Here is a 71,454-nt window from a genome sequence, read left to right on the forward strand (position 1 = left end):
TTTGCCAGAAGAGTAGGGTTTCGTCAGCTTGCAAAGTTTGTTTAGCTTGTTAGGGGCCGTGAAAACAACTCTAACATCTGCTTTCTGCGCTACCTTTTTTAGGTTGTGTGAAACAGTGTGCACGTAAGGGAGCACAGCAACCTTTTTTCTCTCACTAGACTTATTTGCGATTTCGTCGCGACCGTTCAGGTTCCTAAGGACGCGTTCTGCTACCGAGATCTGAAGTGGAACCGGGTAACCAGCGGCGGATGACCGGTTCACTTGTTTATGAAAACTACGGGGCATGCAGTGGTGACAAGATTTCGTCAATGCATTCCTGAAACAAAGTGCAATCACTCCTCGCTTAACAAGCTTAGAGTGGGCGGAGCGGAAAGCTAAGAGGGGTTTATTGCCGCGAGGTTCGTAGCTCCAGCAAACGTGGTTGTCGGTGAGTGAGAAGTTTATATCGAGGAAGCGGATTTCCCCGCCAGATGGTAGTTCATGGGTTAGTTCCTTCGCATCAACATACCCGCTAACTAGTCAACCTTACAGCCATCCCTCGACTCATCCATACACCTCTCGCAGTGGAACCCTTTCCTCGAAACGTCCATCCCCAATATCACATCCCTCGCCGCGTAGCTCGCGCTAATGCCCTCCATAAGTATTATGGGCAAGCCCGCGATGCCGTTTGGCAAGACGCCGCATGTACAGCGCATGAAGCGGTAGCAGTTGCCTACAATCCAACCCTACCTCACACCCTAACTCACCGTCTTCCCTCGGGCTCTACGCCTAAGGAAGCCGAGGAGACCGCCATCGCCCTAGCCCTTGCACATTCGGACGCCTAATACATCTTCAGTGACTCCAAAACGGCTCTGTACAAGTTGGCCAGGGGCAGGATTCACGCCCCTGCCTGGCAATTGTTGAACACCCCTACCCAAAATTTACCGCGTAGGGTAGACCTTCAGTGGGTGCCGGCTAACTCTGGGAACACTGGAAACGAGGCTGCCGATAAACTGGCCCGAGGTGTGATTTGCCGGGCTGAGGACAGTTTCGATCCAGGATTCTCGAGGAAGTGGGCGCACACCTTTGCGGAGCTCACTCAAATACCCCGTATTGACCGTCGGACTTACCCTCCTTCCCACCCCTCTCTTACGCACTCCCAACAGATCCTCTTCAGACGCATCCAGACCGGCTCTCTGCCATCCCCTCAGCTTTTATCTCACTATTGCGGCACATCTCCTTCATGCACCCTATGTGGTGACCCCCACGCCACACTCTCCCATATCCTTTTCGGCTGCCCTGCTGACCCTCTCCCTCGGGGACAGCATGCCATCTCGAGCTGGGAGGACTGGGAGGTCCTGCTTATGTCTGCAGACCCGACATCGCAGCTTGCTGCGATGACTCGGGCTGCCGACGTCATGTCCCGGCATGACCTAATTGATATAGTGCGGGACCGCGCAGTGGCCCAGGGACCCAGCTTGGTCTAAAACTCACTTGTTCAATAAAGTTTTTCTGTCGGTCGGTGAACAGTGAATTCCAAAGCCCAGCTAGGTGTTTTTAAGCAGAAGACTTGCTTCTGCTTGCGCAGCCGAACGTGGCACACATTGGCATGATGACACCGCGCAGAACCAGAAATATGAACGCACGGACGGACCGCGTCCCCTGTAAGTTTTGTAAGTTTAGTTTGAGTGGCTGGGTGCTCTGCATCCGCGGTAAAGTGTTCTATTACACTTTACCCGCGGTTCCGCCCAGGATCTAAACAAGGCGCACGTATCCCAGAAGCCTTCGTATGCGACGTCCGTGAAAACTATGTATACAAAGCCAAAGCGAGATTGAGGTCTCCACTGACCAACAGAGCCGGTTGTGCGCATCTCCTTTCGTGAAAATGAACGGCCTTTGAAAAGTTGTCCACGCCAATGTACTCTATGTACGCCGTTGGCTCACTTGTTCTGTTTGGCTTTGAGAAAAGGGAATAGCACAGTAACGGTATCACATATATCGGTTGACACCCGAACCGCGCCATAAAGGCAGGGGTGAAGGAGGGAGGGAAAGAAGGAAGAGAAAACTGAAAGTAGGATTTTCGAGGAAAGGCGGGGTGGTGCACAGCGGCGGAACACCAGTGGCTCGGTGCTACTAGTGGCGCACGTGCAGTAGTGACTACGGATCGAGAGAGAGGGAATTTACGAACGGTAAGGCGACGGAGTCGGCGGCGGCCACCTGCGCCCTGCATGACGTCACTCGTGCTTCGATATACGCCGGCTCGCGCGAAGCGCGGTGCTGACTAGCGTAGTGAAGCTTTTCGCTTCGAAATTATTTTTTGGGTAAAGGAAATGTTGCAGTATCTGCCTCACATTTCGGCGCCGACACCTGAACCGCGCCGTAAGAGAAGGGATAAAGGAGAGAGTGAAAGAAGAAAGGAAGAAAGAGGTGCCGTAGTGGAGGGCTCCGGAATAACTTCGACCACCTGGAGATCTTTAACGTGCACTGACATCGCACACTCGGGCGCCTTAGCGTCTCGCCTCCATCGAAACGCATTCGCTCCGGACCGCTTCGTTTCAATGAAGGCAAACGCTCAGGCGCCCGTGCGAGCCTCAACTAATATCTTCCATTTTGTGCCAATAAAGTTGTAACCATCACCTTTGGAATCCTTTCGACTAGCTGAGTATCTTTAATTTCCAATGACATTGCACAGAACACGGGCGCCTTTTGCGGTTCACCTCCATCGAAATTGTTACGCCGCGATCGGGTTCGAATGGGTGGAGTAAAGGGTTAAAAGTCTCGCACAATTTTTTCAGAAAAAATCTTAGCCCAAAATTGCGAGACTTCCTCCAGTGCAGTGCAGGACAAGTCTGAATGGCAGTTATTTTTTTCACAAAAATTAGCTGCTGTTTAACTACTGCTGAACCTATTTAGAGAGCGAAAGTGGTGTATCGAGCAACTAGACGTGGGTTGGCGTCTGTATCGTTGAGTGCTTTCCGCACACTAGATAGGCAGCGCGCACGCCCTGGCAGCTGGCAGTTAACCTTATGGTTGGTTGTGGGCGGTTAATCATCCAATGAACGCTGTCGTTTATTGCTCCCGTGCTGCTTTCTGCCACAGCGTTGTCAGCGCTAATGCATGCAACCCACATCTCTCCCTAGTTTCTCCACGTAGATAGGTAATTGGTTTTATTAAATTAATAATAATAAAGAACGAAATGATCTTTCCTAGCCACGGCATCTGCCATCGATACCGAAGCAGCTGAACTGAGGCAGCGGAAATAAAAGATAGCAGGCAGAATGTGTCCAGGTTGTGCGAGTGATTAGCGCATGATGGAGCAATAAAAAAATTAAAGGACGCTTAAGCTTCGCCTTCAAGATTGGAACTCGACAGCGTGTTGCAGCACTGGCAGAAGTCCACTGAACTCCATCGGCCGTTCGGCGCGACGCCTTGTCCATTAGACAATTCGCTCTGCTACGTACGGTGAAACAGACGCGTGGAGCGGAAACCCACGTAGAAGCACTTTCAGGCGCCTTGCCGAAACACGCGGTACTATAGTTGCAGTCGTAGTTTGTCGGAACATCGTTCTCGACAAACCCGATGCCACGAACGCCACCATGTCTTCTGCGCTTAATGAACGGTCAGCAAGCCGCAAGCTTCGTGGTTAACGCGCTTTGGATGTGCGCTGCGTTGTTCGCCGCTCACCGCGTGATCCCTGCGTGCCTGCCTGCACGGCCCCACAGCGCCCGAACGAGAGAGATGTCAGACGCGTCACTTACTTTCCTCAAAATCAGTTTTAATTTCATTTTCCTTTCTTTACAGCGCGGTTTGATTTTCCACAGAGATATGTGAAGCAGGCTTCACTTCCTTTCCTTGACAACAATTTTCATTTCGTTTTCCTTCCCTTGCGGTTTGGTCCGGGTTATCCACCGAAATATTTGACAGGCGTCCCTACCCTTCCTTGCGCTGCAGTCGTGCGCTATCTGTTGGGGCAGTGCCTTACACTGCGAGGAGTAATAATAATAATTGGTTTTTTGGGGGAAAGGAAATGGCGCAGTATCTGTCTCATATATCGTTGGACACCTGAACCGCGCCGTAAGGGAAGGGTAAAGGAGGGAGTGAAAGGAGAAATGAAGAGAGAGGTGCCGTAGTGGAGGGCTCCGGAATAATTTCGACCACCTGGGGATCTTTAAAGTGCACTGACATCGCACAGCATACGGGCGCCTTAGCCTTTTTCCTCCATAAAACCGCAGCCGCCGCGGTCGGGTTCGAACCCGGGAACTCCGGATCAGTAGTCGAGCGCCCTAACCACTGAGCCACCGCGGCGGGGACATTGCGAGGAGGAGGAAGGAGTTTTCGCTCACAGGGAGGAGGAGGGATTTCTCGCTCACGGCTGACGCCGTCGACGCCTGCTTTTCTGCGACACGATCTCCTTAACGCTGTCGCGTTAAAACACGCGCACAGCTCTATATTGATTACAACTACAGTGGGGGGTCCACTGGTTAATCGTCCAAAGTAGCACTCGCGCAGCGTTCGGTAACTGCGGGTAACTACCTGGCGGAAAACAGACTGGACATCAAGCCCGTCTGTTCGAGGAATGCACAGAGGTTCAGCAAGGTTCGGTCACGGGTGCGCGCACTGCCCTCCGGCCACAATAGCGTCTTGAGGGAGTCTGGTAGTATGCCCAGCGCCCTATAGGCCGCAAGGATACGCTGACGAACATCGGCGAACGTGGCACAGCGAGGGAGCAGGTACTCTAGTGTTTCCACTGCACCGCAACCGTCACACACATCACTCGTTGCGATTCTGTGTCACTTTCTTCGTTCCCAGAGCGAAACACAGCCAATGCGCGAACGGAGGATCATTGCACGTTGCGACCGCGTAAGTGCGCGACAGCCGTTGATGCTGTCGATGCGCTCACTTCCGGCGATGCGTGGGGTGGGGTGCAAGTTTCACAAATGGTCGTGCGTAACCGCACGCACGTCCTCCAGTGCATGGGGCAGATCGGTGGGACGTAATTGATGTGCAGCGGTCGCGATGTCATCAGCTTCTTCGTTGCCGGCGATGCCGCAGTGACCGGGCACCCACCATGCACGCACCTCAAAGCGTGGTTGAGGCGTCCACTGACACAGAGAGCCAGTTATGCGTCATTCATTTCCCCAAAAATCACCGGACTCTATAACCTTGTGAACGCAAGCGTCAATGAACACAATGAACGCCTACGACCTAAGGCTCCAGTACCAAGTTTCTGCCACAACGTTGTGAATGTCAACGCATTCAGCGCACATCTGTCATTAACGCTACGTAACTTAAAGCGCGGCTGAGGTGTCCATTGTCCCATAGGGCTGGTTATGTGCCTCTCCTCTCGAATCTCATGGTTTTTATCGGTTAATGCACAGCTGCAGCTCGGAGACGTGACGTGGTTATAAAACACGCCGAACAAGGAATGGAAGGGAGTAGTAAAGGTTTCGCTTTAATGTTTACTGATTTCCTACTTTAGCAAACCTCGGCTGCCGCCGCGGTGGGTCAGTAGTTAGGGCGCTCGGCTACTGATCAGGAGCTCCCTGGTTTGAACCCGACCGCCACGGCTGCGTTTTTATGGAGGTGAAACGCTAAGGCGCCCGAGCGCTGTGCGATGTCAGTGAACGTTAAAGATCCCCAGGTGGTTGAAATTATTCCGGAGCCCTCCACTACGGCACCTCTCTTACTTTCTTCTTCCAATTCCTCCTTTATCTCTTCCCTTACGGTGCGGCTCAGATGTTCAACGATATATGAGACAGATACTGCGCAATTTCCTTTCCCGAAAAACCAATTATTATCATTGAACCGCGGCTCCTCTATTCATTACGAGGTAGAAATGTAATGCTATAAGTTCTGCTTGCAATATAAACTCTTTGAAGTCAAAGGTCATTTGAATGCAAACATTAATTTTAAGATGTAAGAAGGACGTGCGATGCATGCATTTTTCATGCAACTTGTCCACAAGCGTTGAGGAAGCTGTGCAAAAATTACTACATTTCTTTCAAAAAAGTAGAGCACTTCTGGCCGTTCTGTGCAGTAGCAAGCACGGCGTATTCGCCCCTAATTTTTGGCTTCATTACGCGGTTCCTCTGTAGCTTCAGTCTCGATTTCTTCTTCGGAGTGTTGTTTTCCGACCGCAGTCTTGTTCCTAATCTTATTCAAAATTTAACTCCACCATGAAGAAGTGAACTGGCATACGACTAAACTTCTGGCCTAGACTTTATTTGGTTGGCGGTGTAAAGCTGCCATAATCATGTTCTCTGAAAGGTGTACTTGCACGTGTGGTCGGCTGTGCGTAGGCGCCTACTCATCTTAATTTTTTTTCTTAGTGCGGAAAAGCTCAGGGGTTATTTCGGTGTTACTATACATCGAACACCTTGCAAACTAACGTTAAGTGGATTCGGCTGACGGTAGTTCGACATTTTTATTTGTAAAAAGGAGGATACAATTGCTAAGTTGCGCACTGTAACGAGATTGTGAGCACAATTTTGGTGTTTGGTTAATTTTTTTTTGTTGAGTAGCAGCAATCAAAAGAGGCTTTTAACCTCTGCTTCGCTCTTAGCTACAGCTTTGCATGACTCACTAAATTTTGTTTGTTTAGGTTATTGTCCTCTTCAGTCAGCATATACAATAACGACTGGGAATAGAACATTGTCTTTCTTGGTGTAATTTCCATGCGTAACGCGCCGAAGCTTGAACTGGCGCCGTTAAATAATCGCTTTCGGTCAAAGCAGTGTGAAAAAAAATTCAAGCGGTCAAAGACCAAAACCCAAATTTACTCAGCCCTGTTTGAAGCAACACGTAGTTAATTTAGGAAGCTACGCAGCTGCATCGAAACGCAGCCGCCGTGATCACGGGTTCGAACGCGACCGCAGTTAGCGGCGTTTCGTTGGAGGCGAAACGCTAAAGCGCCCTTGTGCCGTGCGATGTCAGTGTACCTAATAAAGATCAACAGGAGGTCGAAATTATTACGGTCGCCTCCACTACTGCACCTCTTTCTTCTTTTCTTCTTTCACTCCCTCCTTTATCCCTTCCCTCACGGCGCGGTTCAGGTGTCTGCCGATATGCGAGACAGATACTGTGCCATTTCCTTTCCCAAAAAACAAATTTTGCAATTTTCAACGAGCAGAGGTAAGGGCACGGCAGCTCACACCTGATATGAAGCTGCTCAATCTGCGCGAGAAGAGAGATCGCGCAGAGCGACGGGCGCGACGGACTGACAGAGCCGCCGACTGGACTGTCTACAACCGCTTGGACGCAGCAGCGCGCCGCCACGCCAACAAGCTATACCGCCGGCAGTGGGCTTCGCTATGCCAAAGGATGGAGGAAGATGTCAACTCGCGGAGGCTGTTTGACACCCTGCGGCGCATCACCGAACCACAGGCAAACCGTCAACCGCTGGCCGCCCTCGCAATCTCCAGTGGGCTCAGCTTTGTAGAATTGGCAGAGCGGTTTGCCGATCGATTCGCGCCGCCCAGCCCCGCAAACGCCGCTAAACATAGCTGCTCCTGAGAGCCCCAGAAGCGACGCCAGTCCCTCGCCCGTCGCCTCGGAAGGTCCCTGTGATGCGCCGTTCACCGCGGCGGAATTGAACAATGCGCTGCAGCGCTGTCGCCGCCGCACGGTGCCCGGACCGGACGGGGTGACATACCAAATGCTGCGAAACCTGGACGCGCAGCAACGACAGATCCTCCTGCAGCAGATCAACCCGGTGTGGGAACGCGGGGAGCTACCGGAGGATTGGCGAACCGCGGTCGTTTGTCCCATCCGAAAGGCAGGGCGCCCACCTACGGAGCTGAGCGGATACCGGCCAATGGCATTAACATCGGCGGCAGGTAAGCTCATGGAGCATATGGCGTTGCAGCGTCTGAACGAGCGGGCTGCGGAGGCTGATTTGTTTGACGAGCGGCCGACGGGTTTCCGTGGGATGCGGTGCACGGCTGATTCTATATCGGACGTTGTTACAGCGCTGGAGCATGCCAGGGCAGCAGGCCAGGTTGCGCTGCTGCTGCTACTGGACGTCTCGAGCGCTTTTGACAGCGTTCACCGCGCACCAATTCTCGCGGTGCTTGAGGGGGCTGGTGTGAGCGGGCGCCTTTTGCGATACGTTCGTGGCTTCCTGAGCGGGCGCACCATGCGCGTACGAGTAAGGGGTAAGCTCTCCAAGCCTCGCCCGGTGGACATGGGCGTGCTGCAGGGCTCTGTCCTATCACCATTTCTGTTTAATGTAGCCATGTCGGTGGTGCCGGCCTCCCTCCCCACGAGCGGCCGACACCATGTGTACATGTCCATGTATGCAGACGACGAAGCTCTGTGGTGCCGTGGACCACCGGGCGAGGCGTTCCGCGTGCGGGGGTGCCTTCAGGGAGCCCTGGCCGCAATTTATGCCAGCTTGCGTGGCCTTGGTCTGTCGCTGAGCGCGGACAAAACGGTGGCCATGGCCTGCGTTTCGCGCTCGCGCGCGCACCTTGCGCCACTGTCACTGGACGGGACTCCAATTCCTTGGCGTAAATCGGTGCGGTACCTTGGCCCGGACATCGACTGGCGCCTTTCCTTCCGCCCCGCGGCGACCATGGCCTGTCTGCAGATAAAGAGGATCACCGCCGCCGTGCACAAGCTCACCGCTCGAGGCCAGGGCATCTCCCAGCAAGCCGCGCTGCGTCAATACAATGCCGCAGCATTGGGGACGGTGCTCTATGCGCTGCCGCGCGTCACGGTGCGCAAGCCGTGCCGGAAGAAACTCGAGCTTCAGCACCAAAAGTCCCTGCGCGTGTGCCTAGGCCTCCCAAAATCTCGCAGTGCGCCGCAACGTTGGCCGATTCAGGAGCGTGGCCCCTTGAGCTCCAAGCAGCGCGCAGGGCATTTAATCACATCGACCGGATTCACCGCGCACCGGACGGCGGCTCGTTGCTGCAGCGTATGCGCTCGCACCCGCGCTCACGAATGAGCGCGGCGCTGCTCGAGTATGAGCAATTGACCCAAGGCCCACCCCCCTACGGCTCCTGCGCGCCCTGGCCTGCTGCCTCGGAGGTACAGCGAGAGATCGTCGGCATTGCGGGAAAGCGGAGCACACACCTCTGTGCTGTGCAGCAGCTGGCCAGAGCCGTCATACACGAGGAGCTCCAGGACCATCTCCTCGTGTACACCGACGGATCAGTGGCCCGCGACAGCTGCTCCCTTGCTGCGGCGGCCACCATCCTCGCCCTGCGCCTGCACAGCCAGCAACACGCAGCCTTCCTGGGCTCCTCCACCACGGCGGAGTTGATGGGGATCCGGCTCGGGCTGGACCTGCTGCTCACCCTCGGCCCTTCGCCGCCCAGGAGTGCTCTGCTGTGCGACTCCCGCGCCGCCCTCAGCCGCCTGCAATCTAACGGCCGCGGTACCCCACTAGTGCGGGAAATTCGCTCGCTCATCGAGCGCCTCGCGCAGAGAGGTTGTGCCGTGCGTGCACAGTGGCTGCCCGGTCACTGCGGCATCGCCGGCAACGAAGAAGCTGACGACCTCGCGACCGCTGCACACCAACTACCTGCCAGCGGTCTCCCCTTGCGCTGGAGGACGTGCGTGCGGCCATCCACGACCATCTCCAAAAGCAGCATCCCGACCCACGCATCGCGGGAGGTGAGCGCATCGACAGTGTCACCGGCTGTCGCGCACTTACACGGTCACAACGTGCAATGATCCTCCGCGCGCGCATTGGCTGCGTGCGGCCCGGGGAACGACGGGTGCGTCACGGAATCGCGACGAGTAATGTGTGTGACGGATGCGGTGCAGTGGAAACACTAGAACACCTGCTCCTTCGCTGTTCCGCGTTCGCCGATGCTCGTCGCGATATGCTCGCGGCCTATAGGGCGCAGGGCATATTACCAGACTCCATCAAGACGCTATTGTGGCCGCAGAGCAGTGCGCGTACTCGTGAGCGAACTTTGGTGAGCCTCTGTCCATTCCTCGAACACACGAGCTTGACGTCCCGTCTGTTCTCCGTCAGGTAGTTACACGCAGTGACCGAACGCTCCGCGAGTTCTACCTTGAACGATTAATAACTGGACGCCCCACTCCAGTTGTAACCAACACAGTGCTGTGCGCGTGTGTGCTTTAATTCCTCTAAAATGAACTAATCACGTGCACAACCTGGACACATTTCTTACTGTGTAAATAGATTGTACATATTACTTCTTCCTCTATCCTCTCTTCCTGTCCTCTCACCAATTTCAATTCATTTCTCCATTCTGCCTGCTATCCTTTATTTCCGCTGCCCCAGCTCAGGTGGTTCAGTATCGATGGCAGATGCCGGGGCTGCGCCGTTGGAAAGCACGCTTGCAAGAGTGGTGCCACAAGCTATACCCCGTTCGAACCGTCATGGGGTGCACACGCGCCAGCCATAATGACCACTCGCCTGGGACCCATCTATCGTAAACCGTGCGTCTCGAATTTCCCTAGGCCCGCTGAGCTGTTTTCGCGGGCGAGCCTCCTTGGACATGCCGTCAACACGGCCCAGCTCGCAGCGACTCCTTCAACGCACCTGGACATACCGTCAACACGGCCCTGTTCACAGCGACTCCTTCAACGGACCATCTCCGTGTCCCTTCGCTGATAATCGACCCTGCAGAGTTCACGACAAACACCTCACAAAACGCTTAGCTTCTTTCCCGTGCCTCTGCTTTGTGTCGGCACGAGCCTCTGTGTGCCCGCTGTCCTACGACAGGGATCACTCGCCTTGCGGTGCTGGACTGTCCTGGGAATAAATGTTGGGTGTGTGCGCGTTCCTCTCAGTTTCACACGCTCCTCGGGGCGTCCATTTTATTAATTACTAGACCTTATCAACAATTCTCTGACTGTGCGGGTTCTGATTCCGCGGGTGGCGGCCGGGAGGTTCTGTGGCAGTGGTTTATGCTTTGGGTGGTTTGTGCTTTCATTAATAGCCGCTGTGCTGGTTTTTAGCTCCGGAGTGGGAATGACATGTATGCGTGATAGGGCGGCAGTGTGTGCGAACGTGTCCACCGACCTCGCACCTCAGATTCCCCAAGCTTCTGCCGCTATCCTTATATTCCAATGGACAATCATTCTGCCGCTTGTGCTACGGCACATCGTCGCCACGTCACCATGGCTTTGAAATGGCGTGCAGTGGTCCCCGTCCTGTGGGGACCTTTCTTCGTTGGTTATGCCGGCTCATACATCAAGCGGAATCTCCACTTTGGCTTTTCATCCTCACCTCCTAGCACTCCACGTCCTCGCCTTCAGCTGGCGCGATATCTTGTCTTCTTTCCCTGACTGCCTTCCCACACCTGGCCTACAAGCTCTCTTCTGTATTTCAACGCTGTGCTGTGGCGCAGTGTCTTTGCGCGACTCCTAATTCTTCCTCCACCTCCATCCCTCCGAAGGTCAGAACTGTGTTACAATTCAGTGTTACAGCAATCTGTAATGTAGTTGTCGTGCAATGCATCATGTGCATGAAACTTTCTCATAGGCAATAAATAGTTGTAAAACTACTTCCCAGCCGCAAACTTTGAACCTCCCCCGTGGGCGTGAAAATCGTTTCCTCAGCAGCTTGTGCGAATTCCGTTAAAGTAGTAATAAATATTCCAATTGCGGCCGCAAGAAAAAACGTCCTTGAGTGGAATAAATTATTTTTTGCGCTTCGACGGAGTAAAGTCAACCGTCATAATGGAATGCGCTAAGCTACAGACGACTTCATGTCCATCTGGGCATCGCTGCGCTAGATTGGCGTTTAGCGTATGCGGTGGGAGGCGCCTTCGAGTCACGAAGCGTACTGCAAAGTTTGCTTGAGATAGGCGACTTACGTCTGTGTTTGTTAGGAGAATGCTCTTTGTGGGAAATAAATACTAAATTGCTTAATTACAATTCCCAATCTGCATTGCAATTTTTATCGTCGACTTCTTCAAATCGGTGGCGCTAACCGGTCAGCTGATCTCATCACTACGCTTGATCGTAGAAAAGGAAGAAGTAGCACGTTCGCACGAGTCATCAGCTGCTGCTCGAAGGTGCGGCCCGACCTGACCAGCGTTCTTCATGGAAGGCCGACGAAAGCGGTCTACGCACAGCTCGCCCCCGGTAAGCAGATACATTTCTACGTCTTTTCCTGGGCAACACAACGATAGGAAGCAGGCGAAGAACGCTGAAGGAGGGTGCATCTACTCCTTGAGTGGTAAGCTCAAGATAGCGGTGCGGACGGTCGAACACCCCAGTTAAATTTTCCTGCCCTCCTACCGATGGGAACGGCGGTTAGCAGTACGAACAGCAATTCAGGACTTCGTCCGCTCGTCCGGCGACACGTTGCCGGTTGGGGCAGCAATTCCAACTTCTCAAAGCAAAACTTATTTAGTAAAGACGGGACCGAAATACAAGGCAGTGATGACAGGGCAGCTTAAAGAAAGGCTGTTTAAAAAAAGGCTGTTAAAAACGGCCGAGCTTGAGACTCGGCTCGCTCGTCATAAGTCATTCTTTGCAGCGGGTTTTAACCCCTTCTATAATTGGGCGGAGCTTTAGTAAGCCAGCTCTCACCCAATTTGAACCAATAGCAAAGCAATTGCATCGTATGTACTAGTGGGCGGAGCCTAGGGCTCGCCAGTCCTAGCCCAGTTGACCCCGCTCCTCCTGGAACGTGCAGGGCGCGTGACTCCGCGTACGCAGTTCGCTGCACGCGCATTCGACTGACTGCCACGCATCGAAATTGCCGTCTCCGTTGACAGCAAAGGAATGTCTTCCGCGGGACAAGGTTGACTGGGCGCCAGAGCCGAAAGGATTAGTGCCGTAGCTCACTCTAAGCGCGGGCATCACGCCTCGACGTACATTCCTCGATTTCTTCCGGGTATGACTGCTCCTGGTAATAGGTGCGAGGGGGGGGGGGGGGGGGGTTGCGTCCCATCGGCCCCGTGGGCTTCCACTTAACACGTCCCCACCAAGAATGTTGGGGGACACTTCCTGTACACACAACATATCGAAGCCCGCAATAGCACAAAGCTCCCGGCCTTCAACAAAATATGGAACGCGCAAAAGCACAGGGGACCCGGCCCCCACTGGGAGCTGTACCATGGAGCACAAAAAAAAACAAAGGAGGGGCACTTCACATTCTACTTACAATAGTGAAAAGAGTACTAAAAAAAGTTACATTTTGAGGCATGCAGATATCTCAGTTATATGAAGACAAGCAGAAATGAAATCCTCTCGTAAAAGCATTACAAAAATTTCACACGCAACAACATGGAACTCAATACCGAATGAAGAAAACATACAATAACTCCAGTTCTCATGCATATACACCGCTACACGATCCGACGAGGGCAAGACAAAAATAATGACACGGTGCTCTTCGTCACACACGGATTAACTGCCACAACGATAACAGTTCACACAGGACACAATTTGCACACTGGCATGAGCGAATTCTTCGCGTTCCCCCACTCTCATCCACCGCCCGATCGTGTGCTCGAGCCACAAAGAATTTTTACGCCTATCGCAACCTGGCAGTGGCAAAGTGGGTTAAGGCTCTGGCCATTATGCATTTGTTCCTATCCCCCAGGATCGAACATGTCCGTTCGCATGAAAGTGTACATTGCGCGCTTCAGCATGCACCGTTCTCGCATTCGTCCTGCTCTGGTGTTGTCTCTCTCATCTTCCTCGAAGGAGAGGCCGACCGTCTGCGCATATGGGGGGCAAGCCTCCGCGAAAGGCTTTAAATGCTCGTGTCTAGAAGCCTCCTAGAACATGGCATGACCAGCTCAATGAATTCATCAGCGACCTCTATTTTTGCGATCCGCCTGTCGCCCAGACTCGCAAGGAGATCGCAGCATGGGTCGCGCTTCGCCTCTATCAGCGGTAGAGTAACTTCGCTCCTCCCAGGACATGGGGTGAATCCCCCGTCGTCACTGCTCTGATTCCCCTCATCTAGAGCCAAGCTTATTGCGGCGTTGAACGAGTCTGAGTTTTCCGGCTCTGAACAACCTCGCCTACCCAGCTGCTGTGGTGCTGGCTTCTCCGACGCCGCTGTGAGTGCTGCGCATGCTGGTTGAACGCACATGCCTCTTTCGCCGAACGCTGTTTGGCCTACTGGCGCTTCTACTGCCAACAACATGTCGCACCTGGCGAGCCGCCCGGCAAGGCAGTCCGTGCCGTTGCGCTCATCAGCGCCATTAGCCTCACTAACCACATACCGGGCTACGTCGCAACACTCGATCTGCACAGTCTGACCACTGTTCGAATTTCGCCCAGGCACGTCCGTAGAACTCACCTCCACCCTGGGAATCAACGGCTGTTGGTGTGTTTCGACGCCCGTGGTTGACTGCACAACGTGTGGCTTCTCGACACTAACGACAGCCGTGCTGTTTGCAGGAACACATGATTCCTCTTGTCTCTTCTTAATAGGAACGGACTGAGCTACGCTGCTGCTGTCCTCTTTATTCATTCGCCTCATCGATCAGCGTTTGATCAGCGTCCTTGATGATTATAAACTATGGCTGTGTGTTTGCCGGCTCCTGCAATACACGCGCCGCTCTCCGCGAGCGTTGCTCCTCTGCAATCCTTTTCTTTGTCTGCCGTAGCTTCTCTTCGGCTATCGCTAACTGACGCTTGAGGTCTCGAATAATGACGTCACCTCTCTCCTTTTCTATGACTCGCTCGGCATCTGATATTAGCGCTCGCTCATGGCCATTCCCATACTCATTGCCATATTCACTTTGCCAACTGAATGTAGCCATTGTGCCTTGCGTAATTCTAACCTTACGGCTCAAGCACTCCCGAGGCAAGTAAAGTGAGAATGGGGAAACTCACGCCGTTGTCGGGCTGTCGGTCATGGCACTTGCTTCGTGGCAGCAGCAGGTCACGTCCTGAGGCGCAGAAGGGTGGCCGGAATCTGTAGCTTGAAGCAGGCCCTTCACGTCCTCCCGGCCTTCAAAGTCGCCAGCCGCAGGCGCCGAAGAAGTCGCCGCGCTTCGCTCCGTCGGTCTCGCCTCACTGGCCCCTCAGCGCTGACGTGGAGCCTTGACTCCGAGGCCTCGCCTGGACTTTGGTCCCCGGGGCTTCTCCCCAAGATTTTGTGCTCCGTCAATCTTCAGGAAGGTACTGCCTCCAACCGCTCTGCAGGAAGCCGCTCAGAAGATCCTGGTCACGGCACCAGTTAAACTTTCCTGCCCTCCTACCGATGGGAACGGCGGTTAGCAGTACGAAGAGCACTTCAGGACTTCGTCCGCTCGTCCGGCGACACGTTGCCGGTTGGGGCAGCAATTCCAACTTCTCAAAGCAAAACTTATTTATTAAAGACGGGACCGAAATACAAGGCAGTGATGACAAGGCAGTTTAAAGAAAGGCTGTTTAAAAAAAGGCTGTTAAAAACGGCCGAGCTTGAGACTCGGCGCGCTCGTCATAAGTCATTCTTTGCAGCGGGTTTTAACCCCTTCGATAATTGGGCGGAGCTTTAGTATGCCAGCTCTCGCCCAATTTGAACCAATAGCAAAGCAATTGTATCGTATGTACTAGTGGGCGGAGCCTAGGGCTCGCCGGTCCGAGCCCAGTGGAACCCGCTCCTCCTGGAACGTGCAGGGCGCGTGACTCCGCGTACGCAGTTCGCTGCACGCGCATTCGACTGATTGCCACGCATCGGAATTGCCGTCTCCGTTGACAGCAAAGGAATGTCTTCCGCGGGACAAGGTTGACTGGGCGCCAGAGCCGAAAGGATTAGTGCCGTAGCTCACCCTAAGCGCGGGCGTCACGTCTCGACGTACATTCCTCGATTTCTTCCGGGTATGACTGCTACTGGTAACAGGTGCGAGGGGGGGGGGGGTCCCATCGGCCCCGTGGGCTTCCACTTAACAACCCCCTCACAGATTGTATGTGCTCATAGCAAGTACATTACTCCGTGACTTAAACTGCGCACCATAGAAACGACCGACCTTTCTGCATTGCATCGACTAGGATTACGCCTTCTCTCCAACGCGAGCTTTAAGCTAGGCCTTCTCGCGTGCCCCTTAGTTCTACCTTGTCAGTCGTGCAATGACGTGGCGCATACTTTTTTGAGCCTTTTAAACGTGATGGCTTCATATAAAGGGTTCTACCACGAGGAACGCATTAATAGCGCTGTACCTCATACTGGCGAGTATGACGCACTGCCCATGCAAATATGTCTTACAAGGATTTGTCATGATTCTCGGCTCCTATTGAAGTTCATTCGCAACGCCGACATGTTCGCCAGTGGTCAGTTTGAGCATCGTTATTTTATTGCGCAATAAGAGCGCCCTGCGCATCACTGGACAGCACATATTACGGGACTAAATGAAACTTTAGTTTGAGGTCTGCCCAATCTAGTGGCATGGCCCCTTAAGCTTAACTTTGCCTACATATGTAATGATGCACTGCAAAGTGTACTGTGCGAGGTCAGTGCATGTTCAAGAACCCCAGGTGGTCGAAATTTCCGGAACCCTTCACTGCGGCCTCCCTGATAACCTGAGTTGCTTTGGGACATTAAACCCCATAAACCAAACCAAACCAAAGATTATATTTTGAGCAATGAATGTAATAATCAGCATTACGAATATGGTGATGGAATGTATTTTGTAGGCAGAAGAACCATTGAAATTATTCGTAGGAGTGTAGTGATTTTGTAATATTCCAATGTTACTCAAGTCAGGGCACAATTTAGGCAAGCTTCTGGTCTGTAGTGTGGTGCATAAAGCTAGCATTTTGATTTTTAGAGCGATATATACTCTCTAACTGTGATAAACTACATTAAGCGCCGAAAACCGACTTTGAAAAAGTGTCCCTGGCATAAGGCTATATCATATGATGTGAGCAAGTATCAGGTATGACGTCCATAAACTTTTTCTATTCCAGGCTTTGACGCTTGCCTCATTAGCCAGGTTGAGGGAATTTCACATTTTAGTCGTTTTATTTTCTAGACCTACTAGGCTCCTCTAGAGAATTTCAGTGAAAGACGATAAGATAAAACATCCTGCTCACTGTGCTCACCATCATGTTCCGCTGCCCTTATGGGGTCCAGTCAAAGTTACGGAAGCTGAATACATCTCTCACAGACGATCTGAAATGTCTAAAGCCCTCCCTTCTAACATATGGTATGTCGTTTCCGTATTGTAATACTTGGCAACTGCCATGCCCTTCCTTCATACTGCATATCAATGGTGTCGCCGAAACGAATCCTTGCAACGACGGCCGCATTTCTATGTAAGGAAAATTAAAAACGCTCGTGTGCTTGGCTTTCCTACAGCAGTGAAAGAACTCTAGGTGGTGTAAACTAATTCATACCTTTGCGCTACTGTGTCTTTCGTAACCCGCACGTAGCTGTTGGACTCTACCCTTCCTACACACACCAAAAGCCCAGAACCAATACTCCTCCAGAAACAACGGGTATATACATGGTGACATCACAGGAGTGTTTAAGCCAATGGCAACCTCTACTTTTTTCTGCTTTTTGACCGTGACAGAGCAACAAAAAGCCCCGTTCTCGACGCCCCCGTGGGTCTCCAGACAGGCGGACCCAGCGTATGCTGGATTCCAAGAACGGGAAAGACATAAGTGACGTCCTGCAGCCAGTCGATGCCAAGGGCACCTCTGTGACGGTCCCATCAACGGGCACGAATGGAAGCGCCAAGGATGGCTGCTTTGACCAAAGAACCGATGATACTTGGTGCGTGCAAATATTTCTACAGTAGCCCTTCATGCTTAGTAATCTGTTTTTCTTGCGTCGATGAGGTCCAAACTAGTAACATTATTAAAGAAATATAAAACACATAGCCGGTTCACTTATAGAACATAAAATTGATAATTGCCTTTCTGCAACATCTGCACAAGTATCACTACAGCTGCTTCACTGTAGATCGGATTTAAACTCGCTCTACAGAGAGTTCCGCCATAAGCACTTTCAGTTCGCAAACACCTACTGATGTTATCGTTTTATTATTCAGATTACCTTACGGGCTTCTAGCCAGACATTACTGCAAGGAAGGGAGCTGCAAGTGAGATTAAAATACATTAGTTAAAAGCACTAAAGAAACAAGTAAATTATAAAATCAATACAACCACTAAAAATTTATTAGTACGCGTAAATAGTTTTCACAGAGACGAACTACGAATAAAAGTGCTGAAGTATATATAACTGAAGCGCGCCTGGTGTTCCACATAGCAGGAATGCGCTTAACTGCGCGGAGACGATGACTGATCCACCTGTGTCAGTCTTAAGAGACCAGATTCTTTCCTATGCCTATCATCTGCGCTATTTCATTTCACGTTTTCCTTGATTGAGTACATACACAAGCTACTCAAATTGCTAAGCTTCGGCTACCTCACAGGTCGCAGTTAGCAGGCCGGGGGTATTTAAATGATTTCTGGTAGTGCAAACGGTACCACTTAAACAGGACTCAACAGAAGACATCAAAGATGTACAGGCATGACATTGGACTTAAAACTTTATTTCAGGAATTCTACAATGAAGAGTCAGGAAGAAACTCGGAGGGCAACGAAAAAAGAGAGAACATAGAAAAAAATTTTCTTGCTAGTTCAATTTTGAGATGAAAGTGCCATGTTGCCTTGCACTTCTTGTGTCCAGGGTTCCGCTGTCTAAGCTTTGGTGGGGCTCAGTCATGTACCCAGTGCCCTACGTCAACGCTACTGTTTTTTTTAAACCTAAGAGTGCGGAAATTCAGGAATGACCAAGAAAGTATGAAACACCATGAGCACTAAAATTTAAGGCGGGCGATTTGTTTAAAACACATATGGTACAAGTCACTGAGCCGACACAGCGAGCGGGCAACTTCTTCGCAGTGCTTCCTAGTAATAACGAAAGAATGTGCGAGTTGCGAGTCAGGCATAAATATAGACACAAAGTTTAGAGCACATACCGGGTGTTCCACGTAAGGTGTTCAGGGTATTTTAAAAATAATGTTTTTTAGTTAGAAGAGTATTTTTTCGCCATAGCATTATTAATGGTGTAGCGAATCAGAATAGAACAAAACGTGTTATCCAATAGGCTGGCTAACTAATAATGAATAGTGAACTTTTTTGCTATTAGTCTTCTTATTTATTAAAAGGCTTGTTAGAACAAAACGTGTTATCCAATAGGCTGGCTAACTAATAATGAATAGTGAACTTTTTTGCTATTAGTCTTCTTATCTATTAAAAGGCTTGTAGCCAGCCTTAAGTAATATGTATATCAGTTTTTTATAATTTCGAAAACGTGGTTACTCTCGGCGCTGTGGTCCAACAAATTTTGACTCTCTTTGACGAGTAACGTGTGCTGCAGGGGTTGCTATGCCTGCTGCAAGCTTGTCGCTTCTCAAAACCGCATGTATCTTGGCGTGGTGTAGACAAAATTAGTTGCGCCAGAGCGCTTTGGGCAACGGCGTTTTCGAAGTTCTATAAACGGGTATGGAGCCAGCCTATCATTAGCACGGCTCAGCAGTGTCCTGAAGGGCTACACCACTGATAATGTTATGCCGAAAAAAAGTGTTCTTCTTACCCAAACCTATTTTATGGCCCGCATCTCAATTTCTACTACATAACTTTGCTGATAAAAACTGTTCATTCCGCTAGATTCCTGTTTTCAAGCAAAAAAAAAACGAATTAGAACAGCGATACCTGCTGCGGAAGCACTGTTCAAGGCAGCGCGGTTCAAGGATAAAATCGCGGTTATTCTGCTGCTTTGGCTGCTTATATTTTTGAAATATAGTCTGCATACTCTACAGTGAATTACGTTATCTAAATTATTAAATGAACATTATTAAATATAATCTCCTTTAACTGCGCCCTGCGACCAAATTAGCACAAATTAAACTACCAATATGAAATAATTTCGTTCTCTTATATTAGTAACTCTATGAACTGTTACTTCCAGTGCTTCATAATATATTTCCGGAACCAACGTTGTCGAAAAGACCACGGCTTGTTTTCAAGATAGTGTTCTCGAGTTTCGCTAAGAATTGTGTTATATCTGCTCTAAGGATGCATGTAGACTATCTGATGCACCTGTTTTGTTGGTTTTTTTACAGCGTTTACGGACTGTGTCTTAGTTGAATGGGCTCACTATTTAATTCTTGTTTAATTAGGTACACGCGGGGGGGGGGGGGGCTGTCTATGCGCATGCATTATGCGATTAGCCATTCTTTATACGTTTTAGAAACCTTTTTTTTCACCTTAATTCCTGTTGCAACCATTATGCGTCTGGAAAAGCTTCACCAATAGTTATCCTTATCTTTGTCAATTCCATGCGAGTTGCTGTTCTTTGGATCAAGAATGCATCCGTGTAGAGCAGGGTTCTGAAACTCATCTCAGCGGGCTGGTTCCCATGAATAACTTTTATTTTATAGGTCTAAAGGCAGAGAAAGGAGAGCGGAAAAAATTCATCAAAGGTAAGCGGAAGAGTAAAAATGTGCATTATTGGTTTCAAAAATACACAGAAAATTGGTGCAGAAATCAAAACCAAAGCGAAAAATCAAGGTTGTGTAGAAGGAAGCCACTCAACTGCACCTATCTCTTGTCTATAGGCTCTCTAGGCTTGTCTCTAGAAAAACGTATTCGGAGCAGACAGGTAGGACCTGACTTTTGGGAACTATTTAAGGGAAGCCAGTGAAGTTTGTCTGAAAAAGTCTCCGAAATCCTTACGGCCAGCGAGCTTCACTGTGAGGATCATGTAGGCAGTATGTTCCAGGTCCCTCGTGTTGGGTGCTAGCCAATCCGCTCTGAGAGGACGTAATAATTGAAGGACTTAAAGTTCAATACTAATTTTCGTGTCAATAAGTAGCGATGTAGGTGCGTACAGCAGTAATAGTAAAACAGTTGTAATAGTATTCAAAACATTAATGTTTACAATAAAAGCAGTATCATGAAACTTTTTGAATATTCCTAAACAACCAATCGCGGTGGACCAAAGTTCAATAATCCTAGCTAAGGCGTCCATAGAAGCACAAGGTATTGCTTTCTCGGAAAAATCTCTAAAACAGATATCATCAAAGCAAACCACATGGAGCCACCTACTAACTTTTCCATGACAAAAAGTAGCAAGCTGTTAGTCGTTCTGCGCTCTTGCGGACAGCTTTGTGCAGTGAAACTGAAAGAAGCGAGCGTGCCGCCGAAGTGAATCCTTTAAGATGAAAGGTGTATTTTCAGGCGAGCGACGTCACCGGAGGCTTCTATTATAACCGGGGCCGACCAGCCGCTGGCTGTTCGGCCGGATTCAGCACAGGCATCCAGGATCGCCACAGCCGGGCCGTCTCCTCGCCATGATGCCATAAGCAGGGACGCAACCGCGTTCGTCGCACAGAGCAACAGCATCCAGTCGCCAGGTGGCAGCGGCTTGAAGGCAGCTGACGTAGCAGACGTCAATAGAGCTCCCGAGAGCATGTCATTATCCTCCCCGAGACGCGCAGTGTCCAGCTTGGTAATGCCCGTGCCCTTGCGCATCCCGGACTCTCTGCGACACACTCCCTGCGACTCGGGTGGCATCTCGAGCCATTGGCTCCCGAGCCCCGACACCGAAGGTACTCAGCACTATGGCCTATTTACTATGCGTCTTACGGTGTACTGACACTTTCTGCAGCGTGCATTCACTGAAAGCAGGTTCTTAAGAAACTCCGAAGGCGCTCACAAGACACACATTCTCTATGATGCCCCATTTCCCTTCAGTACTGATTCCTGTTTTCGACTTCATTCAGGCTCCTCGTACGCTGGAGGAGACGGTTTTCTCATGTAGTTTTTCGGTTGAGAAATCAAGGGTTTGAGCTTGAATACTTAGGGACGATGGTAACGTGGTCCCTGAGTACTGAACGTTATAACTTCATCAAGTGGTCCCTCAGTAGAGACCACGTTACTGTGGTCCCATCTAGTAAGCGCACAGAAAATAAGCAGACAATTTTTTTCCAATGTGTCGGGCGTGGTAGTTGCTGACGCATATCTTGCCGGTAACTTTCTAAATTAGCTAATTGACCGTTGGACGGTTGGCCGTTTAATGCTGAACCCAGAAGGACAAAATATAAGTATTAGTCATTATGCCAAAGGTGAGAAAAAAGGAAAATAAGAACTGACTCCCAAACATATTCAGTTCGTTTTATTCGCGTACAGCGCTTCAGCATTTTTAAAAACCAGCTACTTCTAGCTCGGACACGCTACATACTGGCTAACCAGTGCCTGCCTATTTGTCGCCATAGTTACATTACATCCTACTCTTCGGCAATAGCTATGCCCGCATAAAAGCGTTCATTTCGAAGTCTATGTCTGCCTGCTGATGTGCCGGTAATCATCTATCAGCAGGAATGCAAAAAACGACGAACAGCTCAACTACCGAAAATAGAAATGCAAAACCAGAAATGATGAAGCACAAATCCTGCCCTTTGTCCCAGTCAGGCATATGGATTTTTAACGTTACCCGATTCAGTATTTAGCATAGAGATGGCGTTCTTAAGAACTCATCCTCCCCTCAGAGTCTATTTGCGCAAGTTCATATATCCTCCTCCTTAGCTCATTTTGCGTCATCCGGCTCTCCAACGACGCCATTCTCGCGTCATTTGCAGTATCCGATATGCGACGCACGGACACCCTGTCTCCCCGCGGATCGGCGCTAGTGGCTGCCGCCAGCGCTGTCGCGTCGTTCGCTCCATTTGGCCCCGGCAAATACGAGGCTTCGACCGCCCGAGCCGACGGAGGTGCCTCGCATTCGGATGGTGGCACGAATGGTGCTCCGAACATTGGCGAGCCGAGCTCTCAGCCACCGTACGGGAACACAGGCTGGTCGCACTTGCGGCGGCGTTTCTCCGACGTGGAGGTTCTCAAGCGGCTCGTCGACCTGCTGTCCCACCTGGACTGCTTCTGGCTGGCGCAGGACCTGTGCTCTGGCGACTCTGCGCGAGTGCAGAGCAGCTTCCGCGTAGTGTCCACCATGGCCCTGCTCCTGCTCGTCCTATGGCTGGCTGTAGTCCCAAGCTCGGCAGACAAGGTGTGCCGCCCTGCCTTTGCTCAGCTGTTTGGTTTTCAAAATTCCTTCGCCATGTCTCCCTCTTCTGTCTTGGTACTCCCGGGCAGCCTAACACTGGCCATAGCTTACCAACTATCCCAAACCGTTAGAATAGACAAAAATGGTCATTGCTTATCTCTGTCTAACTTCGAATCACTGTGATGGTGAAACCCTGAAGCCAATTTGGAGATTACGCCTCAGTGTGAAACGAATTCTAGACATTTATTTTCGACCCTTTTCAGTTGTCTTCCCTATACCGAGTTAAACTCCATGTCAAACGGTTCTTTCTTCACTCGTTAAGACATATATGAAGTAAAATCAATGAGATGCCTACCTCATCATTTTACTTTGTTAATTACGACTTCGCTTTTCGAATCTGTTCGCATTCCCTCTTAACTGAGAGCGGCTCACTCAGACGTCCATCTTACACCAGTCCGTCTTGAACTTTCACGTTTTATTCATGGTAAAGCACGTTATTCGCTCTACAGGGCAAGGATATATCCCATTAAACAAGTCTTGGAGCAACGGTGACTATAACTAAACTAGAAGGTATTAAGACTTTTACCTGACACTCTGTCATTCTGGACTAGATTTCCGTAGCCTCCAATTTCCAGCTTCATATACGAGCACTGGCTGAATGCACCGGCTATACCCCTCAATATGGATATCGTTAAGCTCAAGTTCCGAACTTTAATCGGCTTTACTTAGACTGGCCTTTGATGTCAATGGTACGCGAAAACTCTTGATTTAAGCGCTTGGTGTAAGGTTTTCGCTTCCGCTTTGAAAACTTCTGCGTAAAAAAAATACCTCAAGATATCACAAATGTCCACGCTCAACAATCTGTACAAATACAGGATCCCACTTAGGGCCACTCCTTTTCCATGTAAGTAGACTTGTGAACAGAAATTAGTTAGGCTGGTAAACCCATTGGGTGCAAGTGTGTCCATGTGAGGTTAAAGGAGGAGTTCATGGAAGACTACTTTCCAGCGAAGAAAAGAGAGAATATTTATAACAGGTGTGCAATATTACAGTAAGGGAATCAAAGAGGCTACTGCAAAACAAGGCAGCCGCACATGACAATCAAGCAACCAGACGAAAACGCCTCGTATTAACAACACAATTCGATAAGGTCCTACGCAGATTGATAACAACTGCAAAGAAAAATAGAGCTATAAATGCATATTTACATATAAATAAAGCAATGGCAATGGTTTGGCAAGTGCAGGGGATCCTTCAGGCAATATGTTAGTGCGAAACGCTCCGTTGGCTTCAATATACAGTGGGGCGTTTTGTTGTCTCTGAGGAACACGATTGACAGTGCGTGGAATGCGCGGGAAAGCATCGGAGATGTCGGCTACTCAGATGACGCTGCGAAGAGAGCAGCTTCCCAAAGCGTACTGACTGCCCGGGACGGTGGCCTCTTTTTAAGCATTTTACCGAAATCTGCTGAATCAGAGGATGCGACGTCATGCTCCACGAGGTCATGAACCGAATACGTCAAGTACACCATGCAAAAGGTAGACGCATTTGGTATGATACCCCTCCTGCAGTTACGAAGCCTAAGGATCAGGTTGTCACTTCCGAGTACGCTTACCTGCGAGATCGGGCGAATACCTGGGCTTGACAGGGCTTAAAAAATGGCAATAAAACGTCGTTTTTAAATCGAAAACTGAGCCATAAAAGTGGCATTAGTGACTACGTTTTTATCCACAGTGCTGCTGAGCCAGTGTACTCCCCTCTTCTCCGGATCATACAGTATTTTGAGAGGGCCTGGTATGGTTGAACCTGGCAGACGTGGATATAAGCGCCTACGACAGGCAGTTCTGTCACTTTGTAATGTTCATAGACAACGCTGTGTTGCATTGAAGGTTTTCGAAGGGTAAATATTTTCCGAACAGCTTACTGCTGCAGTGCGCAATGTCAGAAGAATCGATGTATACACTTCCTCCTCCCTCATAAGTTAACGAGATTAGAGTAGGTGTCCGTTACAAGGATAAGCGCAAAGGCTTCAAAGACACGGATTTTATAGAAAGTGGGACTAACGGTGACAATGGAGCATGATTTCTCCAAGTAGCGGACCGAGAATAATGAGAGCAGGAGCCTTTTACGGTTCCTGCACGAATGGACCTTACATGATTTTCTATAGTATACAGCTAACCCAAATTATGCTTTTATGGAAAGTGCGCAACAAAAGAATACGGGTAAAGAATCCCGTGGTTTTGACATAGACACATAATACAGAGGTAGCAGCGAACACCCTGTACTTGCAGTTTTAATTGCAAAACCTCCTCATAAAAACAGAGGTAGTCGATTGAAATGCCACAGCCAAACTTGACTTGTCACAATGTGCGCACATTTTTGATGACTCAAAGCGAGTGCATTTTTTGGGGCCCGCTTTGTCTTTCCCTCCCTCGTGAACGTCGTACCGATGCTACTACAGCCAGCCGTTTACCACAGTGTCTTTCTTTCTCCGCATGCTGCTCCTCCCGCAACTGCTGCCACAGCCATGGCGTGCAAGCAGCGTGGGCCTCCTGTTGATAGCGTCGCTCACCATGAACCTGGTGGCGGCACCCATGGCCTCGCTGCTGCCCTTCCTCTGCATGCCGCTGCTCGACCTCGCTGACACTCGCGCCGCCGCCCTGCCTTACTCCACGGTATGGAAACTGTTCTAACGCAACGTCGTCATTTTGTTTTCTTGGCCAACCAAAGTGCAACCCCAGAAATCTTCAGTGCGACAGTATAAGGGCGGAAACTCCTCACACTATCATTACCAGGAAGTCGGAACAGTGCCTAGTCAGTGCCGCTAAACCTGCCGGTCTCTTGTGTTCTGCTCTGCAGCTACTTGGTCATCATTTTTGTCTTACATCACAGATGATACCAAGGCGCTATTTTTGAACACTCAGAGCCATGCGCCAAACAGTGGCAGCCAAAGGAACTAGAAGCGCTTTTCCTAACTCCCGGTAATATTTGCTTGGCTGGCCAGAAAAGTGCAGCTACGGAAACATTGAGCCCGAAAGTAAAAGTGTGAAAAAAAAGCCGCAGTTTATGCGCAGCGCGACAAATCCCCCGACAGATTGGAACCTTTCGCTCGTTTGTTACGTGTGGCGGCCTGCTCCCTATGAACTGTCCGCGTGGCTCTACATGGAGTTTCCATAGGAAGCCGCCCGCAACATATAAAAATTGGAGCGGCAATCAAAAAAAGGAACAGGGAGCTCTTCTGCTGTGACGATGACGTCTGTCTTTTAGCGGTGTCGTGGCCACCTCATGTTTTAAAACGTTTCCGCGCTAGTGTATCCTATTTATGGTGTCTGCTAGTTTTGGGAGGCGATGTCGAGCTAAACCCGGGACCCATGACTAAGGCTCAAGAGGAAAAGCTGGACCTTGTGGCTGGTTCCATCTTACGCCTTGAAACCAGCAATGCAGTCCTTCAAGACTCTGTCAACAAAGTGCTTCAGATTCACGCAGACTTAAAAATTGACTTAGAAAAACTAACAAAGCGAGTTCACGATCTAGAGCAGAAATTTGCAACCGCACCATCTGCTGAGCTTGTGGGGAACAGTGACAAGGGTCTCGCAAATGTACAGGCAAAAATTGACGACCTTGGAAATCGCTCGAGGCGATCCAATGTTCTATTTTACGGTATAGATGATCCAGAGAAGTCGGAAACTTGGGAGGAGTCTGAACGTCTCGTAAATGACTTTTGTAAAGAAAAACTTGGGCTTACTGTTGAATCTGTTTCCAGAGCACATCGCGTGGGCCGCTTTTCTTCCGAGAAAAAGCGGCCTATCATAGCCAAATAGTTTAATGAAAGGGAAGTTGACACTGTCATGAGCCGCGGCTATAAGTTAAAAAACACTAATTTAAGCATCTCGCGCGATTACTCCGAAGCCGTTCGCGAAAAGCGACGGAAGCTTCTCCAGTTTTCAAAATCTATTAAGAAAGATGGGGATAAAGTGCGACTCGTTTTCAACAAGCTCTTCGTTAACGATGATCTTTACATGTGGAACACCAACGAAAGTCGAGCCATTCTTGTATCAGGGCGCGAGGATGGCGAATGACGTCCTCCCTCCGTTTCCGTTAACCTGCGTTCATCGACCACCTCACCTGCCAAATTACATTGTGGTAATGATAACGAATGGCTGTTTTTGTACACCAACATTAGAAGTGTTGTAGCTAACGGTATTGCACTATCATCTTTCATCGATTCATGTCAAGCTTCTTTAGTGGTACTAACTGAGACGTGGCTGAACGACACATAATTCATGATGTCAACATCTTTACCAGTGCATGCAATTTCAAATTTTTTCGCTGCGATAGACAGTTGCGAAGGCGGGGCGGTGTTCTCATCGCTATAAAGGAGGATTTCATTGCCACACCTATCGTTATCGATTCTTTCCTTGAATGTGTTTGGGTTTCTTTGAATGATGGTGCATTTCGTGTCATCATCGGCGTTTTCTACCGTCCTCCCGACATGTCTGGTGCGTTTTCAGATGAATATCATCGGGTGCTCAGTGAAATGTATGCGCGTTTTCCCAATTCCGCTGTTATTATATTTGGAGATTTCAATTTTCCAAGAATTAATTGGTCAACACTTTCCGTAGTGGACACAGATGCAGAAGCACATTCTTTTCTCAGCACTTGCCTTGATTTTTCACTAACACAACTCATTAACCAACCAACACGATCAACTAAAGCCTCTTCCAATGTACTTGACCTAGTTCTCACAAACAAACCTGATATATTTTCAGGCATAACTCATGAGGAACGCATCTCTGACCACGATGTTATCACTGGGTACATTAAATTTCGCACTAGTAAAAAGATAACTACTAAAAGAACATAAGATGTTACGGCAAAGCAAATTTTGATGCAATTAATGCAGAATTATTAATGTTTTCTGATAAATTTTTGCATGATTTCTGCTCTCGCTCTATAGAGCAGAACTGGATCCTTTTTAAAACTGCCCTCAATGATCTCATCGACCAGTTCATTCCCATGTTAACCATTACCTGTGATAGCAGTTCTCCTTGGTTTACCAACCGTCTTCGGCGGCTGAACAACAAAAAGAAAAAACTATACAGACAGGCAAAACTTAATGGTCTTGTGAGTTCACATGACAAATACAGAGCATGTGAAAAGGATTATAAGGCACTATTAAAATCTACTCGGCGCAACTTTTTTTCTCATGACTTGTCTTCCATGCTGAAAAATAATATTCGCCGTTTTTGGCGTGTGGTAAACCCAGTAATTCGACCTGACATCACTCTTACAGATTCTGTTGGTGTTCCCATCCCTGATTCAGAGTGCGCTCAACTTCTTAACGATGCGTTTCTAACTGTGTTCACAGATGAAGACATTACATCCTTGCCTACATTAAGCGCACTAGTGGAACTAACTATGGACGAGATATTCATCAGTGAGCCTGGTGTTTTATCTCTACTAAACAATCTCAAAACATCTTCTAGCGCTGATCATATGGGCTTCAATAATAAAATTTTAAGGAATACATCACATAGCATTTGTTCCATGTTAACCGCATTATTTTCCCAGTCGCTATCAACTGGCACCATTCCTAACGACTGGCGCATAGCTAAGATAATACCCATTTTCAAATCAGGTGATTGTGCTTCTCCGCTTAACTATCGTCCCATCTCCTTAACAAGTACAGTTTGTAAATTACTCGAGCATATTATACATACTCAGGTCATCAACTACCTTGAAGATCATAACATTATCTTCGATCATCAGCACGGTTTTCGCAAGGGCTACTCATGCGACACCCAACTTGCCGGTTTTATTAACGATATTCATGCACTGATTGACGCTGGTTTCCAAGTTGACGCAATATTTTTAGATTTTTCTAAAGCATTTGATCGCGTTCCACACCAAAGGTTGTTGCTTAAACTTTCCCAACTGAACATTCACCCTAATATTATTGCATGGATAGCAGATTTTCTCTCATCTAGAATTCAGTTCACATCAGTTAACAACTCTAACTCATGTTACGCTAATGTTACGTCTGGAGCTCCACAAGGCAGTGTACTGGGACCTTTACTTTTCCTTATCTATATTAATGACTTACCCAATTGCGTGACGTCCAGAATCAGACTATTTGCTGACGATTGTGTGCTTTATCGACGTATAACCTGTAACACTGACAGCCAGCCACTGCAGTCTGATCTTGAAGCGATAAGCACATGGTGTTCTAATTGGTTAATGCCTTTAAATCTTTCCAAAACTAAGCTCATGTCTTTCACTAACAAGCCACGTATTCCTACCGCCTACTTTCTTGATAACAATAGTGTAGAATTCACCACAAGTTACAAGTATCTTGGCATTAACCTACAATCCGACTTATCATGGAATCATCATATTAATCTCACTCTTGCCTCCGCTAACCGTACTTTCGGACTTCTCAAACATAATTTAAAAGAGGCCGCGACACATGTAAAAAAACTAGCGTACACCACATTAATCCGTCCGAAACTCGAATACGCGTCTGCCATTTGGGATCCTCATCAGAATTATATCATCAGTAACATCGAAGCCCTGCAAAACCGTGCTGCGCGATTCATCCTTTCTGATTATTCATGTTACACCAGCGTCACCTCATTGAAGACTAAAGCCGAGTTAGATAACTTAGCACTGCGCCGAAAAATTTCCCGTCTGTCACTTTTCCACAAGCTTTATCACCATCCTTCCCTTCATGATGAATTCTTTCAGCCACCGCCAGTTATCTTTCCACGCCGCGATCATCCTTACAAAGTTAAACGCATTAACTGCCAGTCATTCCATTATGCCTATTCTTTTTTACCACGCACAATAACCGAATGGAACGCTTTGCCATCAGAAATTGCCACTGAATCTGATCTAAATAACTTCCAACATCTTATGCACTCATGTTTCAACAACTAAAAAGGTATTTTTTGAGGGTTCTTTTCTTCCGCCTTGTCTTTTTTTTATTTTATTTTTTTTGTACTCCAGCGCACCTTTTCCAGTGTTGTCTTTTTCTTTTTCTAGCGGTGCTGTTATTTATGCTCAAATTTTGCTGTTATGTGCATTGTTGCGACCCTTTCTGTGAATGCCTATTTATGATTAATATTTTGTGATTTCTATTTTATTTTAGTGCAATATCTTTAACCTTATAACAATGCTTTGTACTTACTCCCCCCCCCCCCACCCCCCCTATGTAATACCCTCAAATGAGGGCCTTTGGGGTATTTTGAATAAATAAATAAATAAATTCTCTACAATTGAAACGATAAAGAAGATATAAAAGACATGTATGAATTATTATGCTTAAGGCCAGCTTTATATTTTGTAGTAAGTAAATCGTAACCGCGAAAGACGCGAGTTCAATCATGGCCCCCGCAGTCGCATTTTGATAGGAGGCGAAATGCTAAAGGTCCATGCACTGTGCCAAGTCAGTGAGCGTGAAAGAACCCCACGTGGTCAAATTTTTCCGGAGTCCATCACTACGGCGTCCCTCATAGGCTGAGTGGCTTTTGTACGTTAAACATCATATGCAGAACCAAACCGTCGCCATATTCATGCTGCTTGCACCTGGTGCAAGAACGCATATGTGCTTTTACCAGTTGCCCGCAGCATTCCAGTGAACATTGAGACCACGCCATTAGGTTGGAAAGGTACATTTCCTGAGGAAAAATAGAGAAAGTGGCCTGTCATAAACATGATGCCCAAAGTATTTCGTGTTTTGAACTCAAGTAAGAAAGCCAGCTGCTATATGCGAACCATCTACGCGTTTCTTCAATTTTGAAATCTTCCAATGCTCTGAATTCGTGCAGGGCTAATTACGAAGATCTAGAATTATATTATATTCTGGAATGCCCCACCATAAGAGATAATAAAGCTAACTTCATTTTCTCTTACATGTCATTAAACCTGTAGATCCCTTAATTCCTAGGGCCATGTGATTTTTAAGTTCTTGCCAAATGCGTCACTAAAGCCAGCAGCGCTACGTACAGTGCCCCTGCACATTTCTATAAACTGAGAGGCGATGACAAACAACGGGGATTCGCAGGTTCGGCAAATGAGTTTCCTGTGTGCCATGCTGCTCATGCTGACCATGGAAGAGTGTGGCTTGTCCACACGCCTGGCGTTGCTCATACTCAGCCACACGGGACACAAGATCAACAGGTTTGTGCCTCTGTCTTTTGTGTGGGCCATGTCAAGATGACGATTAGTAGTGTGCTGAGAAGGAGAATTGGGGGGGGGGGGGGCTGAAAAATAAGGCCTTTGGACCAGCATGCTCCTCCGCTGCGCTTAGAAAAAGCGTATTATTCCTATATACTTCCGGCTATGAGCTATACTGAGCACTTCCAATGCTTTGCGCAGAATTGGCAACCATTTGAATTGCCTGAAGCATAATGGAACGGTTCATCTGACGGCAGTACTAATCTTAAAATAATGTCCTCAATTGGCATACTGAAAATCATTTCAACGATTGTTAAAATGCTAGTATGCTTAGGAATCTTTTCCACAGAGTGCTATATAACATAAATATGTCCTGTCAGCTGCAACTCCTAGGTGCCGTTTGTTGATTTGTTTTTTTGCGGCTTAATATTTTTTATCATTTGCATCTGCATCCTTTGTGAAATCGCTAGTAAGCCTAGTGAAGGGTGGCATTTTGGCGCGCTGCAGTCGAAATGATTGCACGAGGTTTACTATCAGCGTCTCACGTCTCACAGATTAAGAGCAATGTATATATAGCAGCGTGGCGCTGAAAATTGGCGCTCGGTTTTATATGCTCTTATTAATTACTCAGACTACCTGATTCTGTGGTCTGTGTTTAGTTACTCAGGCTTGTAAAAGAGACATTCCGTCAGAAAGCATTCATGCTTGCAGTCTTTACGGTCGATTGTTCCAGGGCTACAAATCTTTCGAGAAATAGTTTGAGCAGGTCGAATGCGGTAAAGTAGCGCCATGTCGTTGCAAGCCTCTTTCTTAATCAGAGAGCGTCGACCTGTAGCCGCCAATGGGCCACGTTTTCGCGCAACTAAAAGCTTATTGTGCACCATCTCGACATAAAAATCATCTTAACGACAATCGTCATTTAGTTTTATTTTTGCATTTGTAAAGTGTTGAATAGTTAAAGGCGAAAGGAACGACGGAACATGCCCATTGTACTATGTGCGTAACCGCAGTGCTATTGGCTTTGTTAAGAAATGCATAAGATTGGGCTAGATCATGAGCACATGAAAGACGTGCGTAGCTTAGAATGCCGAACACAGAGTTAAAGGCGACAACACTAACGGTTAAACGCAATGGCCTTGTGGGCGTGCAGCGTTTCTGGAAAACAGAAAAAAGTATGTGTGTGAGAAGGGCTAGAGCAGTCAGCAGAAATCCAGGCATGAGAACACCAAGACTTCACTGCTGGCTTTGCGTACGCAGGAGCGAAAAGCAGCTTGACAGTTTAAATTTCTGCCGGAAACGAATGCTCTTATAACACTGTCATGTTCCCCTAAAACGTTATGAAAGAGAAACGTAACACGTAGATTCAACAGCAGCACACTGATGTGACAGAAGTTTTTGCTCCTAGTCGTTTTGTCCGTTAGCAAACAGTTCAGCAGTGAACAGACTGTTTGCACAGTACTTTTTCTTCTCTTTTGGCAAAATATTTAGGCAAATATTTCGCGTCCCCTTTGTTGCGAAAATATTGTTTGAAAGCTCCCTACTGTAAGTTATTTTCTGAACTGCCAACGCCAACGGGAACGTTGCCGGCGTGCCTTTTAAATATTTCCAAGAAGAACACAACTTATTCCCCTATACATCACTTTGCACTTAACGAAAAGCTACTGTTCTCATATCCACCATTCTCCGACCAAAGTTGTGAAAATTGTAAAATTGTAAGATACTGTTATGGAAATATAGAAGGTAATGGACCATTCTTCTGAGACGTATCAAAATATTTAAAAATTGTTTCCATTGATCACATCGAAAAGTTAAGTCTGCGCTATTGATGATACAAAAGAACGTTTATTTAAATAAGGCGACTGCCGTCAGGTGATGTGCGGATATACTGATTGGTATAGTGAAATCTTACATTCTATGAAAAAATTGCATTCATAAACAGTTTCCCGCTCAAAAAGGCTGTTGTCAAGAATTGTTTGGTGCGTTTACAAACTAATTAAATGCTAATAATGGATAATTACTTATTAGCAATAACAAAGAAATGCTATACATTTTTCACAGAAACTTCATTCTTGAAGTAAAATTCATACTTGTCCTGGTTACGATCCCTGGACTACGCTTGTCCGGGGCAGTCGCGCTCCCTACTACGCTAAGCAAGGCAGCTGGAGGATGGTAGGGCAAGAGCGTAGGGATCAACAAATCGAAGTGGGAATGGTGTTGGTCAATGCCTGGATGTTCCAAGATGCAGTGTATTTATAATACGGCAGTAGTTACTCATTAGCGTATACCCAAGCGCGGCCACACCGCTACAAAAGAATGCTATACAGCTCTCACACAAAATTTTTTGAGAAAATCGTGCTGGGCCCTGGCAAGTGTTTGTCTTGAGCGCGAACCCCGGACCAGGACTAGTTCCTATACAGCAAAGAATTTCTGTGCAAGCTGTATAGTTTAGATATGCAGCCGTACGGCTGCTCATTGGCTGATGCTAATGAGTAAATAATTACCTTCTAAACACAAACCAACTCAAGCTTCAGGGATTCCTTTAAACATTCGACGAATTAAGTGGTTAAATAAGATACTTGCAAGTGGAGGACAGGCCATTTGCCGCCATTCTCATAGTCCTCTCAGTTAGCACCTCCAGTAACTCGCTTTTGCTGGGTTCATTTCTACTAGCACACTCCGCTAAAAAAATAACGGGCGCTCTTAGCCGGATGCCAATTAGGTGCCCTCGCACTTCGGTTTTCACTTCGGTGTCGGTTTAGTTTGCAGCCTCGGCTTAAGAGGGCAATGCAATATTGGTCTGCTCTGGATGGATAGCGCACTGATTTAAGATGATGACATTCGAAATACAGCGCATGAGGCAGGCAGTTATACACGCAGGATGTTCGGCGGCGGCGATGACGTAATGGTCCAACGCTGTGGACAGCGACACTGATTTGTTCACACTGCCGCGGGTTCGCAACCCACTCTCCCAGTGTTCTGGCATAAAGTGCTTTTAATAGTTCTTCATAAACGCTCCTAGCATGGTGCCCGCGACCCGGTGCGAAGGTTGCCGCCTGCCAGAGGCTTCCGACAAACAGGGGCGAAATCTGAGACTTGGGGTATTAGTGCTAGCGCACTAAACACTGCTCACCATTGGGGCAGCATTACTTGACACAGAGCGGGGATGTGCAGCCACGACACAAGGGTACAGCGAATACGGAGCATTATACTTCCTGTTCTGACGCAGCATACTAGCATTGGTGATCGGGGTAGCCGTGGCCATGACGTGCCTGCTGGACGCGTTCAGCGTCACCGTGCTCATGATGTCGACTGTGGAGTGCATCGTGGACGAGATCTACTTCCACATAATCCAGGCCAACCTTTCAACCGGTCAGTGTATTGCCTGGCAGACTCTCTGTGGCATAACATCGGCGATGTTCTATAGGGAATGCATGCGCCGAGGACATGCGAGCACCCGCCGAATTCTATCGGCGCGTCACTTAAAGGTCCGGAACTAGGGTACTGCGACTGGTCATGTGGCATACATTTTTGTAGCGAGAGCTACATTACGGTAGCATTTCGAGCCTTCAGCGTGGCGGCGCTGCCTTCCGGTGGTTGCGCTGCCACTCTGCGGCTGCGCCGCCACCCTGTCGCTGTGCCGCCACGCTGTCACGTGGTTGGTCACGCGGTGCGGAGCAGCTGCCGCCGGCGCGGCGACGTGTCTGACCACTCTGTTCGTCACGTGGTTTGTCACGTGACCAAGTTCCACTCGGCCAGCTGTAGCTATACCGTCACTCCAGGTTTAACCAGAGCTTCAACCACCGCCAATTTTTTACTTGAAGGGGTGCTCACCCCGCAGCACCAGCTCTTGCGCCGTTGGCTTGGCGGGAGGAGCGACACTGAGATGTGGCAAGGAGGAGGAGTACCTAGCCACGTGTGCCGCTGTTCTGATATACGTTTACGCGAATACAGGCAAGTAAAGTTCATTTAAGCAGAAGTTCTAGCTTTAGCTGCGTGCCGCTAGTGGACACAGCAGTGTAGCTTGTCGAGCCAAGCCCGTGTAGCTTAACAACATTGCGCTGATTCTTTAGGACGACCTTACCAGCGTATGCAAAATACATGAGCCATGCGGACGGTCGTTAGCAGTAAGCCGGGCGGCCAGGTGGCACACTCATGCTATACGACTGCTGCTTGCTTCGATTGTAATTAGCAGCTTTAGAAGAGAGACAAAGCACACCGATTTCCTCGCACAAGTTTTTCTATCAGCCGATCTGGGTACCTACACCGCTGATCAAGCTTCGCTGTTACCAGAAGCCAACTTATTGCCTCAATGGCATGATTATTCGCTATCAGCCATTCGCTATCAGTGTCGCATTGTGTCGCACTCAATGTGTCGCACAGCCGAAATGGGGGCTATCTCTCTAGTATGGTCACATTGATTTTCTGGTAAGCATGGCGCGTACCGATTCTTAAATCGGGTAGTTTGCTAAGTGTGCGTCTTCAGTTTCGGTTAACATTCTCACAAAATAAATCGCTCACGAAGCACTTAACATAGCGACAGCCGATGCAGCTTCCAGGAGGTGTAAGTGGACGACAAATAACGAAAGTGCATCCCCTTGAACAGCGATAAAATAGCTACCAACGAACGAGAGCCTCACGGCAAAACTTCTTACGCAGGAGGGAGCGTCCAACGATGAACGAAATTGATAGCGCATTGATGATTTCACGTCGATTACTAAATTAAGGAACTCTTGCCTCGCAGGGCGCACCGGCCTTCAAATGTGACCTACCTGAATTATCGACAGCGACAACCAGGAGAGGCTCAGAAGTTACCTTAAGCAGATATCATCTTTCACATCTACTTAGCAGAAAACAAGCACATGCAGAAAACACGCATGCAGTACTTCAAGGCTCCGGATTTTGTCGAGCACGCACAACAACTGTAGGGTCACAGCCGCCTTTTCCTCTTGCGCGTCTCTTAGATGACACAGATGCACATCGAGACCATATTTCTAACATTAATACTAATAAACAACCACCGAAAATGACGCGAAAACAAAGGATTTTTCCTTTGCTGGATGTCAAGCCTGTGGTCGTGTTCGAGCGTTACTGTCCACTAGAGAGCAAAATTGAGTGGGCTCTAGCAACATTGGCTGTTCGCGTAGCATTTCCCACGTCTCTCGAATTAGCGCTCTCTCTCTTGCCACTAAATTCGGAAGAACTAACACGTTTATGTTTGTGTACAGCGAGCATATCTCAAAACGCATTTTGATATAGATCATAGCAGCCAATCCTTCCCCTTATATGCCGGTTAGAACTAAGAGGTCACTCTCTGTCAGACCACAATTGAAGCACCTTTTTTCGCGAAGCCATGACCTATTGTCTGAAGAAAGCAAATGCATGTAACCTTCCAATATATTTTATATTAAAATTGCACAATGTATGCCGAATTTTTCTTAGAACATTTTTCACGCTGGGTTACTATCCAGACGTGTACGATGCAAACCGACACCGGTGTCCCGGAAGCCCCGTTACCACTGGGTCGATGCAGCCTCATCGCACGGGGGACTCAACTGAGCACGTGTCGTACTTCGCCTACCGCCGCAACCTCTTCAACGAGTACGGCACCTACGTCCTGTAAGTGGTAATAGGCTGTCCTGAGACCAACGTGCCGCTTCTAGCCGGAGCCACGTGCAGAAAATTCTTAGCCCATATATTTTACAGGCAATTTCAGCCGATATGAAAAAATCTGCACCTCTACCTTGCTTACACTACGATGTAAAGATCTGACTTAAGTAATTGTTATTCTTTTGGTGCAGTTTAACAATATTATTACGTGACGGCAAGCTGATGAATGAGAAGAGAGGACAGATGCCTACAGGATGATTTCAATGGCGGATGGCCTGGCGCAGGCAGCAATGTTCGCGCCACTCCACAGTTCGCCTTCATCTAGTCTGTTACAATACCAGGGGCCCCCGAAGGATCGTCCCCATCGCGAACGAGAAGATCGGCAGTGAAGATGAAATGCTGTAGTTAACGGTGGGCTTGAAAAATGGTTGAATACAGAAGAAGAAGGTGAAGGGCTTGCCGCCACTATGGATGAGATGATCGGCTAATGAGTCCCGGTTCACGAAGCATCCGGGCCGTAAGGTGCCAGAAGCTGACGGCCGAGACCTTTGAACGCACCGAATGGCAGGAGCAGGGGGGCGGTTTCCTCGCGTGTGGGTAGCGTCTCGGGTCGGTCGGGGCATTCTGTTCGCGGCAACGTCGGCAGTTCGTCGTGTCTTGTGGTCCGGGCAGGGGACGCAGCTGGGTTCAGGTCGCGCGGGCTGAGACATAGCGGGGTGGCGCGGACCAGTAACGCACGGCCGACGGCCACGCAGGCGCAGAACGCCGAAGCTCCGGGACCGGGATGGCGATGAAGGGACCCGCGCACCTTACACAAGATGTTGCGTGACAGCAAGCTGATTTATTTGATGAGATAACATGGCTTCAGAATGATTTCAAAGGCGGATGGTCTGGCGCGAGCACGCCGTCCAGCGCCACTGCACCGTTCTTCTTCTAGTCTGTCACAATATCAGGAATGTGCCCCCATGGTGTAGGATTGGGAAGTAGTGAACAAAGTAAACAACAGCGAGCAGTGGTGCTTAAGTAACAATACGGAGTGCACACCCTAATTAGTTATTGTTTATGTTGTGCCTCTATTGATACCGATGTAGGTATGCAATCGCGAAGTGTGTAAAGCTCCCGGCCTAGGTAAGTTATCTTAAAATGGAAAGTGTGCGTTTCACCTAAACATTCCCACTAAAAATATTTCATACTATTTATCATCAGCACCATCATCAGCCTGACTACACCCACTACAGGGCCAAGGACTCTCCCATGTCTCTCCAATTAACCATGTCCTTTGCCAGCCGCGCCCTCCCTTCCCTATGCCTGCAAGCTTCCTAATCTCATCCGCCCACCTAACCTCTTTCCGCCCCCTCCCATTCCTGCCTTCTCTTGGAATGCACTCCGTTACTTTTAAGGACCAGCGGTTATCCTGAATTAATCGCAATTCATTCCCTGCCCAAACATATTTCTTCCTCTCGATTTCGACTGGGATGTCATTAAGCCGCGTTTGTTCCATCACCCACTCTGCCCGCTTCCGAGCTCTTAACGTTACGCGTATCGTTTATCTTCCTATGCCTCGCTATTCGACAAACCTAAATTATCTCCGGCTTTTCAATCGCACTAAAAGCCATACAATTTTATTTTGCACCATCTAACTGAACACAAAACAGCGTAGTACACGTTAGGCGCATATACAACATTCACATAAAGTGGCTAAACCAAATTCAGCTATATATAATGTGCAAGCTGACACAATCTGGAGCTCATTGCTCAAACAATGCAGACACTTCACAATTTTTTAAAATTTATTCATCACTTAATTGCAATAATTTATAATGCCTACAAGCCGCCACAATTTATACACCAATCTCTTGGAAATGCTGCAGAAATTATACTGGTTTTGAAATGTATATTTTGCGCTGCGTAAACGTTGAATCCCTGTTTTTTTTTTAATTGTCAAAAGTATCGGGCTACCCAGCGCTTAGCACTAGTGGCTTAACTTTCACTGATTGGCAAAAGAAAACGCAATGTAAATATAGTAGAGTTTGCCTAAGGTGGATTTAGTGCCTAAGTAGAGGGGAGAAAATATGACTAATCTTTGCCATTTCGGCCGAGTTGCAGTATAAAAGGCCTCTAAAACACTTTCTCAAAGTATTGAATCTATTAGTTCAATTCGCACCGAATCATCCCAAAATATTCGTCAGTTTGAGCAAAGCTGCCAGGTTTCGTACTGTGTATTACTCAGTTACCTTTCGAACTGTGAGATGTGCAGCCGGAAACAATGCCCCCACCCACATCCCCTTAATAAAATACATAGGTTTAACTCGATAATTCGATAGCTGGTTGACGAGATATGATATTCTTTAAATACATAATTTTAGAAGTAAACACATCAACGTGAGTATTAAAACTGGGTGGGAATAAATAAATGGATCTAATGGTGTATTTTAGTACATTTCATCATGGAATCACCTAGTAATTTTCGCCCAATTTCATAAACTCTTCTACAGTGCTTATGGAAAACTGTAAATCCTTATGCTCAGGAGGGCTTGCTGTTCATTAGGCATCTTCATTTCTAACTGCATACATCTCCCTCGCATTTAGTTTAACTCCGCGAAAATCAGGAGTTCCTTTCAGACGTCAGCCTGGAACCGCTTCTTGGTCGTTTTTTCGGCCGCTCTTCGTATAGGAGAGATTAGATGGAAGCGCTGTCTTTTCTGCGGTGCATACATTCCCAGGGACGAGCGCAACACGTTGTTCAAGGCCATGATGGCGGCCGTCGTGTACGGGTCCAACATCGGCAGCGGCGGCACCTCGCGAGGCTCCCAGCAGGGCTACTACCTCCTGCACTTCCTGCGCCAGTGAGTGGCAGTTTGTAACGGCCTGCGCGCAGAGTTCCTCTCGCTGCTTACTGAGCAGGGCACCGGGGCAATACACTCTAATTGTTCAGGACTGCTTTTACAAGGCTAACAAACATTGACCCGTTCCTGGAACATGATATGTTGAAGTGTGTCACAGACGGTGTATAGTAATAAGCTTTACTCCTACTGCTTGTATGGTGAGGCATCTTAGAGAATTTCTTCACCGGTTGAAGAAAGGCTTTGCAAAGTATGTCCTAGAGCTGAGCCCGAAATGTAAAAGCTTGCAGCATGGTTAGGCTGTTTTTTTTTATTTCTTTGTTCCTTTCTCATTTCCTTCTCATTGTTCTCTAAGTTGACATATGTGCGTTTTGTGATAGTGAAGACCGAATGTATAGTGTGCGTAACGTTTTTGTGGAGAACTCAAGGGGTGTCCTCTCCTACATAAAACTCGGCATCTTGTCGTAGCATGTAGCTTTTGAAGGCTACGCTTGCGCGTGAGTAGAGCCACATGAACCTGCAAGCAAGGTGGGCAGGAGCAATTTGGCCGCAAACCGTGGACTCCTTTATATTTGCACGTGTGACTGCGTTGTGCAGACTGCTCAAGCGCTCTGTACAAGGGTGACGTAGACTGTATTGCGGTGAATTGAGGGCTTTCTTTCAATATGGTAGTTTTCTTTCGTTGTGCAACCTGTGCATGCAGCCTAGAAGATTATATTTATTGCCCCTTTTAGCGCATGTTAAAACACCAACGATTGCCTCCAAATAATAGGCGTTTGCATACTTCCTATTTATAATGACCAGTTGATGGGACTTGGTGCCAATTTCGAGTGTTATAACAGACGGTGAATTCATGGATATATAGACCCTCCGTTTTTGCCGCACCAAAAACTTACTAATCACCTGTTTTTCCACTACTAAGGAACAACTTGGACGGGTTCACTTCGCACGTTCCTGCTGGGAGTCATTGTTAGACGTACTATCTGACTCTCCCGGTTGATGTTTTATTGTTTAAATATTGTTATTCTGAAACCTAAAAAATTATAACTGAGCTCACCTTTGATGTTTACGGCCTTGAATTTCGCAATATTATCTTGCCATCTATACTCATAAAGAAGCTTATTGGACGGTCGTAATTATTGTTCCTATATGGAGTTCAATCGCCTACCTAATGTCCGATTTGCTATGCTTCTTAATTGTCTAGGCCGTACTTACGCATCTGTTTGTTTTTAAATTAAAAATCAGTCAACGCTAACAACATTTAACCCGCACAACTTGATGATTTTCAATACTGTGCAGTCATTAGTACGCTAGGCTTGTTTCCTTCAAAGAAAGATCATTATTGCACTCATGCTAAGTACCGTTTACAAGACAGCGGTAAATGTAAAGATGTAAATAAAGTCTGTAGTGCACTTTGGCTAACATCGGGACTATGCGCTACCCATGGTGCTGTGTTATGTCACGACTGAATGTCCTTTTGTAACCGGAGGCCACTGAAGAAGGTGAACATACTGCTCGCGTGCCAGTAGGGTCAAAGGCATGGCAGGAACCTGTACTTGTCTTCGTGTAAGAGCTGCCATCGCAGTGCACCTACCTCGACAGCCGTATTCTGCAGGCTGCTTTATAGGCCGTTACCAGACAAAATTATTTTTCGGCTAAAGATGGCGCTAGGTAATTTGATTAGATGTGTAAAAATGCACACAGGTGGTCAACAAGTGCCTTTACTTCTGCAAGCACGCAAAAACAAACATTTACAGCTCCTTATTCATTGCAGACACCTGGAAATGGCTGCGACTGTAGATGGTATTTCGTTCCTTTGCGCGACACCAAAGTAAACGTCATGTCCATAATGTCACGTGACTGCGCGTTCTCGCCTTGCGAGAATTTATCCCATTAATTTTGGAGTCGTGCGTCACGCGACGTAGCACGTTGACGTGTACCGTGATTAAACATGATGGGGCGATGCTGTTCTACTACTAAAGGGTCCTAACACTGCTGTCACTAGAAAAAGCATTCGCAGGCCAACACATAGTCAGTTATCGCTTACAACACCGCTAACTTCCAAGCCTGGGTGTTTGTGGAACAGAAGAAAGCGCACTTCATCATTTTTTTTTTCGAGCGAAAGCTCTACTCCACGGTCAAAGCTGCAAAAGCCGTTTCACCGCCGAAGCCTGAACTTGAATTCGCCTTTGAGGCTGAATAAAGTAAATAAATAAATAAAATAATTATCCCCGCGAACGGGTTTCGATCCCGCGGCGGTGCTAACCGATCGGCTTCGCTGGCCTGTGCAGGAGAGCGCTATCCTATCGCCACAGCCTATCACGCCTCCTGTTTAATGGCAACACATTCTCGCGCTGTGCATTGCACGTCGACGTATTTATCAGCTAATGCTACTATCGAACTAATATCGTCGCCAGACGTGCCGATGACCCAGCAAAAGAAAACCATGAGCCAACCAGGCTTAACACGTGCTTTCGCACGTCCACTAGGTTCAACTACGTCCAATAACTATCACTTATTTTGCTCAATGACCTGCCTTCGCTCACGTAAACAAACATAAATATTAAGCTAAGGGAACGCCGCCCTGTGACGTTGATATTAGTTTATAAAAAACTGAACAGTACAGCAACGCCCAAAATGCAAGCAGAGCTAGCGCAACGTGAGACGTGTGAACATGAAAACATCCTGGCATTCAGTAAAAGCTAATTCAAGGCAACGTGGCAGACAGTGAAGTTCTCGGTATACCGATGAGCGCAATACGGAAGTATTTTTAGTGTGGGGAGTAACAGATAATGAAAAATATAAAGCTTTGCTTAAATTGTGACTTGCAAAGACTCCTCCTGGTGTCAAAGTCCTTTTGGCAGCTGAGTCATGCCGACACTGTCTGATTAACATGCACGCAGGACGTACAAGGAGGCCACGACACTCAACTATTTCACCTGGACAGCGTACTCTGCTCCGTCCGTGGTGGCCTCGGCCGTGTTCCTCTGGTGGCATCTCTGCAATCGTTGGGTACCCAGAGGGTGAGTTTGCACCGGATTAACCTTTCATGACCGGAATTGAATTGTTTTTTTTATTATAATATGTAAACATCAGCCAGTTTGCTTCGCGTCTAGGTTTGACCGCTTCCACTGTGCAGCAAACATTGCACAGCGCTTGCAGGAGATGGTGAACTTGTTGTATAAGCCAGTTCGTGCAATTTAAAGCCGTCTATTTGTGGCCTATAATTATATTTCGCTTTAGATCAAGCTTGGTTCACTTCCGTGTCATTGCTACCGAGCTGCAGCTAGAATACCTGCAATGACCTGGAATCAAAAATCAATTCCTTACAGTAAAATATCATAGCAGCGCCCCTGCCGGAACCAAACAACATCAAGATAAAATGATTATATGGTGTATATGTATTCATACCGAGAATTGGGCCTAAAAAATCATTTAACACTTCAGTAGCTTCCGGGAGTTCCTTTATTAACTGAAAATTTGGTCATCGCAGAACACATTATATCAGCTCCGAAAAGAAGCAGCCTAAGATATTTCTCACTAACCGAGTGATTCCTCTCGAGCCAGAGATTTCTTTTCCATTCATTTCTCTGTGATGAGAACACTTCGGAAATTTTTCTACGTTACAAATAGACAAAGCCAATATAAATGTAGAATTGGTTGCAGGCGCGACTGCATGCCGCCATTTTTTTCGATGATACTGACTTCAGCTATGAAGCAAGTTTGCTACTTTTTTTTCTGCTATCATTAGTATTAGAAGCGGTACCGAGAGCATAATATCTCAGAAAAAAGTGGGGTGCACAGGCCTTTTAGAATTGCTCCCTGTAGCAGCAACAACCATTAATAATTCGACACAAGCATCGGACTGTGGGCATTTCCTAGCTGGCGGCTGTGGGCGCTACATCAGCCTTGTTAGCGCTGTTGCTCGCGTCTCCGCACTATGGACAAAATTTCAAAGCTGCTCATATGATGGAACGGTTTGAGAACTGTTCATAAAATGAAATGCTTACCACTAGAGCAGTCCAATGCCATTGTAGGCTGCGCTATCATGATCAGCAGGGTTATAGGCGGCAAGCATTCAGCGAAACTTTTTACCTCCTGAAAGCTTCATAAATTCGGTGCTCGGTTTTAGTTGCCAGTAATGGCTGCATAACGCTCGTGGTGTGTAGTACAACAGGACAAGCTGAGTGCTACTAGGTAGCAAAACTTCCTGGAGGTGTATTGTACCCTTTTCTACTGCTTTTTAGCTAACGATCAATTCTGAACAGAGTTTGATGGTACTTTTGCAAAATGTAGTTTAAGTATTTATTACCGGGCGTGTGGTTTACACTGCATTTTCATAAAACAGCCCATGGAACAAAAAGGCTCACCTGCCACGTCTCGGTTTTACGGTTGCAGGTTCCAGGTTCCGGCGCAGACCTCGAGCCAGACAAATGTCTACCACGTAAAATACGAGGAAATGAAAAAACTGGGGTGAGTCGATAGTCAATGATTTAAATCCGTTCCTTCTTCCTATGCTTAATAACGCATTCACTGGGAGTGTTGTATGCATGTTAGAGCCATTACCCTACTCTGTGCATTAAAATGTAGTCTTGAGTTCTCCGCTCTCATTAATTGCTATTCATTTTTATTGTAGCGGCTGCAGGGGTTAACTACGGCAGCCGAAAAAATGAAGTCAAGAGAAGAGAGAGGAATGCACAACAAAAAAATGCAGGAAACACCTAAGCTTCGCCTTAAGGATATGACGCGATAGCATTAATGAGTTAATGCCCATAAATGTGGAATTGGTCACTGTCGCCTTTACATTCATCCATTCCTGGCGGTCCTCACACCACTGCTGACGCATGGTGCAGTGGTTTAGGGATGCACCTCTGCCCTGCGATGAAAGGTGCTGCAACCGGTCGGACTTGTGCAACCCAAGTTGCTCTTCCCGACCAACCTCTCGTGATAAATCAATAATTTAACTGCCAGCTGCCGCAGTGGTCAGTTTGCCGAAAATCCGGTGGGCATCGGGTGATGACGCCACATAGTTACGTGACATGTGTTGCTTTTACGGGTTTTTTTCGCTTCCAACGCCAATGACGACGAAGCTGGATTTTCTGCAGAACGGTAGCCTTAGCGCTATTGCGTTAAAAAACCAGATCCTCCCGCAGTAAAGACTAACACCTTAGCATGATGATTATTAGCACAAAAGAAATTACGATTACGATAATCGGTAATGCGAACATTGAGCGCAGTGCTCGACATGCAGCCTGCCGCCGCTGGCATGCGGAGTTTTTGCTCTGCTACTACCTGCAAACACGCCACCTAAAGCCGCCTTCACCGACGTCGGGGACGACGTGTAACTCACGAACGGGTGCCTAAGATCTGTGCTCTCAAAATACAAGACAAGGAAACATGAAAATCAAACCTTTCCTTTCCAGAAAAGGTCCAAGATGCTTGATTTCAATTTCTTTCTGTTTGTGAGTATGTGGAGGAGGAAGAGAAGGACTTTAATGGAACAGGAAAGGTCTGCCTGGTTGTCGGCCTGTCATTCTACTCCAGGTAACGATGAAAGAAGAGAAGGGTAGAGAGGAGGATGATGAAAGAAAAAATGAAAAAAAGAAAAAAGGTCAATGGTGAAATCACACTTACGCACTCACAAGGACACAGACACACACACATAATTGTGAAAGAATGTCCACCAAACCCGTGTCACTTAAAAACGCTAAAAAGGCTTTTGTCCCGCGCACACCCGAAGCTGCGTCCCTCCAGGGTCCAAGGACATGCTCGATGAGCACGGAGCCATTCTGCCGGAGCCCTAAAGCACTTAAAAGTGCCTTGCGATGTCTGTTGAAGACTTGGCAGCGGGAGATCAATGTGGAAGATCTCGGGAACACCGCATGTGGGGCACAGAGAGCTACTTGATGCACCAATTTAATGTCAATAGGACTTATTGAAGGCAACGTCCAGGCGAATTCGGTGGAGACAATTTTGATCACATCTATCTATATTGCGTGGCATGCGGAAGTCACAAGTGGGATCGATGCGTAGAACGGGTCTATATTGATGCTGGGGATCACACCACAAAGAGCGTTGCGTCTGCCGGGATTTTGAAGTTAGAAGCCTCGCGCCATCACTGCGAGAAAATGGTATAGGTAGAAGCAAGGTGGTGTCGCCATGCGCCGACCTCGCTGCACTGTCAGCGTGATCGTGGCCTGCAAGGCCACAGTGAGCGGGCAACCACTGCAGCACAGCACGGTGGCCAAGCTCACAGGCCTCCTGAACGCTTCCTGATCACTTTATAGATTGTAATACAGACCGAGAATCACTGAATATAACCCACGCTGATGGCGGTTGTTGGAGAATGTAAGTAAATGCTGATTTACTTCAAAAGCACGCACAACCTAAAAAGCACGGATAATACTTCAATTAAAAGCACGCAATCCCATCGGCTCACTGGTACAATGAAGTATCGCTGCGCTTTTAATCTCGTACGATAGTATTTACGTACCCTTTCCTCAACAAATTTTTTCGTCGTTTTCATTTGACTAGCAGAATTTACGGTAGTAAAATTGTTTACCAAATCTACTGGGTGTGAGAATCCGTGTGGTTAACATTTTGAGACGTTTTTTGAGGCAATGCAGCTTTATAAAAGTTGCGATACGAGTCGTGAGGTCAATGTGGAATTTAGGATACTGTGCCTTTGAGAGAAAGTACGCGACTAATATGCATTACAAGTCACTTGTACCCCAACCGTATTAATTTTGGTTACAGAGAACGCCGTCTAAAACTTCTTTTTGTCAAGCATTGTGGCTTATCTGCTGCGGGTACGCCAACATCTTTAAACTTTCAAATATGTTAAGACCTGCCCCTAACAGGTCAGAGCTGGCAATACCACAGTAAAAAGAAATTTCTAATCATCTACGTTTCAGCTTGGGCAGTCGGGGATTTAAAAAAAAAATCATATGCGTATTTTTTTTTCATAGGCAAGTCTAATGCCGCTCTTTGCTCATCCAATAGGAACCCACTTGTGATGGCTAATAGGCATATGAGTGTATTACCTTTACCTTTTGAGTGCGGGGTCTTTGCACAATACGGGACCACTCCACACCGTGAGCCAGGTAGTCGAAATTATTCCGGAGTCCTCCACTACGGCACCTCTTTCTTCCTTTCTTATTCTTTCACTCCCTTCTTTATCCCTTCCCTTACGGTGCGGTTCAGGTGTCCGCCGATATATGAGACAGATAATGCGCCATTTCCTTTCCCCAAAAACCAATTAAAAAAAAAAACCGTGAGCATTGACTACACAAGACTGGCCATCCATACAATGACCCGGCAAGCCTCCTATTCAAGTAATGGGCGGGTTACTCTCATCTCAGTGCAACTCGTGGTTTTGACCTCTTGCTTTCATAATTGCAGCAGACTGCCTGGCTATGCACGAAGCAGGGAAATTGCTGCATTGTTTTTTTTTTAATTTAGCTGTAGAAGCCTTCGTGTGTTATTCGACAAATTCGAACGATGGCCTGTATTTGTTCGCATTATATTTTTGTACCTTTCAAGTCTTGCCTTTTTTTAACCCAAAATCATCGATGACTACGCAGGAAAAATAGTCTAGAAAAAAAACCTTGCTGGAGTGCATGAGACTCCGTCCACATCTGCTCATTTTTTTCGGAAATACCTTGTTTACGCGGCATGTATCAAATGAATAGAGTGGTTGCTCACTGCTGTCTCTGCTTTGCCAGGTTAAAGTCTTACGAGGCCGTGGGCTTGGTCGTTATGGCGGTCTACGTCAACTGTTCCCTTGTCGGCCAGGACTGGATTAACGTCACCGACCAGACCAGGTACGTGGTATTTGCGGTCCCCGGCAATTGCGCACCGCTTACGGGCATTCATTCTGTTTGCTTGTCATTTACTTCTACTGTGACTGCCATCATGAAGAAAAATATGTAATCATGAGCAGTGATCTGTCATTGAGTACTGAACCGTTAGAGCAAGCACATCAATGTATATGGAGTTGGTAGAAATTGGAATAATATTGGGCTAGTCCCTCCTCAGCTAATGTTTGTTCAAATGGGCAGGGACGCGGAGAGTATTTATTTATTTATTTATTTATTTATTTATTTATTTATTTATTTATTTATTTATTTATTTATTTATTTATTTATTTAGCAATACTGTAAGCCTTTGACAGGCCTATACAGGCAGTGGGTTGCAAAGGTATTCACAATGCAAAACACTTTGTAAAATATATTAACACTAGAACTTGTTATCTGAAACAGAACATCATTCCAACCAAAATCAAACGGTAGAAAAAAAAAAGATTCCGCGTTATGGCACTGAGTGAAACAAAGATTCTACCTTATTGACAAAGCTAGACACAGAATCGTCGTCAACAACATCCCCCGGCAAAGAATTCCAAATCTCTACGGACGACGGAAAAAAAGAAAACGTAAAAGTATTGCACCGTGTGACATATGGCCGGATGTGCTTATCATGATTTTTTCGTTTAGTGTGACGGTGTGGTGGCTGCAGATACTGATCTTTATTGATACGGAGCGACCCATGGTAAAGCATGAAAAGAAACTTCATGGCGGCAACGCGACGCCTGCTCGCAAGTGTGGGAATGCCTGCTTGTGTTCTAAGAGCACTGACACTTTCAAACCGGGAGTATTTCGTGTAGATAAATCGTAGTGCTTTATTTTGCACCCTTTTTAAGCAATCTATCAGGTACTGTTCATGCGGGTTCCAGACTATGCTACCATACTCCAGAATTGGTCGGACTAGAGTTTTGTAGGCTTTAAGTTTTACTTCAGGAGGAGCCTTGCCTAATTTTTTTCGTAAAAATCCTAGTGTTTTAAACGCTTTTGCACAGGTGTTGTTAATATGTACATCCCATTTCATTGTGCGTGTAAGTGTTACCCCTAAATACTTAACAGTGTCTGTTTGGCTGAGAACGCTCCCCCCTAATGTGTAGCTAAACCTTAACAACAATTTTTTATGACTTACACTTAAATATTTTGTTTTTTCTGCGTTTATTTTCATGCCCCACGTTTCGCACCAGAGAGCAATGTTATTTAATGACAGATTGAGTTTCCATTGATCCTCGACTCCCCGCACGACTGTGTAAATCACACAGTCGTCAGCAAAAAGTCTGATTTTCACTCCATTGACAATACAAGAGCTAACATCAATAATATATATCAGGAATAATAAAAGTCCCAGGACAGATCCCTGCGGTACACCTGAAATTACTTCGAGGTTCTCCGATTCATTATTATTTATAACTACATATTGGGTGCGATTTGACAGATAAGCTTCTATCCATGCTATTACTTCCGAATTAATGCCAATGTCCAAGAGGATTGACGCAGTCACAGTGACACGCTACTTTAATAATAATAATAATTGGTTTATGGGGACAGGAAGTGGCGCAGTATCTGTTTCATATATTTTTGGACACCTGAACCGCGCCGTAAGGGAAGGAATAAAGGAAGGAGTGAAAGAAGAAAGGTAGAAAGATGTGCCGTAGTGGAGGGCTCCGGAATAATTTCTACCACCTGGGGAACATTAACGTGCACTGACATCGCACAGCACACGGGCGCCCTTAGCGTTTTTCCTCCACAAAAACGCAGCCGCTGCGGTCGGGTTCGAACCCGGGAACTCCGGATCAGTAGCCGAGCGCCCTAACCACTGAGCCACCGCTGCCGGTACACGCTACTTTGCGATGTTTGTTTTGGAATCACCCCATTTATAAGTGGGCATCGCCGCTAACATGGTGGGCAATAGGATCGGATGTTCTCACATGGTGTGGGACGCCGCGCACGACAAAACTCCTGCATGATTTTCTTCCCGAATAGTCGAGGGCGTCACGAAAAACATGCGGTTTGGGAATGTTACTACAAATTCGTTTGGACCAGGCAAGCTTCTAAAATGATTCCCTTTTTACGTTTTTTTAATGATGGTACAAATGTTAAAGCAACAGCACGCAAGACATACATGAAAAGATTCACACGTAGCGTTTGTCCTGTCTATTCTGTCTGCTTCGGCGTCTTCCGTGCTGGTGATTCAGCACGTATCACCACCTCGCCTGTGTCGATACAGTAGTAATGTACATACGAAGCTTTTTAACAACGAATTTTTCCTAGTTACCCTTTACTGTGAATCTTATTCGCAATTACATCTGCTGTTCTTTAATCCTGGGCAAGGAATTTCACTGTGTCATCTTCTTTGGCGTTATGTTTACCGTTACCACAGTGAATTAATTCTCGTAAACATTTGAATCATTGCCTCTTTTTGGCTTTGGTAAGAGGAAGGTGCTATGTTAAAGTTGCAATAGAAGCTATCTCAGGTCGTTCAAATGTTTAGGGGAATCCCCCAAGGTGGAGCATATACATGACTAGGCCATTCATAGTACGAGGGTTTATTAAGTGGCAGCAGAAGGGTCTTGTGTGGCAGAAAAAGTGGCGTCGACGGCGTTGGGCGTCACCGAAAAGTATCAAGGGAAGCAAAGTTATGCAGTAAGAGAGTAATTACGGCAAGCACAGTAATACGGCTTCAAAGTATATCTATACCGCTTTCTCAGAAACTTCTTAGTTAAAGAATGATTTGTCCTCGTCAGGAGTGCGAACCCGGGACTTCCGCCTCACCACAGCAGCCGTTCTATGGACTGATGTAACCGGAACGGCAAGCTTATGGTATCGCGAGTGCGATTTGATAAATAACTCCAAATGAAACAATCCTCCAAAGTAATGCGCGTATCGTTTCGTGTCGGCCGAATCAAGGTAATATCCTCTTATTCCGAAGGAACCCTATAAGGACACTTCTCTGTATCCGCGTCTCCTTGTCCTAGTAGTCACTTTGTGGTTGGCTGCTCTTTTTGAGCTCAGTGGACATGCTACGACGCTGGTGAGAGAACGTCCCCCTCGTGCACACATGTCGTCAGTGACTCCCTTTTTGTCGCAGCGCCGTCCGCTCGGAGACCATGATGGTGGGCCTCACAACACTGGTGTTCATGGTGCCCACGAGGCGCACCCGGGGATTGCACGGCATTACGGGGATTGTCTCCGCTGACGTCATCCAGAAGCGCATGCCCTGGGGAGTGTTTCTCCTGGCAGGTGCTGGATGCGCTATGTCACTCTGCTTCCAGGTACCTGTATGGCTCTCCCCCAAGTGCCCAATGCAAACAGAACTGGCTCTCGCCGCGTACTGCGGAGCTCTGCTTCATTGAAAGTAAAAAGGATTGCCGGATATTTCATGATTTGATAAAATAATACGTCTCGTAATCTTCGTATTCACGCCGCGATGCTCCGCACCACTTCGGTTCATGAAACGTACATTGCTTGGAAGTTAAAAGCTGATTTTGTTTCGTATGTTTCTTCCGTTTCTGAAGGCCTGTGTTTCTGCATAATTCATTTCTCGACGACGCTGGTTCTGCATTCATGAAACGGAAGTTAATTTGAGCTTATTGTTGAAACGCTCCTCCGGAAGACTGTTTGCAAAAGAACTCGATTATCGTCTCGTTGAGCCGTTTTAAATTAATCCTCTCGGTATCCCCCCAAGTAATCATTCGTCCTGTCTAGTGTACTCCATGGCATTTAATAAGCTTTTAGCTCTATATCTATCGAAGTTGTGTTTTCCTCTTTTTTCATTCTAATGTTCTGTAGACTGTAAGAAAATTATACGTCACCCTGTGCGCTTCATTCTAATTGCCGCAAAACTTCGCTGTTGATCCTAAAATCACGGTTCATCTTCCTACGATTTCATTCTGTGTTTTAAAACTGAAGACATATTTTTGCCAGAAGAAATCAATTGGAGAATTATAGAACGCTTTCAATTCTTGGTGCTCCTTCAAGGGGAGAAGCAATATAAATATTTATTTTTGGTGTAAGACGAGAGAGAGAGTGAAGAGGGACAATGCACAGAGGGCGGGGTTTAGCCTGGAAGGTCTATCAGTCGGCCGAGCATTAAACTCAATCCCCAGTGAAAGCGACTTTGAGCCACCGTACAAAAGTGCAGTGTGCCTTCGCTTACAGTTAGGCGAGGTGAGTGCCTTGAACCTGGAGCTGGTGACAACAGTCACAGACCTGCATCCGACCTTGGGCGTGGCGCTTCTGGTGACGCTGGGGGGTTTCCTGGTCGAGATGCAGAGCGCCGAGAACAGCGTGCTCCACATTATGGCTCCCATGGCGTCAATGGTAAGTATTATATTCTTAGTCCTTCATTTTAAACCCGTATACAAAAAATATTAGCCTATTATTCTGCCATTGATGACCACCACTGAATATTTAAAAAAAAGATTCCCCATGTTAATTGCTTTTGATAATTGTTGGCTTCCGTCATGTATGACACAACGAGCTCCTCTTTTCCCTTCCAAATTCTGTTTAATAGTCAAAAACGGCCTCGATTATCGCATTCTTGATGCGAAAGGTTGCATAAGAGGGTTCTCGCACAGCTCTCACCCTCACCGTTCGATGGTTCTCGCGGCAATACAGGACGTACTACGTTCGCCGCTATAGGTGACGGTGGTGCAGGTGAACACTCCCGGGGATCGCTTACACGCAAAACATAAATACCCCAGAAAGGAGATGATTGGAGAGCCGTCGCCGCGTAGCTCAGTTGGTAGAGCACCGGACGCGAAATTCGGAGGTCGTGACTTGGGATGAGCATGTGGTTGTTTTTCCTTCTGCTTTCTAATCATTAAGGTATCTTTAAAATAATTAGCCTATTTATCTCCCGTTATTGAACACGACCGATAATTAAAAAACATCCCCTATGTTCTTTGGTTTCGGTGACTGCTGCCTTCCGTCATGTATATACAATATAATTAAGGGATAAACTGTAACTGGGCTGATCTGGCGTTGATGCATTAAAGAACCGCATGGCAAGAAACAAAATGCTTTGCTCTGTGTGCAAATATGGCTTAATGCAACAGCTGTTTTCGCAGTAGCCTAGGCTTTCCACCACTGTCTAACCTGCCTCCGGGTGCATTTTCGACGCTGAGGGTTCCGCCAGACAAACATCGTACCAGAAACACTGCCTCACGGCATATTCTCAGCCTGTTTCCCAGATTCAGGAGGCCGCATTACTGTGTGGAAGGTTGGCGCGAAATGTGTGGTGGACGCAATGAGAAAAACGCTTGACGCAAGGAGCAGGAAATTCGTAAAGAATAATTTTTCCTTTTAATTCCGGAATGAAAGCCTGCGTGAAATCGCCCTCTCTTGGAATACAGCTGCAGCTACTCCTTCTCTTGAATGCTTACGAGAAGGGGGCGGGGGGGGGGGGTAGGGGGGGGGGTGGGGGGGGGGGGGGTACTTGCTGACGGAATTTTCCATGCATTCAGCCTTTTGGTGAACAATGCGAGAGATGTTCTCCAGTGACACAATTCAATCTCTTGAGGCGCCTCATGGCTCTGTCTGACGTTCATCACAAAAGCATGTGCTCACTAAAAGGAAAATACGCATTTGCCTCAAAACAACACAAATCACGCGGAGAAGTGAATCGGCAATGTGACCGCGCATTGCCCCGCCGCGGTGGCTCAGTGGTTAGGGCGCTCGACTACTGATCCGGAGTTCCCGGGTTCGAACCCGACCGCGGCGGCTGCGTTTTTATGGAGGCAAAACGCTAAGGCGCCCGTGTGCTGTGCGATGTCAGTGCACGTTAAAGATCCCCAGGTGGTCGAAATTATTCCGGAGCCCTCCACTACGGCACCTCTCTCTTCCTTTATTCTTTCACTCCCTCCTTTACCCTTCCCTTACGGCGCGGTTCAGGTGTCCACCGAGATATGTGAGACAGATACTGCGCCATTTCCTTTCCCCCCAAAACCAATTATTACCAATTATTAATGCGACCGCTAAGTAGCGATACCGGTTCGTACGTGAAGTAGGGAGTAGGCGATAAAAAAGAAAACATTCGCCCGCCAATGCATCCATGTAGCGCAAATGATGTGGAGAGTCAGGGGATATGAAGAAAAGGGGTTTACCTCTGTTGTCGGATGCAACCCCAGAAAGAAGCGGCAAGTACCTGCAAAGTGCAACTTCAGTCAGTCACATTGCCACGGTCACGGCAGAAAATCTGAAACGCGTTCCAGCACGCTCAAGATTTTTAGCCAAAATGGGCGCTTCTGCTAGTCACGTCTGCCCGCCCATCGCCAGCCCTATTGCGGTCATAGGCCGATGTCTGCTCCGTTCATTAATATCCCATTGCGAAATTCGGTGAAAAGCTGTCGTCGCCGTCACTTTCGCATGCTTTATGTGCTGTCTGACTGATTTCTGATTTCCATTGCGTTCGTTGACAACGATCAGTCTTGAGTTTCTTCTCCTGCGTTACCACTCAACGCAATCGGCAGACCGGCGCTGTTCACGACGACATTCGCGCCTTTGATTCGTATAGTTAATTTATTCAAGAAATAAATGGCGCAAAACCGCATCTGGTGCATTGTGGTTGTTACCGTCCTTCGCGGATGTTTCCTCTTTTTTACTCGAAATTCTAAGCATAGGTTTGTGTGGGTTTCGCCTGGTGTTTTAGATTTAACGTATACAGCGCCAATGTAAACTTGTTGTTGATTATGCCTGCGCTGGCGTTGCTTCGTCGCTTTTTCTTTGTTAACATATTATTTCTGCTGACAAACAGGTCGCTCTTCCTGTTAGAATCCAGCAGGCACAGTACCTGGTTGCCGAAGATGTTTATTCTTGCTGGAAATAACTGCGTCTGCAGGAGCTACTTACGAGAGCGGACGCACTTGCAGCGGGCGCACTAAAGCTCCTACTCGTTAGTGCAGTGCCGTCAGCCCTGACGTCATGATAAAGGCCCTGCGCAAATGGTGAATTGCTTCCTTTCAGGGGTATTAGCCGCTTATTTGTTGAGTTCTATTCAACTATTCTATTCGACCTACAGGGGGCGCGTCAGTACAACCTAGTTGCCTTCGCTATACAAAGTAGTGCCTCTGGAATACCTTCGGGGTCAGCGTAGCAGAATCGCGCATTATTAAGGTTTCGTAATAATCTCGACCTCGTTTGTCAATGCCGAGAGCTTCATATGGTCCAAACGGTCTTTTTTTGACGGTGTTAAGGAATAAACGAGCTAAAAAGAAATCGTTGTGTGGTCTTGAGACGGGAGGCGTGAAAGCTGGGCAGTAGATGGTCGCCGCGTGTCTCGAATAGATTTGTAATAAGCGACATCAATGATGAAGGCGCCTCTAAAGAGGCGAATAACAAATGAAAAACGATCAGTTAAAGAAGACCCCGCGTTTACCAGTTTGTCGTGCTGCTTCGCCAGGAAATTTGAAATTCACTGTCGCTCGAGTTTCAACTGATAAAGCTGCTGCTTTCTGCGTTTTCCCGCTATTATAAACTTCAATAACCGTGGGCTACTTTGAACACGAAAACATTTCTGACCGTTTGAAAAGATGGAAAGCTATGATAACGATGTCACTTTCCTGTGCAGTTTTCCTTTAAGCAGGTAACCACGTCTTGTGCTTTGAATTTGTAGGCTAGAATTAAGGCATGCAATAAATGTGGGGCTATCGGATACTATACCAGAATGAAATGGCATTCAAATTGGATCATAATAATGCCATACCAATCTTTACGTGAATAAAAGAACACCATACAATCATGCGTGCATGCCGTAATAACCCTGCAATTACAGAAAGAGTCACGCAATTTAGCTGCGTGTTCTCAACGATGCTTGTTGAAAAATAGTGTCTGGTATTTTGTCCAGACAAGTTATATTTTAGGAATATCAGCACGGTGCTTGATAAGAAAAGCGCTTTGATGGTCCTGCAAGCGTACCACTACTGTGGGAAAATTTCTCGTTATCTTGTTCTAAGCTTTCTTGCTGCACCAGAAAATTCACGCAGTGTCCTTGAGCGGCTCGTCACTCTCGTTAGCGTGCAAAGCATACATGTAACAGCGCTGCTAAGATACATTTCTTTAGGAAAACTGTGCAGATAAATTATTTGAATCAGTCGGCTAACCAGCAAACAACGTGGTTTCACTCGAGCCGGTCCTCCTTTGATTAAATTGCAACTGCGCCGCAGCATGGCCTCAAGGTGAAAATCCCCAATAGCTTCATTGCGAAAATCTTGTTTTAAGGGAGAGCCACTTATGTTGGACGCGAGTCCAATGCAGTGTCTTCACTTAGTCTTAAAGCGCTTCCTCGGTAATACGTTTTAGTTAGGTGCAGTGTTTTAGGCAAAAGCACAAGCTCTGCATATACACTGTAGGCATCCGACAGAGAGATTGTTTATGGAGTGGCAGCCGCTAGATCCGATCTTGCTGTATGTAGTCCTGTGAGGCCCTGGCTCCAGCCGCGAACTGCGCAGGCCGACGAGCGCCAGTGGAACCCTTTGCTGCTCCTGTTGCCGACGACCAAGCTGGCCTCGACGGTCTTCCTGCTGCCGGTGTCGTGTTACGGGAACGCGCTGCTCTACGACTACGCACGCATGTCTTGCTGGGAAATGGTGAGCACCAGATGCGTGCGATATCAGTCCCGCTTGCGGCTAGCGCAGGTTTTCCGGAATGGTTGTCAATTTTGTTTGGTTGTCGTAATACCAGCAGCAATATAAAGATATAAATTTACAATTTAAGGGAAATAACAAGGTAGGTGTACAAGCAAAGAGACCGCAGAAATATACAAAACATATACGCCAGGTGTTTCAGGGATGCCCTTCACTAATTTCTGAAAACAGGGTTTGCGAGGAAAATAGAAACTTTTTAGCAGCATAGTAAAAGCCGTGTTTGCGGATGCCCAAAGCAGGCGATTCGTGGTAACTTGTGATGAGCTGACTGCCAATACTTAACTTTTTAACTATTATTTGTAGGCACCCGATTGCAGCTTGATTTGTAGCTGACAGTTAGTAATAGCCATACGAGTTTAGAGAACTCGATCACCCTCGCCGCTGTGGCTCAACTAATCTAGAATTTCTCGCGCCATTCTAAAACCGCGCGGCTGCGTGGAGTGCAAATCTGCGTCAATCAAATCGCGACACTCTGTGCCTGTGTCTCGCCAGCGCTGTAGTGGCGAAGTGGTGAAGAGCGTGAAGCACCGCAGCACGGGCGGGACGGAGATTTTCATGTGGTACGTGCATCACAGAGTGACGCGATTTGATTGACGTCACATTGCTCCCTCCCGCAGGCGCACTGTTTTTGAATGGAGAGAGGAATGGGCCAGATTAGCTGAGTCACAGAGGAGAGAGTAGTCGCGTTTTCAGAATCCTATAAGCTGCTCTTGCTATTGCTAACGGCCGGCAGCGAATCGCTAATTGCAAGTGGGGGCCTAATAGACTCTTTAATTACTTCAATGGTAATTAGTTGAAAGGGCAGCTAATAGACTATTTAATTCAATAGTAAACATGATTAACCTTCTTTTTTGACGTCCGCTAACGCTGGCCTTGTTATGGCGCAAGAATCTTGCCTTTATTGCAAAAAACAAATTCTTAAATGTAATTGGCGGGTTTCCCTCACACGCCCGGTATAACTGGTGCTCATTTTGTAACACTCTGACTGCGTAAGCCCAAGCAACAATTGCTTTGGCTGCGACCCCGCACTGCGCTGAAGGCAACCGGTTAAAACAAATACAAAAGCAGTGGAATTAAGGTGATTGCCACATGCAAGGCAATCAGTATGCACACGGTGTACGGTATCAAAATACTACAGAAGTGGACGTAAAAATGTCTCCTATCGTTTATAAACGCTTCAAAAACCATAGTTCATTCGGCGGGGTTCCTTTCGTCAGATAGCATTCGCATATTTCTCAAACACAGGAATCCCAAGGCCAGGTTTGTATGAAGATGAATAAAGTAAACATTCGAGCGCTCTCAAGCGAGTGAGATCATCATGAAATGCAACGTTATCAACTTTTTGCTTGTTCGAAAAGGGACTCGTGACTACCTGTCTATTTATGGGCATATTTATTTACCCTGATAGAGTTGCAAGTCATTGCAGCATTTCAATGATTTTCTTGATTAATTAAACAGTTGCACCTTAAAATTACATAAGTTTTACAGCGAAAGCAGAATGAAATCGCTGTGCTAGATGGTGCCGTCGTCGTCAGCGTCGTATTCACTAGTCGCAACCCTACACCTCCCCACTCCATTACTCTCTACTGCATCCGGCTACTCCCACAATCTACTCCTTGTCGTTCTGCTTGTCATGCCGAGAGTACGGTTTGTATAAATGAATGAGTTTTGTGACTGCGCGTAACGCACGGTCGTGCGCGACGCACGCCGAATCTACACTATACAATGCACCCTACATTTACACTATACAATATACCCTTCACCTGCACTCTACCCACACCTACAGTCTACGAGAGTTTTTAAACTCTTCTATTGGCATCCCCATTTCTCACCTCTCCACCCACCTTCCCTCTCGCTGTCGCCCATTGCTCCCGCTGGGCTCATGACGCCAGACACCCGCCTTGTTTGGGGATGAGCCACCACTCGTCATAGTACGAGGACGCACGCCTGCCTGCCTTATATCCCTAGCCCTCCCTCTACGCACACACCAAAGCCCAAGACTGATTACGGCACACAGCTGTTCCCACACTCACCACAGGGTATTTACTAAAGCTTACCACTGGCGCCTCTCCAGATTTCACGGAACAAACACAATTCATTTCCCTCAAATTGGGTTCCTAAAAATCCCTACACCCTTGCCTATAGTTACTAAACACTCCGATTGGCATCATCATTACGCACTATCAAATCTATCTTTGATATTCGCATTACCACAGCTGTAACCGTCCTGTCACATTTTTTTTTTAATTGAGCTTTAGTGAGCTTTTAGTTTACGTGACTGAACTTTTTCTTTTCTTTCTCGTCTCTTTCTTTTTACAGGTTGATTGCGTTCTCTTGAAGAGAGATCTCAATACTGCGTGATGATGTTTTCTAATCTATAAGCTACTTTAGATTGTCCCTTCCTAAAGCGGCTATTAGGGCTCATCGTTCACGAGACACCGATTTCACAGCGCTTATTGAGAGACTAGAACCTACTGGCCATAAGGCAGCATATTTCGTAGCTAGATCTGGCTTGTGCAATGCTACTGTGGGACAACGCCCGAACTGTCCCTGTCGTGGCACGCTGTCGAAATGCGGTAGTTACACCTAGCAATTGAAACACGCTGTCGGACGGCGTCCCTTCAACCTGCGTAATACTGAAGCAATCGGTTGATGGGGGGAGAATAAAAAAAAATATTTGCTGCCAAGCGTTTCTACTTGCTCTGCTACATCCAATTCATTCCTTAGGTTTCAATTAAATATGATTCTCTTTCACTTTGTCTATATCTGTAATGATTCAATTAGCTTGCTTTTTGCTTTGTGCTCGACGTCGTCGGGCTTTTAATTATTGTTTTATCGGGACCTTTCTCCTGTTATGTACCATGCAAAAGTATTAACCTCGAGATGACAGGTAGACAGACCGGTGAAAATTAATAACTAATTATATAACAGAGCTTGGATGTTGCGGAGAACGAAGCTCTAACCATATTTATCAAACAACTTTCATCATATAACATTTACATAACTACAAGCGCTACTCAAGGTTAGGAAATGTACAAAAAGAGGGCCACGTGAACAATCAAGACGTCAGTGTTAAAGCTATATATGCAGCTTATATACGCGAACTGAATAGATATGTTCCTAATCCTTTATGCATCTCACTTGTTCTCGCAGATCACGATGGGCTTTCCAGTCAAGATTGTGACTATCATACTTGAGCTGGTGTCACTGGTGACCGTGGGCAACGCCATGTTCGACCTGGAAAAGCTGCCCGCCTGGGCGACCAAGATGACGTCCTTAACGCTACCACCGCTCAACGTCTCAACAACCAGCATCCTCAACGTTACCAGCGCTGCCTGACTCTACAGATCGCGCCCCTTTTTGGGGATTTTTATTCCTCATCGCCGATCTACAACTATTCTATGCATGTTTTTTGTAATTTTTGATCGCACGTTATTTCTGGGTAGTCCCAGCAATATGCTTTTACATTTTATTGCTTCACTGATTCTGTACTTGGGCACTCAAAAGTGTACCTTTTGAACTTATGCGACCGGCCAACGAGGAGTCCTTATGAAAGATATGAAAGTTTTTTTTTTGTCGGCTTGAATGAACAATGCGCGACTACTTTGAACTCTTGGTCTCCTGCCCCAAGCCAAGCTGCGTCAGGGAAAAGAACTGTGGAATACAAGTGTGTTGTTCTTTACGTTTCTATGTTTTATGCCTTTAACGAAACGCGTAGTTGTGAATGTATTCATTTGCAAGAATCTTTGTTGATGAGCTGACATAGACTCAGAAATAAAGCCGCCCTTTCCAGGCCTCTTTGTGGCGGCGACAATGTTAGGGTTTGTTACTGATTCTCGAAAAGTGAGTCACGCAGGGAACCTGCAATGACAACTGAAACCCGCTATATTTTCAAGGACATTAGAATGTTTGTGATCCAAAAAAAGTGTTTTGAGCTTCTGTTGGATACCCAGCCATGCACCCGCGTCCCACAGATTACGCAAACTATGAACCATCTGTCTAAAAAAGACGCGGGAAAGATGGGCGCAGTTAACATGCTTCAGCACGAAAGGTGTTACACTCTCAAGGTGCATTGGTGACGTAGCCATACAAAGCCTTTTTTCGGATCAAAAACACCGTAACGTCCTTGAAAATATAGTATACGAACGATACGCTTCGTTTAAGGAAACATTTTTATTTTACTCGACGTTTCGATCGGAGGGCCTCTCTTTTCCAAGAGTGATCTGCTTCATTGTTGTTTCCCCTTTATTTGTAGGGGTTAGACCTAGAGCAGGAGGGAGAAAAGGCAATACAGAATAAGTAAAATATAGCAGGCGAAGCTGCGCGAGAGGGTGCTGAAGAAATGAAGTTAAAAGAAAAGAGAGTGCTTATCCTGGCCGGAAGGTCAGGGGGCAAAAGAATCTTGACCCAACCACAAAGGAAGGAGTCGACGGTCAAGCAGTTTTTTTTTTCCTCGTGCAATACTTCGACCCTTGCTGGTATACGCTCTGAGCATTGCGGAGGTTGCGCCGCCGGCCGTCGGCACCATGAAACGCAGGCGAGGTTCCGGCGGCCTTTCTCCTTGGGTTCCTACGCAGTTTAAGGTTTTGGCGCATGAAATACACGATCGTTCGGTTCATGTGCTTCACTTAGGGCCGTTATCGTGTCTTAAAACAACTGTTGCGTAGTAGGGTGCTCGAATAGCTACAAAAGCTCCCCGGAAACGCGTTTCCACAAGTTTCCTGGCCGCCCTTACGAATGGGAGCGAAGAAGATAGTGAATCGTTGCCGACCGGAGAAAAAAGTGAGTGCTAGCTACTCTCGTCTCGTTACTTTTGTAATATTTACTGCAGCTCTTTTATGGCGCTGGTATGAAATGTTAATGGTCCTATTATGCCCTGTCGAGCATCGTCAGTTCATTTTGACTGCTGCTTTCATAGTATGCGAAAGAAAGTTGCTCGCTTTTCAAGTTGGCTTAACTGATAGCTAATATGCGCGTCTTGTGCACGGCGCTTTTTGTCAAAGCGAACGCAGCACGGATTGCATCTTTTTCACGCGTTACTTTGGATCGTTTCTGAATTCATTATGCAGCTGTGTGTTTAGCTACGTGCAATTGAGCTGTGAAGCGTTGCTACTGCATGCGCATGCTACTCGCTCTAGATTTTCCACATGTGGCTCAAATTTTCGCCTTGTTACTGAATATCATTCGTTCCGTGTATTTGCGTAAATATTGCGGTTTCTGTCTGGCATGAAGTCGACATATTCGTGTGCGTGTAAAAGCGTTGTGATGGTTTGACTCTGACGCGGAAAATATGTCATGATTGTGGCTTTTACTTCAGGTAACCTTGCTTAACTTCTCATTGGTTTATATGTAATTGGAAAGCAGCCGGTTGTAAGTTCGTGGGCAGTTTTAAAAATATATTCGCCTGGATTCATTTTTGACTAACACTTTTTCGAGCTTAATTGTTGCCGTGCAGTCGCCTTCATTTGTTGCGAATTTAGCAAAGATGGGAGCCCTTCGGAGCCTCCCAAAAACAGCAGACTCTGCAGCCAGCATTTCGTGAATGGCGAAAAATGAAATGACCCGAGGAGCCCATCATATCTGCCTGCAGTATTTCCAACGGCTTACAGATGCTCGAATCCACGGTTATCTGAGAGGTATCAAAGGTAGTTTTCTTTCTGGTTGCTTTGCTGCTTTTTGTTTCAACCCAGTTAACGCAAGTCAGGTAATTATATAGCATAATGTTACGAAACTTCTCGCATGATGCCAAATGCGGCAAAAATGCTATGATGCCAGCCTTTTAACTAATACATTGCGTAAAAAATTCCAAATATAAGCTTACTGAGCCACAGAGGACACATAAAGAGATAACTAATCAGATTGGCAGGGTCTCCAGTCCATACTCAGCGTTTATGCAATTGTTTAACTTGTGTCATTGAATGCTTCGTGCCGACTGTCATGGCTCTACTCATCATGGTTTATAAATTTTCATTGGTCCATTTTAAGCTGTTTACATCACTCTAATAGCCTTAAATACTAAAATCAAAGCCAGGGAAAACAGCAGTACAAAGAAAAACATTCAACTTTAAACAAATTATATCAATGAATAGCCACTACCTGTTAAGTCATTGCAGAAGAGCTGAAAACTTAAAAACAAACATAATAAAACCCTTGTTACAAAAACACCGCACCAATCATGCAAGAAAAGACACTTTTCTCGGGCAGACTTTGAAACACCGTAATGAAATAAGGAAAATCTCTCAAGAAGACGAGGTTGCTACCAACAAGAACCAAAGGTATTGTTTACCCTGTGACCTGCTTTATAGTGAATATTTGCAATAACTTCGCACTCAGAACTGTCAGATGCCATAATTGTGAACTCTTACCGCAAAACCCATGAAGCAAACAGTGCTTCCTCCTCCGCCTCCAGCTGTCACTCATGCGCGACGTAATGTTAGATACGCTGAGTGCGCTTTTTTCATTGTGTAGTTTACTAACAGTTAAATGTAGCTTAACTTGAAGTCGGACGTACAGAAAGGACAAGTGCATTTATGTTGTCTATTATTTATTTCCTGATTTTTTCTACAGTGTTTATGCACACAGTTTAAACAAACATGTTCAATGCTGCATATTGTTCTAGTTAAGCCATGCAGATAATGTAATCTTTCTTACGCAGTGCGGTTGTGGTACACTAGAGGCAAATGTTAGAAGTACGAGGATACGAGGAAACATGAAAAATTTAATCATTGCAGCATTGCTGTGCTGCCTACTCCTCAGGCAAGTGAGCTAAAACCAAGAAACCTGCGTACACTAGACAGCGGCATCGATACCAGGTGTCTTGGTCATAACACATTGTTCTGATAAATTTTTGTGTGCTCCATATGCCACGATATTTTGCTGGTATCCACATGTTTGATGGTATAGCATGTTGACACTTACATCTTTTAATCTGGGCCAGTGTTTTTATCTTGTTTATTAGGCATTTTTCTCTTGATTTATTTGCTTTAGTAAGGTTCAAAAGCTTCTTTGGTGGGTGGCAAATGAACGGCTGCTTCAACAAACATTACCTATTTTGTAGACCATTTCTGGAACAGATAGAAGTGGACACTGAAATTTCTCCAAGTGTTTTCAAGAGCATGCTAAATTTACAGGTTAGTTATGGCTAACCAGTTGCTTGCTTATATAAAGCCTTTGTATGTAACATCTACACTTTGAAGTCAATATACCCACTGCAGGTTGTGGTCACGTGATCTGCGAAGAACCAGTGATCCTGCTCCTGCAGACCTTGCCGAGGAAGAACACACTGCACACTGTGGTTTGGAGCTCACATAGAAAAGTATGTATCACTGCACCAACAGTTACAGACCAATCTTTTGTATTCACCAAATTAAAGAAAAAGGGAGACATGCCGTCTATATCTACCATTTCAATAATTATTCCACTCCTGCTTCAAGAGAATTGCCTAGCCCATGCTGTTCACAATAGCAATAATAATTATGTATCAATATTACTCAGTTTTCATGCTGCTTTATAGGTTTGTGTAGGGTTCAAAGCAGCTAGGACAGGCCAGAGCAGAATGGAGCTCGAAAACGTAAGGGTGTCAGGCGATTTGTGAGGGGCTGTGTAAGGTTTTGTAGCTTGCAGAGTATTCAGGCCTTTTCTCTCTATCTCAATTTTTTTTTCCTTGTGAAGCTTCGTTCCATTGCATTGCACTTTTGACTGCATGAAGCAGAAAGGGTATAATTGCGTGTCAGCTTACATTGGCCCCGTATATTTGTGCAGGTGGAAATACAGACTCTTGCACATGGACTTTAGGCAGTGACTTGCCAAATCGTTTTTATGCTATATGACAGGATGCGATACCGAGACACAAGTAAGTGCTACTTATCTGCTACCACAACTAATTGCTTGATGCTTTTTCTTCTCCCTGCCGTGCACACAGTGCATCGACAAAAGGGCATATATAAGGAGGAAATAGAACAACCAACAGGTTCGTTGACACTGTGATAGCATATTTATAGCTTCATTTCTAGGTGCCAGTGGAGTGCATAGTACTACAGCTTGTAAGAAAAATAAAATGTAGTTTGTTAAATTCTAATGTCGCTTTTTGCTATCTTTCGCTGACCTCTGTCATATGGTTCTTAAAGCAAGTCCTGTTTATTTGCTCATTTCTCACAAGAACTGGTGCTTCTTTTTTATTTTTCTGTTCTTGGTAATCGGAACGTGCACGCAAGTAGTACTGAAACTGAAAACTAAACTTCATCTTTTTCTAACACGCTGGGCTTTCTTGGAGGAAACGCTGCGCGGATGCAGCATCAGGCACATCTTTAGAAATGAGGGACTTGGCCTGTGACCCCATGAATGTATTTGACACAGTGACTTCTTCCGGTTTTTCTGGGTACCAGAGTGTGGCAGCTTGTAACCCCCCAAAAATGGCAGAAGTTCTGACTTCCATTGCTGGCGTCTCTGTTCCAGTGTTCAGCAAGCTGGAAAATATTCTTCTTGCTTCTTTGAATGTTAAACGGCATGCTGAAGTTGTGAACACTTCAAACAAGCTGTTACTGTAGAATTTTTAATTATGATTAAGTTAAACTTGTCTCACTCAGCTCGAGCTCGTCCTGAACATTCTGCACCAGAAAATGAGGCCCATCACATACAGGCCGTCAAAGTCAACGAATGAACTAATGATGCCAGAATGCTCCAAGCCACACTACAGCCATGGTCGTGTCATAATTGATTGTACTGGGGTCCCTTGCTCTGCGCCAGCTACAGTGCATGAGAAAGTACTTATGTTCTCTAGTTACAAATGCTGCTATACAGTGAAGTTTCTTGTTGGCATCACACCAAGTGGAATATGTTGCTTTCTCTCTAGACCTTATGGTGGCTGTGCCACAGATTCCTTAATAACAACAGATAGTGGAATTTTTCATCTTCTGAATCCAGGCGACATTGCCTTGGCAAACAAGGGGTTTCCCCAAATAAGAAGTTAGCTGGCAGGCCGTGGTGTTAAATTCCAGATGCCAGTGTTTGTCCGTCCTAATGAGCCGTTCACTAGAGAAGAGGTTCTCGAAACTTACAAGGTTGCGACTTCTACGATACATCTTGAACGATGTATCCAACGAATGAAGATTGACCCCATACTTTTGGAGAAACTCTCAGCAGATTTCGTTCCGCATGCTGCAAAAATAACCGATATATGTGGTTGTGCTCACAAATCTTCAGAAGCAAGTTATCAAACCAAAAGAGCAGCCATAGATGGCAACTGTATGGCCCATCGATTTGGTGCATGTATCATATTGTGAAAAGAGAGTGAACGTAATATTTTTCTTGTTTGTAAAAAAAACGAAATCATTGATGTGAACGGTGAAAATATGATTAATTTATAAAGCTGATAATAAAACCTTCTACACTAAGCACGCTGCTGTGTCCAAATTAACATTCCCCAGAGCATGCTGTCCTTGATAAAGCAGGCAGCATCTGTGAGAAATAGAATTTCTCCAGCATGGGGATAGATTCGCACAGATAGTCTTTGTCCACAGGAGCCCTCAGCATGATTTGCTGATTTTTAGAATACACATAAAAATAACATAGTTCAAGGCCGAGCACATAGAGTGACACCTGCACTTGAGTAAAATACATGTGCGTTTTCTTCAGCTCCAGCATTTTACCACTGAACAGTCGGTATGGCGCATTGCAAACCACCTTCTCAAAGTCCACAATCAATATATTTTTCTATGTAAAAGGGCATTTACTTCCATCAAAAATTCCTTTGATTTTTTCGAGACAATTCCATCAGGTGTGCAGCAGAGCCATAGCTGCTCCAACATCACAAACAGACCCCACTTGTGAACCTCTGCCCCAACCTCATTGGCAAATGTTGTCACTGCTTCCTCTTCTAAAGCAACACCGTAGGATGTAGCTGGTGACAAAAAACTTTTCTCTTTCAAAAGCCCTTTAGTCACTTCAGCAGGTTGCCGCCTGTACCTCAGAACGGTGTGTGCCTTGATGCTTGCAGCAATGCAAATGGCGCGCATATTTCTCCAGAAGTTCACATCTCTTTTGGGTTCTCGTGTTTTCATTTATATATCTGCAATTTCCTCTAGCGTTGCCATTGCATGCCCCATGTAAAACTCCATTTCGTTTTCATTGCTGCTCCATGGTTCACGACAACGGTGCAGTGCTGAAGTGCGCACATTGCCTCGAGTGACTTTTGGTGCCGGTGAAAGGGCTGCCACTTCTTCATCTGGTTTTTCGCTCACTCTCACAGTGAGCTCGTGGCCAATTGCTGTAACTAGTAAGCAGTCTTCGCCCCACAGTCCATCAAGCAGTGCAGCAACTGCCGTCGCATCTTGAGCAGGTGTAGCAGCTGGTGGCAAAGGAACAACTTGCTCCCCTGCTTGTCCAAGGAAGCTGTCCAGGCAGGCTCTTTTTTATAAATGCCCAGACTTTTAACAGAGGGCTTGCCCCAGTTTCTTGGGCCACTTGTACACGAGTTGTTGTGCGTGCAATTCACGTAGTGCACAATTGCTGCTATATGCTTGCAGCGGCCTCCATTCCCTGCCTTGCCGGTGCACACTGCATCTTCGAGGGCAAGCTCTGGAACCTGCCAATAATAGAAAAAAAAACATTTTAAGCTCAATTTGAATCAAACCATGGTAACTTAGAGCTCTAATTAATCACGGACGGAAAGAATCACTTTGTATGCAGGTTGAGTGTGTCAATAAAGCTACTCGATGCAATGAAGCATTCTTTTTTTTAAGACCAAGCTCGGCTTCTGATATGAAATACGCGCGTAGGCAGCGCGAAAAAGCAAGGTGAGCAGCGAGCTTTTGGAGACAGGACCCGACAACGCAAGGAGGTACCTCTTGCAAAAACAATTGTTTACCATACTGAGTTCAGTTTCAGCATAAAAGCAATTGATCATGCCGCAACCGTGATGTCTGCGCTTTTCACCCACCGCAGTGGCTCAGGGGTTGGGCACTTAATCCGGAGAGCTCCACTACAGCATCCCCATAGAACGTGTGTCGCTTCGGGTCTTTGAAACCCACAATTTAAAATTTTACTACTCTCGGAACGCAGATCGAAAGGAGTTCGAGAGTGCAGGGAGGCGGTCTCTGCAAAAACAAAAGCCAGATCAAACATAATTGTATTTACAAATGCCGCTTTATCGCTAATGCGACACATCACAGCCTTGGCGAATTTAATAAAGGGGCTGAAAATCGCTGCCGGTGAGCGTTCAGCATGTTCGCCTGTTTACAAGCGTGCCACCGAAACGTTTGCCGCACGCGGCTTTTTTGCTGGCCGCTCGATCCGGCGTGCGAGGCAGGCACCAGTTGCACACTCCAGAAAAATAAAGTGGACCTATGCGATCCTTCTCCAAACACATCGCTTAAGCGTAGACACATATTTAAATGAAGCGATGTACTCACGATCAGATCCACTTCGTAGCCGGGCTTTGTGACATTTGTCCGCGGCAAGCATTCTGGGCGAATGCGGATCGGGTCGTCCCATACAGGCTGCGACGTCGAACACATGTCCACTTTTAAACAGTTTACTTCCTTTTCGGTAGCTTTTTCCGCAGAAATAATTTTCACGCACGCGCACAAACGGCAAATCAAACGTGTGAACTTCAGCCATGCTTGCTGCAGCAATGGGGAAGCCGGGGAAAGTGCCCCGTCGGTGTCTTCTACGGCGGCCGCTAGGTGGATTTAAGTAGCGCCCGTATAGGCTGTGCTCGACGCGTATAGCCGCTGCAGCTGGACATCGCACCAGCAAAAAAAAAAAGAACGAAGGGCAGGAAGGGGAAGGGAGAAGTATGGGAGGCAGCCAAAGGAATGTTGTCAGTGTCAGCGACCTCAGCTCATGGAAGAGTCAGAAATGTGAAATGGTAAAAAAATATACAATAAAAAACTAAAAGAGAAGGGGTATGTGGCCTTCGCAGGACCAAATAGTGAGCCGAACGCCAGATAGAAATAACTAGCCGAAACAGACACGCAAAAGGGGTATGACCTCAGACGACGCAGTCAGTGATGGTTTGTCTATTAGGGTTGGAATTTTCGTCGGTCTCTGCCATAGAAACAGACGATAGGATGTCGTGGTTTTCGTTGATGCCCATTTGCACTGTGTTAGACTTGAAAGTAAAATATTATTCTCGTTGTTCGCGCTCCCCGGTGTTTTTTAAAGCCAATCTACAATATTGTTACTTTAAATCAAACTTAAAACTCTTGGCCTTTCTCGCGCAGGTGTCTCGAAAGAGGGAGGCTAGGGATAGCTTGAGCTTGTGAGCGGTGGCTATTCAATCTTAATCAGAAAGAATTGTCTGTTTGGCCTATATATTGCATTTGAGATTTGTCACACTTGAGCATGTAAACAACATTACAGGAAGCGGAACTTAAATCTTCTCGGATAAGATGTTTGAAATCTGAATGGGTACTACTAGCCAGTGATCTGGTTCGCACGTGTTCGCAAATTTGGCATCGGTTCTTTCCACACGGTGTGCAACCCACCGGCCTCGGTATATTTACCGTTCAGTGCACAAGGTGGCTTTGTAAATATTTTGGCCTTCTGTATGTTGTCTGGGGGACCATTATAAAAGATTAAGAGAGCCGCTCACTTTGTTCTATGATATTGAAGTGTTTGTTGAAGATTTTGTTGATATTCGTGAGGTTGTCTGTGAACGTCAGTACTAGGTAAGACCGATGCGGTGTTGGCAGGGCTTCCGCAGGTATGTGATTATGATTAATAACTTATGCTCCTTTAATGGCATCGTTGATAATAGAGGACGGGAGCGCTGTTTCTTTAGAACTTCGCGCATATGATTAGCATTTTTTTTGAAAATCTTCCGATCGAGAACAAATGCGTTTGAATCGGATAGCCTCTGAATATAGAATTGAAGTTCAGCAGTGGCGTGGCTGGCAACTGTTGAAATCGATGCTGTTGTCTGTCTGTGGGTTTTTATAAACGCTACTGATTAATGCACCCCCTTCAACACGAACCAAAACATCAAGGAACTTAATTCTATTAGTTGAGGAGAGGTGTGCGAAAGAAATATTTGGCTGTATGTTGCTGAACGAGGTGACTAGTTCTTCCTTTGTTTCTGTCCAAATTATGAATATCTCATCAATAAAACGTTGGTAAAAAGCCAGTTTTGTTGGATATGAGGAAAGAAAGTCTGATTCAGTTTTGTTCATAAATATGTTGGCGTACTTTGGTGCCATTTTGTGTCCACAGCCGTACCACTCGTTTCAAGATAATGTGAGTTGTTGAATCCGAAGTTAGGTACTCGTTCGACAAACATATGAAGGAAGCTAACAATCACCGAAACCGAGGTGCACAGGGGAATGTTTACTTTTTTGTTAATTTGTAGCGCCAATCAAAGGGAGAATAATACATCGACTAATCTGTCGCTTAAAGAACATTACTGACAAAGCAGCCGAAAAAACAACCATGCCGCCAGTGGGATCCAAACCCACCACCTCCAAATATCACGTCCGGTGCTCTACCAACTGTGCTGCGCCGACGGCTGTCCAATCTGCTGCTCTCGTGGGTATTTATGTTTACTGGGTGTAAGCGAGCCTTGAGAGTGTTCACCAGCGCCACCCTCATCCATAGCGGCTTACGTAGCACGTCCTGTAATACCGCGAGTTTGACGTGGAACGTCATCTAACGGCGAGGGCGGAAACTGTGCGAGAATCCTCTTGTGCTACCTGTGGCATCAAGACTGCCAGAACCGAGACCCCCGTTAAGCTATTAGCAGACAAGGTGAAGGTATAAATATATATATATATATATATATATATATATATATATATATATATATATATATATATATATATATATATATATATAATCACATATAATTGGTCTCTTTAAGAAAACAGAATTGTAGTCCCTTTTAAAGACTTAAATATGTAACTCACCGTGTGGTCAGCATGCGGTGTGGGAAAATTTCTTTTGGTTAGAATAATTATGTGGCCTGAACGCGAGCAGCTCCTAGCTAAAAATTTTCGCGTTTTCGTTTTCGTTTTTGTGTTTTCGTTTCGTGGTAATATATATTAGTGCATAGTTTCTAAAGTGTCTATAACTTTACATTGAAGTGCTCTAATAGATGTATGCTTGTTATATGCTTGTATTAAAATATTTATATGATTGTCTTCACTTTTAGACGCGCATGGTCTCCCTTCAGTTAGCTTCAATTTTTCTAAAGCGCGCAAACACTACATCGTGGAAACATTGTCGACGCGGCGGCTCAGTGGTTATGGCACTCGACTGCTGACCCGAAACACGGTTGTTCGATCCCGGTTACTGCGGTTGAATTTCGATTGAGGTGAAATTCTAGAGGCCCGTGTACTGTGCGATGTCAGTGCACGTTAAAGAACCCCAGGTGGTCAAAATTTCAGGAGCCCTTGAGTACGGCTTCTCTCATAGCCTGAGTCGCTTTGGGACGTTAAACCCCATAAACCAAAATTCGTGGAAATAGCTTATATGCTGTCTATTAAGCGTAAAAATAAAAACAAAACAAAAGGAAATATAAACAATTTAAAATCGAATACGTGAATGTGCGCCACGCTGACTCTGGGCACGAACTCAATTGTGAGCCAGTCTTTATCTCACAGTACGGGTTACCAACGTCAGAGACTAGCATTTTCACTTCTATTACAGGTAGAATTATAATTACTGCACATCTTATCGTTTGAATTTATGTGGTGAATAAATTAAATGGCGGAAGCACTTGCAGGCATGACAGCTAGCTTGGACACCGTTGACGGCACTTGGGGACCGTTGCAGCAAGATACAATACACAAATCACGGTGGATCGAAGATGTGTTTCCTTCAACGCTTGATGCTTCTGTACTAACCATTGCCGACACACGGATCTTTTCAGGCACCCTTCTCATTACTCGTCCGTTTTTGCAACCTGGCTTGTGTACAACTGTGGTGCTCCTGCTTCTGGGAAACAGTTTGCTAAGAAATAAGCTGTCCCTCTCAATGGACTCGAAGGCATCTTTCATGTTTCTATATTGGACAAAAGCGCTGACTTCTAGAGTGTCTCAAACTAAAGAATAAATCTTGCTCCATGTAGTCTCCCAGCGTCTGTCTGTGGGATATCCGTTCTGCATCCGATGAAACCAGCAGAAACCTCATATCCATGCGTCATATTTCAATACAGCAGCAGTGAAACTCACTGGCTTGCTTTCAACAGTTACTCTATTGGCACGACTCCTCCTAGTGTTGGTTCCCCGACAATTAGTATTGCGCAATATTTGCTATTGGACATGTCAGTGTGGCTAAAGATTCAAGACCAAAGCCGGGCTAGTTGATGTTTTTGATTCACTGACTAAAATATGGTTACTATAGCGCTAAACACAAGAGGCAGCGAAAAGCTATTAGCCATGTTTCAGCCAGTGAATCGACGTGGCTGCGGCGATTTC

At 46.6% G+C, this 71,454-nt stretch overlaps 3 protein-coding genes across 3 annotated transcripts; all 3 read left to right on the plus strand.

Annotated features, from left to right (window-relative positions):
• Positions 1–11,975: 11,975 nt before the first annotated feature.
• On the plus strand, positions 11,976–21,520 carry LOC144129729 (uncharacterized). Its single transcript, XM_077663817.1, has 3 exons — positions 11,976–12,048; positions 17,427–17,629; positions 21,103–21,520. Exons 1-3 carry the CDS (start codon positions 12,007–12,009, stop codon positions 21,518–21,520), a joined length of 663 nt encoding a protein of 220 aa, XP_077519943.1. The 5' UTR covers positions 11,976–12,006.
• Positions 21,521–22,507: 987 nt separating this feature from the next.
• LOC144129730 (Na(+)/citrate cotransporter-like) lies at positions 22,508–44,023 on the plus strand. Its single transcript, XM_077663818.1, has 8 exons — positions 22,508–22,924; positions 25,447–25,596; positions 30,984–31,099; positions 34,323–34,465; positions 36,565–36,712; positions 39,427–39,549; positions 42,450–42,569; positions 43,945–44,023. Exons 1-8 carry the CDS (start codon positions 22,511–22,513, stop codon positions 44,021–44,023), a joined length of 1,293 nt encoding a protein of 430 aa, XP_077519944.1. The 5' UTR covers positions 22,508–22,510.
• Positions 44,024–47,279: 3,256 nt separating this feature from the next.
• Positions 47,280–59,586, plus strand: LOC144130285 (Na(+)/citrate cotransporter-like). Its single transcript, XM_077664240.1, has 5 exons — positions 47,280–47,369; positions 50,491–50,674; positions 51,561–51,722; positions 55,850–55,987; positions 59,198–59,586. Exons 1-5 carry the CDS (start codon positions 47,305–47,307, stop codon positions 59,381–59,383), a joined length of 735 nt encoding a protein of 244 aa, XP_077520366.1. The 5' UTR covers positions 47,280–47,304; the 3' UTR covers positions 59,384–59,586.
• Positions 59,587–71,454: the final 11,868 nt, after the last annotated feature.

Source organism: Amblyomma americanum, chromosome 4, assembly GCF_052857255.1.
Source record: "Amblyomma americanum isolate KBUSLIRL-KWMA chromosome 4, ASM5285725v1, whole genome shotgun sequence".
Taxonomy (NCBI): Eukaryota; Metazoa; Arthropoda; class Arachnida; order Ixodida; family Ixodidae; genus Amblyomma; species Amblyomma americanum.

Bases quoted from the DNA above. Each gene is read 5' to 3' on its own strand.
- LOC144129729 (XM_077663817.1), top strand. From the start codon at position 12,007: ATGGAAGGCCGACGAAAGCGGTCTACGCACAGCTCGCCCCCG. The intron at 12,049-17,426 runs GTAAGCAGATAC...TGACCGTGACAG, and splicing joins CTACGCACAGCTCGCCCCCG to AGCAACAAAAAGCCCCGTTC. The intron at 17,630-21,102 runs GTGCGTGCAAAT...GTGTATTTTCAG, and splicing joins CAAAGAACCGATGATACTTG to GCGAGCGACGTCACCGGAGG.
- LOC144129730 (XM_077663818.1), top strand. From the start codon at position 22,511: ATGCGACGCACGGACACCCTGTCTCCCCGCGGATCGGCGCTAGTGGCT. The intron at 25,597-30,983 runs GTATGGAAACTG...GGGGATTCGCAG, and splicing joins CCGCCCTGCCTTACTCCACG to GTTCGGCAAATGAGTTTCCT. The intron at 34,466-36,564 runs GTCAGTGTATTG...GTTACTATCCAG, and splicing joins CCAGGCCAACCTTTCAACCG to ACGTGTACGATGCAAACCGA.
- LOC144130285 (XM_077664240.1), top strand. From the start codon at position 47,305: ATGGCGGTCTACGTCAACTGTTCCCTTGTCGGCCAGGACTGGATTAAC. The intron at 51,723-55,849 runs GTAAGTATTATA...CGAACTGCGCAG, and splicing joins TGGCTCCCATGGCGTCAATG to GCCGACGAGCGCCAGTGGAA. The intron at 55,988-59,197 runs GTGAGCACCAGA...TTGTTCTCGCAG, and splicing joins GCATGTCTTGCTGGGAAATG to ATCACGATGGGCTTTCCAGT.